Genomic DNA, 69,878 nt, shown 5'->3' with positions numbered 1-69,878 from the left:
CATTTTTGGAGCAAGAGCCTTAAATATTGGTCACTCTTCCTTATCTCGCCCATGTATCTCCACTCTCTGCAGTTGAACTGAAGCTAAAGAGCATTAAAAAAGAGCATATTTTCTGAAAGAAACTCAAACCTTACCTGTGAACGGATGAATCCCTTCTGTACAAGGGGGCAAATATATGTCTCCTCTCTGGTCTGTGTTCAGAGCCCCTTCTTGTAATCCTCGCACACAACCGACTGTGTCCCTCTGGCACCAAACGTCATAATCAAGTTTGTCGATAAGACAGCGGTAATGGGTAATAGCACTCGGCAACACATGTCCAGTGAGGAAAGGCGGATATTGTGTGGTGCGTGACTAACATTTCCCAATGAGGTAATGTCCGGAGGGAGAGCTTTTATGGCGTTTGCACATCAGTATCTTATCTAAACAAAACAAACAGAGACCAGTTATAAACACGAAATGATACTTCACTTTCTTATTAAAGTATAACAGGAATAAACGCAATAAAAGGGGGAAAAAACCCACTTTCATCATGGCTCTTACTCTGTGTGGTGCACACAAATTCTGAAAAACTATAACCCTATTAATGATATTTGAAATGCTTATAAATGGATTAATCAAAGAGATCAAATAAAAGTAGGCCAATCAATTTTGGGGAAGATCTTTGCTCTCCGAGTGCCCTTTTTAGTAGTTATTAAGATTATCATCTTGTAAATAAATGAACATTATCCATTTAAAAGAATATTGTTTCTGACTAAATATGATCATGTTATAGTGTTTTCAGTGATTAAATGGTCACTAGTTTGTCTGTGAAAGGAAATTGTTAATATATTTTATTTACTGCCCTGTTTTTTTTATTAATTAAGCAGTTCAATCTGGCTGCTGTTCTGTTTTTCTGTTTCCCGGAACAGCTTATTCAAAACGAAAATGTTTAAAAATAGGATCATAAAAGCGCTGTTGAGGATCACCAAGCCCAGGGTTGTTTTTTTATGTTTTGTCTTTTCTGTCTGTAAATATTTTGTCCTTATATAGTTGTGCATCTATAAATCTCGTTTATTTTATCCAACTTATAATATGTGCGAGAGATTTTTCGAAAATGAGTTGCTACTGTCCAAAGATGACAATTATAGGTGCTGAAAAATACATTTTTTAATGACAAAACGCACAGATTGACAGAAAACTTCATCTCAAGGCCAAGATCACACATGAAAATCTCTCAAATCCCTCCCTGTGAGATGCTGGAATCTCTAGAAACACTTAAAAAAAAACAGCAATGAAGCATGAAACCTCATTCAAACAGTACTCGATTGAAAATCTGATTTTTAGTCGATGAACAGCAGTACATTTTATTAAATAGAATGTGTTGATGTTATTGGGTAATAGTTGTTACTCCATGACCATAGTTGAGACCATGTGGATGTCCTGTGGGTGGCAGTAAAGAGCAATGAGCATAAGCTAAGCTAACAATGATGCTATCTCCAGGGGGAGAGTTAAGAAAAAACGTCAACAAATCAAGAAAAGTTAAACATTTTTAAGGAGAGTGACAAACTGCTTTCTGTGAGAGTTGCTCTATTTGTTGATTTCAACAAAAATGAGTTTAGCTACAATGTAAATAACTACATGGACAGCATGCAGATAAATACAACTAAATATTTGTAACATAAATAGAAAAAAAGAAAAATTACAAATTTAAAGTATTATATACTATAAAGTATCACTATATGAATAATATGCTGATATATACATATGACAAGATGTCACTTTACACTAAATAAAATCCCTTCTGTGATATACATATATATGTGTGTTTATCATCGTGTGGCTATGCTAAGGTCATTAGCATGTGTATGGAAGTTTGTAATTAGCAGCGACAACAGAAATATTCAGTTTACATTTCGTCAGTTTCCTGGTCTCGGTCTGACTGGATGCTGAATATTCAAACGATTCCTGCTGGTGAAAATGGTGTCAAACCAGATTGGTTTCGGTGTGTCTAGACAGCCGGGTGGAAACCAGATCCGAACCCACAAAGAGTTTCACATCCCGCCGACCCTGGGGTTGAATGCAGCCCGACAGGAAGCTCATTAGCATGGAAACACTGGGAGGACGACGACTCCTTCCTCCTCCCCCCTCTTTCAAGTTCTCTCCATCCTGATGTCCTCAGTGCTTCTGACACGCGTGGAGTCTCGCCTTGGCCGCCGACGAGGGTTTGGTGGACAGCAGCGACGTGTGAGGGGAGTGGTGGCGGGACATGCGGGGCGCGAACTTGGACTTGGCGGCCGACAGCAGCGACGACGGCGGCGGCGGCGATGAAGGCGATGATGACGACGATTGTTGTGGCAGCGAGCGGCAACTGAGTTTGTCTCCGCAGGGGCATCGCTGGAACAGCTCCAGGCCGTGGTTCCCCTTCCGCCGCTGTCTGGAGCAGACCTGACCCTCCTGCAGCACCGGCTTGCAGATCCGGGTCCAGAAGTGGCGAGCGCAGCACAGGGACTCGGAGCAGTCGGAGGAGCGGACGCAGGGGTCGCCGACCTGACCTGGTAGACAACGTGATGATGTCATCAAACGCTCATTCATATCGACTCATCATGTGTACATTTGAACATAAATAAGTGATGAATGAAATACTAAAATCTTAATTTTATATAATAATATTTTCGCTGTATAATGTCATTCTTCTTCTTTAACTGATGACATTTATCTGCTTATATGTGTTCAGGGAATATAAGTTAGAATATTGTGAGAATACTTAAAGAAAGGAAAATGTGCTTCAATAAAAACACTTTAAAGGATAATTATAGAGTCTCACCATTACCAGGAGGTCCCTTGACTTCCACACGACCTCTCTTTCTCCATCCTCTCTTCCTGGGGGGTGAAGCCTCTCCTTCTTCTGTGTCGGGAATCCACTGGGAGACAAAACCACTCAACTGAGGAACACAAATATCTGGGGAAAAAAAACAAAAAACAAATCATTAGATCAACAATTCACTCATTTTAAAGCTAGGATGAAAGGATCTTGAGTAAAACTTACTGTTGCTGCAGCGGTTGCCGGGGCAACACATCCCGTCTCTATGACAACGCCTCTTCCTCCGACGGCAGGTCTGGCAGCGGGAGTGGGCGGGGCCTCTGGTGGGGGCGTGGCAGTAGCTGCCCTCGCTGCACTCCAGGTCGCTCATGCACTGGTACAGCTGAGGAGGACAAGGTCGTCACCCAAAAACCCACAACAAAAAACAGAACCAGAACCAGAACCGTGTTGTCAGAAAACTCACCGTCAAATCCACGCTGGCCTCCCACGCGCTTCTGTTTACCGGGAGCACGTGGCCCTCCCTCAAAATCACCGTCCGGATGGAGTTGAGACGAACACGCGCCTCGCCGCCGTGTGCACACGCAACGCACAGCAGCGCCAGTGAGAGCATCATGTGCGCATGCGCCATAACCACACTGGAGAAATAAATGAAAAAAGAGTTTTAGCCTAGTTTTAAATAATGTTAAATAAACACATGCATAAGGTATGTTTGGACACTGTGAATGTTTATTTGAATTGATACATTGAATATTATCATAGAAATGACAATAATAACTTAAGCAAGAATATTTTCTTTTAGTCCCCTGCTTTGAAATTAACTCTTAATATAATCTCACTTCTAAATATAATCTACAAACGCATTTTAAAGTTTGAATTTTAAATTGTTACTTGAAATCAAGACGTAAATATCAATGACGTTAGGAAGGAACCAACTTACCAACTATACGACAATATATACCTCAGATCACGTGAATCTTCTCCAAGAACTTTAAATCTCCCTTAAAGCTGCCTTCAAACTCTCTGTAAAAAAAATCCACGGGGAGTCCGACGAAGATGCTGGACTAGTCCGAGTTTGTGTTAAATCTGAGTTTGTGTTCGGAGTGCGACGAGACCCTTTATATGTTTTGTCGGCGCGCCCCCAAATACCCGTGCGCGTTCGCGCACACATTGATACCCACATCAGAGCCATCGATACAGAGGGGGAGGAACAGCATTAATATTCAACAGCACAACTTCAAATGGCATCTTCAACTGTCAGAACTGGAATGATACTTTCATAGAAAAAATAGAGACTTTTAAGTTTGAGTTCACATTGACATATAAATAACTTTGATTTTATATGAAGTTTATTTTAACCCCGTAGTGATGAACTCTGATGGTCTGTATCAAAGTGCCTAAAATTATTTTAACAAAACAAATCTTTAAAAAAACTTTAAAAAAAAACTACAAATGAACAATACAGTCACTTAACTGTTTAGGGGCATGTTTTGTTTTAGACAGTATCTCTGCTTAAACCACAATTCTAATTTGTAAAAGCAATATCTTTAAAATGTGTGTTTTTCTCTGATATACGTTCATGGGCTCTGGACCACATGAAGCAGAGGACAACAACACACACACACACACACACACAAACTAGTGAATGAATAAACTCAATAATTAATAATATATAGAGATCTTAAATTAAAATATAAATCGCAATTATTGAGGGAACACCTGCATTAAAATGTATGGTTGTTGGCACATACAGGGACTTTAATTGTTCCTCTTTTCATATTATTCCAAAGTAATACATTAAGGCTCTTTACTCTACAAGCCAAATGTTTCTTATGTTTATAGTAAAAGACAATACACAAGTCTGTTTTAATTAAGGATAAAAAATATATATTTCTGGATTCTAGATTCAAAGTAGCTCTTTGTGTAGATTTGATATTTTATACTTGTAACGTATCTTTTTTCAGGAAACTTTCCCAACTAAACGTAGATAAAAGAGGTCAAAAGAATCATGAGAAAAACATGAGATAAAATAGCACTGGATACAAAAAAACACCAGTTATGGGCGAAAGTGCAACCACTGTGGGGCATGTTTCAGGCATGTTGGTGCAAATGTATTATTGGAGTATTTTTCCATCAGTGGCTGAGGCTGCAAGTCGACCTTCACAATGACAAATCACCAATACAATTCAATAAAATCTCTATTTTTCATTAAGTGGTATCACTTTAATAATTTCACTTGGTGTTTTAATAACACAATAATGAGTTTTTTTTAGTGGGCACTCCTATTGTCCAAAACATAATAAAGTTTATGAGACTATAACTTTTACTTGTTTGGGAATGGTTGTCTGTCTATATGTTTATTGTAATGGACCTTTCCAGGGTGTTCCCTTAAGCTTGCCTTAAGTAGGAGGGGTTAGGATATAATATATACATTTTGTATATATCATTTCAGACTCTTTTTTGGTATTTTAAATCTAAATGGTGGCTCAATGGGACAGGTGGTAATTATTTAGGTTTGATCCTATTCTACTGCTTGTAAAATTATAAATGATTTTTTAGGGAATATATTTGAATATGGTAATCTATTTTTTTAGTTTTAAGACCGACACATATTGACGATCAATCCTTGGTGAATGTAACCAAAAACATTTCATTTTTTCCTATGGTACAAATCATTCTTTTCTAAAAAAGTGTCAAAGTGTGGCGGGCAACCAAAATATCGGTTCAAAGTTGGCGTGTGTTCTGTGGCCTCTGCCGACACAGATATCATTACTGCAGGCGGCCATGATTTACCTGATATTGTTATTGTGTCATATCAACGTTGCCATGGCAGCATTTGAGCACAGGAAGTGGAGCACACACACTTATAGCATCAGGATCAAGTTAAAGTCGCAGAGATGTTTGGTGTTGTCACCTGCAGCTGATGTGTGTTGTGTCACTTTGTAACCAGATATTGCTCTTCAGTATTTCATCATGTGCTGGAGGGGAGAGGAGGACATCACAGCGGAGGACAGCTGCAGGTGAGGGAGTACAAATAAACAACATCAGAGCATTAGAGTTTTAGCAACATCTCATACTTATTCCGGTTTACTCTGGTTTCCTCCCACAATCTAAAATCATTGTTATCATATTGAAACAAGTGAAATATTTCTTAAGTTGAGTCTTAAGTTTGACATAATTGGTTGGTGCTAATTCAGGATGTTTGTATATGAAAAAGTAAAAGTAAGTCCAATGGCTTCCAAAATATTTCTGACTTCATCCCTTGGCATATCACTTTGCAACCATTTAAATGTCTTTGCAAAAACATATAGTCAACATTCCTGCTGTAAAATAACAATCTATGTGTATAGGAATGACAGCGAAACAACTATTTAATGTTAAAAGTCAAATCATCGTTAAACATGCTTAATTTATATTTTCAGTAAAATTTCTTTGTCATGCGATATTACTTATATGACTTGTTACAGACGATAGTTTTCTATTAAATACAATTTATTTTTGTATTTGTCTATGTCTGTTTGGATATTTCCTCTTTTCTCCAACCCAAACTTTGCACCAATATTGATTTCACTGACAACTTTCTGAATGATAAAGTTCTTCATCAGCGGTATCAAACTCCAAATTGTTAAACACAGTCCAAGTTGCAGGCTTTAGAAAATGTATTAAATACCCTGTTTCATTAGTTCTCTTTTTGATCATTGGACACGACTTCCAGCATAAAGCATATCTGTGTTTCACAACCAACGTGTGACTTGTGGCATGAGAGGCACTTTTGTTCGAGGTCTTGCAATTTTAAAGGCAGATTTAGTTAGTATTGAGTTCCATGTTTAATCACTATCATGTGGGCCATGTAAAATAACCCGGTGGGCCAGATTTGACCCTAGAGTTTGAAACTGCATATTCAATTCTACATAATTTTTACTACACAAAAAGTTACTTTATATTGATTTAAAAAAAAAGTAAAATCTTACAAAAATTTTAAATAAATGTTTGTTGGGTTTTTCTTACGATATGGGGCTGTAACCCAAACCTATCAAAGAGTTTTTCATAAAAGTATAAAATTGATTTGATTGAATAAGCAAATGCACGTATGCTAACAACAAGACATTGCAATTGGTAATGTTTTTATGTGTGTGGGATGGTCTTGCTGTCCAACAAATAAAACCTAGTTAAGATCTGGCCGGCCCACACAAAAACCATTTTACGTTGAAGAATTAAAGGCAGTAGATTTGGTCAACAAAGCTATAACAGGTAGTTCCGATATCCTTGATTTTTTAATTTCAAGGTCGCAGCAGGGGAATCAAAAATGCATTTAGCATGGAACAGGAAATCAAATATCATGATGACACAATCGAAGCCGGCAGACAGAAAGTTATACAGATGAAACTCATCCAACAGCAGGTATCATGGCTGCTGGCTTTTTCATTCATCTACTCACACACACACACACACACACACACACACACACACACACACACACACACACACACACACACACACACACACACACCCCACACACACACACACACACACACACACACACACACACACACACACACACACACACACACACACACACACACACACACACACACACACACACACACACACACACACACACACACAAAGAAACATATTGCATAAGCTTCACTATCCCTGAGTCCCTGTAATAAAACTTAACAGGTTGACATCTCGTATTTATCTTTTCCGCCCTCACAAAGGCATGTAGAACACACACTGGCCAGAGCACATTTGCTTTGACGTGTTCATATTTTATTTTTTTCAATTACTGCTTAGTTATTGTAGGAAATCCATTTAATTCATGCAGTTTATGGTTCAATTACTAAACAAATTAATGACTTTAAGTGAGACTTTTATTTAGAGTTGTGATGGTTTTATTTAAATACAGTGTTATTTATTTGCAAGCTGTTAAAATACGGAATACAGTATATTTCAATTATATATACAGTATATATATGTATACTGTATGTATATGTATATTTTATATTTGCTCTTTTTCCACGGAATTTTGGTAAGACTACTGCAGTATATATCCATTTTTCTCCGATATATTCGTCTCCAATATATAGTATCCATATAGTTCATTTAAACAATTAAATTACTTTCTGCATTTTTATTTTCTTAATGTTAGGCCTTTGTATTTTATTAAAAAAAATGTTTTAGTTGTTTCTTATTTATTCATTATAATGTCATGCCATGACATTTACTGGTATCTTGTCTAAAAGCTGTATTACTCCGGACAACAGTACCATTTGTTAAAATGGTTGCGTATGTAAAGTACAAATACATTTTAATTAAAAGAAAATGTCTGGGCTGTAACAGAGAGTATATTTGAATAAATCATTAATGTCAGTTTAAGTTGCTGTGCAGTGAAACATTGAGTTGGTCTCGGTGTTGTCTTGACCTTTTAAGCATCTATTTTATTGGGTATTGCATTGATTGGTCAAGCGCTTTGTGACCCTGGTCTAGAAAAGGTCTATTGTTCAGTCCCCAAAGGTATCAACACAGTCCCACACATTTACATTACTGTCAATAAGTGTCTAGTTTTAGTTCCATCTATGACTCAAAAATATATTTGTTTTGTCTGACAATGTAATTTACCTGATTTATGTGCGCCTTTGCATATAGTTCTACTATAAAAGTACATAATAAAAAAAATATATACAGATGTTCAGTTTCAATCTTTCTTGTTCTTGTGCTTCGTGGAGACTGCGATTCTTCAAGAGCGCCCCCCGAGGAAGAATGACAGAACTACAGGGGCTAAACAAACAATCCTCCCACTGTCCAATAACAGATAAATAATAAACTTTAAGACTTAAACAATAACATGTCCCTCAACATTAATGACACGGCTACATTAGTCGTTAGTCAACAAATTAAAAAAAACATTTCAGTGGGTTTGGATCCAGCTGCGGACGAACATGTGGAGCAGCGAGTAAAGAGTTAACTTCCGGTGAGTCACTCTCAGGAAACTTGTTTTCACTCGCTTTGAAAGTATTTGAAAAGCTTTTTTACGACACTGGGAGGAATCTTTTCAAGGTGTGTTTTTTGTTTCCCGTCTGGACTCCAGCTCGGATCATGTTGGCTTCCAGACTTCTGTTCAGATTCACGTCATCACCGAGACTCTTCACTGTGAGTAACTTCTGACTGTTTTGAAAACTTCCGTCAGTTTTGCAAGAAGAAAGTTAAAAAATAGCTGTAATGTGAGGTTCGTTTGTTGTGTAATCTCGATCGTTCCAACTGGATTTGAGCATCTTCAATTGCATGATGGAAGTGTCCTTCCTGTCTATAGAAGCTCTACTCCGAGTCTCTGGCAGAGGGCTGAGCGACAAACCACAGCATTAAAACATTTTTTTTGCTACTTTATCTCACAGAATATTTAGTATATTTTGTATTGGTAGAAAACAACACGTATAAGCAGAAAGTGTGTCTAACGGTTGACGTTTCAGATGTGACGCAGACCTAAGGAAATACGCCTAAACTTCCCTCCGAGACTTTCTTTTGCTCTTCTGATCCTCCAGCTGGTCAGGATGTCGGACATTCCTGACATTCCCAACAATCTCTGTGTCCATTTAAAAAAAAAAAAGTATTTCTCGGTCCTTGATACAAAAACGGATTATTAATTCATCATAAGGTCCATCGGATGTGTCTCGTCTCCTCTTCGCTGTGTCCACAAATGTCCACTTGATCCTAAGCTTTGGAACGATCTTCATCTCCCTCTATGATCTACTGACTCCTTCAAGGAACATCTTAAGATGTTTTTATTAGTGCAGGCTTTTCCTTGATTCTCTGAGACTCCTGTGTTTGTCTTATGTGTCTTGATTTTTTAAAGAATATATTTTAACAGTGTATTGTTTTTGTACTTTACAAACAACTATTACTTACTTACTTACTTATGAGGGAATAAACCTCACCCTTGTTATGAAGTAATTCACCAATAGATGGCGTTATTACGCTGCGTGACTTATCCCAGTGAGCCAAGAGTTTTAATGAAACAGAATCCATCATTTAACAATATTTTACACTTGTGTTGACTTGACTTCACGTCTCTTCTAATCCAACAAATGAGATAGATTAGCGAGGCAGTGTCCGTTATGTAAGGATATAAATAATGCCTAAACAAAAAGGAAGCCTATTTTTCAATGTTTAGTAAAGCCCATTCACCCAAAATAATGTCTCTTATTATGACCATTGCAAAAAATAAAAATAATGTCTCAATACTGAATTAAAACAAAATAAGTAAGTAATTTAAATTTGTAGAGCTCTTTTCCAGACCAGGGTCACAAAGCGCTTAAACAATCAAAACCATACTTATAAAATATATACTTAAAAGGTCAAGAAAACACAGAGACAAACACAGGAGTTCCAGAAAATCAAGGAAAATTCTGCACAAATAAAAAATGTCTTGAGATGTTTCTTGAAGGAGTCAGTAGATCATCAAACACAGAGGGAGAGGAAGATCGTTCCAAAGCTTAGGAGCAACAGTCTGGAAGGATTTCTCTCCTCTGGTCCTGAACCGTGTGCGAGGAACCATCAGTAGATTCTGATCCACAGACCTCAGAGCCAGAGCTGGGGTGTAAGGCTGGATCAGATCAGTGATGTAAGGAGGAGCCTGAACATGAATAGCTCTGAAAGTAAGATCCAGAATTTAAAAATGGATCCTGAAAGAAACTGGCAGCCAGTGAAGAGGCAGAGCTCCATCTTGTTAAGACAAGAAAACAAACTGTTGTTATAGTCCAGACGAGAAGACACAAACGTTAATAAGTAAAGAAGCCCGTAGTGTGCAGGTCTGCTACTGCACCCTCAACACAATAAGACCTCTTTAATAACCACATAAAATGACAGTGTGGGTTCAAACCTCAAAATCAAAAGGAATACGCGCTACCTATTGAGATGTCATGCTTGTGATGCAATATATGTAAATTGTAACAGACAAATTAAATATGTATAGGTGAGGATTTTTAATTGAATTTACAGTTAATATAATGGAAGCTAATTTACACACTTCACAAACTAAAAACCCAGGACTTATAGTCACCTTCTTTAAGGTCTTTTTTTATGACAATAGAAGTCTTGTGTATCCACTGTCTTGGGTGTCACCACTTTCCTGCCTCCCTCTTAGTTCAGTCCAGTCTGGTCCTCTTGTGGCGTTTCCAGTTACAGCAGTCAGGCTCCAACCAAAGGTAAGCCAGATAAGAACACGCCTATAAGAACTAACATTATTCTAAAGTTGGTCATCTATTTTCATTTCAGATGCAGTGGTCCGAAAAAGGTTTGGCCGACCGGTTCTGTCCTTGCGTCTGCCGACAGGTCGGAGACATGACTTTACGCTGACGCCCATGTTGACCACAGTCGGTGACCTGCTGCAGGACATCACAGCTAAAGACTCGGCAGTGAACAGCGCCACCTTACTGACAGCAGGTAGAGATCATGGAAACTATCAGATAGTGATGGTCTGATGAAGCTTCATGAAGCAGTGTCATTATTATCAGACCCCACTAGATGGCGGCCTCTGCACTATTTTCCTTTGTTTTGAACAATAGTTCTAATGAAACATCACATCATTTTTAAACTGATGGCGCCACCTACTGACCTCTAAACAACCTTTTTTTCAAAATGTAATTTTATCGTAAATTCGTCTCTTTTATTTGCTTCCTCAGACGGACAGAGAATCTCTTCGTGCACTTTCATAGAAACTGTCTTACAAGAAAACTTTCAGCTGGTTATCAATGATGTCACGTATGAGGTCAGCTCACCGGGTCAAGGTACGAGGTCTGAGTTTGTGCTTCAGAGGAATTCTTTACTTTTATATAGTTTGGATAGAAACTTATATTCATCAGATTTTATATGTTCACAAAAAAAAAAGATGCAAATAAATACCATATTAGTGCTATCTTTAATACTTTAAATTGAAACTTAAAACCAACAATACAATACTATATAAAATTATGTTTTCAAATCAAGACATCAAGCTTTTATAAATTAAAAAAAAAAAAAAAATTCAGTCAAACTTTATTTTTGGGTAGAAGGTTCTTTATGGAGCTTAAATAAAAAAAAAGAGCAAAGAAAATAATCTCATGTTAATATTAAAAATATATATATAATGTCTACAATATAAGAATAAATGAGAAAATATTACATTTTGAATTTAAAGATATTATTAAAATATATATATATATATATATATATATATTAATAATACAAATTGAAAAAAAGTTGTTTAGTGCAAGATTTAAGTAAAACTAAAACACATTTATATTTTTTCTTTTAAATTAGGACTTAAAGAAGATAAACATATTCTGTGATTAAATAAATCAACAAGCAAAAAAAGCAATTGACTGAAAATGAAAGGATAAAAATATTATAAATTAATGTTTTGTAAAAAAAAACGAAAAAACATGGTCTAAAGTGTAATATTTAGCATCAATATTTCAAATTATGCTTGACAGAAGTGTTGAAAGCAATGAGACCTAAAACAAACAATGGAGACAAGTCTCTCTCTCAGGGCCGTCTCACGAACACGTTTTGGCTCTGGATGACATGAAGCACGTGGTCCACCTGCTCCACGCGGCTCTCAACATGCCACAGAAGCAGCTCAGCAAACACCACGAGCTGATGGTCCAACAGGAGAAGCTGCGACAGCGACTGGAGCCACTGGAGACGGTACTGCCCGGGTTTTTTTTTTTTTAAATGATTCCGATGGAATGTTTTCTGTGACTTCAACCAAACATGCTCGCTGTATAAACTTGTTAAACAAGTTTACGATTGTAACATTCCTGAAGTTCTTTTTTTTTACAGCTTTAAAATGTCAACATGAATGCATGTCCCATCTCACTCATACACTTAAAAATTTAAAATAACTGAAATGCTCCTCAACCCACTTAAAAACAGAGTTCAAGCAATTCTAATGAACCCTTTTCCTGAATTAGCTCTATCGCCAGCTGGCGAGGGAGGCGGGGTCGCGGTCCTCAGTGCTGGCGTGGGCGGGGCTTGCCTACCTGTCATTTCAAGGTGGTTTCCTTGGTTACCTCACCTGGTGAGCGCACACTCTCGAGCAGTTTTCTTGATGAACAAACACTCAAGCGCTGAGGTTTCACAGGTACGTGTTTGCGTGGGACGTGATGGAGCCGGTCACCTACTTCATCACTTACAGCACCAGCATGATGTTCTTCGCCTACTATGTCCTCACCAAGCAGGTAACACTCACGAAGATCTTGTTAGAACCACCACCATCTCACTGTTACGTGACCTTCAAGGAGTTTTACTGCCCGGAAGTGAAGGACAGACAGTTCCTGCATTTCTTCCACCGGAGGGCGACCAAAGATAAATTTGACTTGGAGCAGTACAACCAGCTCAAAGAGGAGCTGGCAGAGGTACCACACTTCCATCCTTGAGGGTCAGAATAATAGCTTGAAGTGTATCGTTTGGTGTGTGCAGGTGGAGAGTGACCTCCAGAGACTCAGGAGCGCCATCCGGCAGCAGAGGCAGGTGGATCACGTTCCTGGTCAAACGTAGCACATTGTTTTAATGGAGAAGAATGAAGATCATATGTGAGAAACCATTGTGAGTTCGCGTCGTTGAATCTTCTGTGGTTGTAAATATGTAATTGGTGTTGAGCCCTCGAGTACACCAAGTGTGATAGAATAGAGCCCAAGACTGACGTTTAACTCTTCTCGTCCTTCGTGTGTGTCATTGATTGTGACTTCAACAATAAAACATGTGCCACTGGAAATATAAAACTTTATTCTCCTGAAAAGTGAATCCACTTGATAACAATCCACTTAAACTAAGAGTTCAGGAATTGAACCTGGTCACTGCAGCCCACCCGGTGTGAGCTCTGATCCAGTCAAAGTAGTACGCCACCTGCAGGAGGAACACATGCGTGTTTGACTCCCCAAACTGAAGAGTCAGAACTCCTCTGCACTGAACACTTACCTGGGTGTAGACTCCAGGGAAGCCTGGCTGGCCACATCTCTCCCCCCAGCTGACAATGCCCCAAAGGTAGGAAACGCCAAGTTCGTCCTGGCACACCAGAGGACCCCCGCTGTCCCCCTGGCACGAGTCCACACTGCCGTCAATATCACCTACACCGACAAAAGTCATTTTTTAAGATTGCAATGTTGAGTGTCTTGTGACAAAGAAAACTACACAAACCCAGATGGTTGTTATCACAGGGGACAAACCTGGACCTGACCTCGATCATCCTTTCATCATCTCTCATAGTTCCCCTCACGCTCGAGTTCAACTAAATCAGCCGAAAAATGTAATCCACCATTTCTTCTAGTGGGTCTTCAATATGGTTTAGCAAACATCTTGGAATCATGGACCAGACGAACATACAATCAAGATTTTGGTGCTTCAATTAAGTTGCCTGATTATAATCATCATCAATCAATATCGTACTTGTCTTGGCAGCTATTTTTTTTTGTTTTACCAAATATACTTGTCCTGCTTCCATATCATATATATTTAATTCGATTTTTAAGCTTAAGAAACTATAATGAAAAAAGTAACCAAATAAATCTGATGGTGACCGTAGAGTTCCGTAACTGTCTTCGTTGCCAAGTAAGTAAGTAAGTAATATTTATTTATATAGCGCTTTTCCAGACCAGGGTCACAAAGCGCTTTAACAATCAAAACAATACTCAAAAAAGTATATACTTTAAAGATCAAGATAATACTGAGAACAACACAGGAGTTCCAGAAATCCTCAGAAAGTGACAAACCCTTTCAAATCTTCATGGATTCAGATGGTGATTTAGAAAAATACTTTTTTAAAGTTATCAAAATCAGTGACATCATGAATAATGAGGTTGACACAGTACTGAACATACTAGAGCATGTGGAGAATACGTCCTCCTGCGATCAAGCCCGGAAGTTGTGCTGATAAGATCCATACTAACCTGCACACATCATGCCGGGTTTGAAGCGATCCTTGTAGAACCGTTGGCAGTTTTCGATGAGGGAGACATTTGCCCAGAGCAACACCGATGCCGTTTGTCCTTCTGCAGAGACACGTGTCACTCCTGTATGTTTGTCTCCTTGCGAAATGAAAATGGAAATGAAACATCGAAAGAACGCAAACCTGCATTTCTTCCCCATCCTGAGATGCTGCAGCTGTGGTTGGGCTGGAACAGCTCGGTGGTCCACGGGACGCACACGGCACTGATGGCCGGGTTCTCCACGAAACACCGTTTGCTCCGCGGAAGAGTCTTAAGCTTCACCAGAGCGATGTCATTCTGGTATGTGCCAGCTTGGTACCTGCGGGAGGTCAGTCATGTGATTGATAGTCTGATGATCCTCGATGATGTTTCACTACTACGAACTCGGGATGGATGATGATCTCCTCCACTGGAACGATATCAGTCGTGGTTTGAGGCTCCGACTTCAACCACAGAGAGAATTTCACCATGTACACAGAAGGGTTTGGCCTGTAAAAAAAAAACACAGGCAAGTGAGCCTCAGGTTTGCGTCCTGCACCCCCGTCCACTCGCTCTACCTGACACAGTGGGCCGCCGTGAGGACCCAGCATCCTCCAATATAAGCTCCACCGCAGTCGATCTTTCTGTTCTCCTGTAGAGCGACCTGCCACTGGATCTGAGTCTGCGGGTGGAGATCAGGTGAGAAGCGGCTCCACCAGATCAACTCATAGTCATACTGACTGGTTTGGCTGGAGTCCCTCCGACCACTCGTTTGAATCGGCGGTGCCTTCTTTCCATCTCATCGCTGTTTACTGTGGTGATGTTGGGGATCCCACAAGTCACCTTCGACTCCAAATAATCCCGACTGATGACTGTCTCTACACACGAACACATTCACACACAGTAAGAAGATTTAGAAAGAGTGGATTTGTTGCGTCGATTCACTATCAATTGTATCAAGAAAATGTGGCGTCTGCTTCTTATGTCTTATTGACGACAGTGAAAAACCCATTGTGGTTTGTTTTCTAAGCTAATAAACTAACACAGGGGTCACCAACTTTTTGCAAATGTCTCTACCTACTCCAAGAACCTCGAGTGACGCAAAGGTAAGAAACTTCTGATATAACTTAATACATATTATTATGAATCATAAAGAATTTTCTCTTTAATTAATGAACAAATCCCATTATTGATTCTTTAATTCTTACCAATGGGGCAACATGAATGGAAACACAAAATCGAACATCATAACTTGATGACCCCTGGACTTAATCTTGCAGGGGTCCAATAAATCATTTTTGTATATAATAATTAAAGTATTTGTACAAGTATTTAAATCTCCTGTAGGCAGCAGAAAAGTTATGAAATGGCCTGATTTAGCCCCTGAGCTTTTGGTTTGACAATGGAAATATGGTCAAGGAACCGGGAACTTTATTTTACCATTGACCATCTCTCAAACTAAAACTCAGATGAAACAGAAAATCTCATTGGCACCAAATCCACCCTCTCCAAAGTTGAACATTTCTCCCTCTCTATTGACAGCTCCTCAGTTTCCCACTGCCCTCAGGTCAAGAGTCTGAGTGTGATCCTCGACAGTGCACTTTCTTTCCAATCCTACATTAACAATACTGCGTGATTTTGTTGTATTATGTGGTTTTACTGTGAAGCGACATTGAGTCTCTTGAATGCCGCTTTTAAGTAAAGTGTATTATTATTATTATTATTATTAAAGTGAGCATAAAAAACACATACATACCTTTGTGAGGAGATATATATTCTGAAAGAATGAGATCACGAATAAATATGTGAAGCATTAATAGAATATACTTTGGAGAGAACCTGTGTTTTGGAGTAGATGTGATGGAGTGTGGCCTGGGAGCACAAAAGACAATACAAATGAATGACTTTCACAAAACATTATGGGTGTGTATTATTAAGAGCCTGGCGATACATTTCATGTATTATGCATCACAATACAGGGGGCTATAATACAAAATATTGCAAAACTGTAAAAACAAGGAAATATTTGTAGTATTGTCCGAGTACCTGACTCTGGTGTTGCAGAATTTACAGACCACATGACTCTTGAAGAAGTTAAAAACTGCTTTAGATTTTTTTTTTAAACCAAAATATGTCCGAACAGTAGCTTTTAAAGCTGCTGGAGTCAACTGTATCCTCTCGTCCTCAGTCATCGCCAAGATCTGGCTTGATTTCAATGTTCCTTTAGCTGCCAAGGACGAAATGATTGCTTGCCATCTAGTGGCCGGTAGGTTAATTGCAACACAAAAATTAAATGTGGTGAATATTTGTATGTTAATTGTTAGTATAAAATTATATTTTTAAATACACTTAATTGAACTATAAATCATAGGAGAACCATAAGATATGTAAAATAATTGAAAGAAATAAGGGTCATTATTTTTAATTTATTTGAATTCTTGAATCTAGATGTGGGACCCTAAAGATATTTGAGTGAATCAAATATTTTCTCTCGCCCATACGAAATACAAGGTTGAATCTCTTTAAAATATGTCGCGACACTGACCGCTTTGTTCATGTTTCGTGGATTCGTCTTCACCGTCCAGGCAGTCGATCTGTTTGTCCAAGAGAGCGTCCTTAGACACGCAGACGCCGGTCTTGCATCGGTAAGAATTCTTCCTGCACTCTGTAACATGAATGTACGGGATGAAGCGATGGCTTCAGCGAGTGTTGCACGTTTACCTTTGCAGCACATTTCGTCGCTCAGGTCGCCACAGTGGTCGATTCCGTCACACGTTTTCCCCAGTGGCACAATTTTCCCGTTGGCGCACTTGAAGGTGCACTTCTCTAAACACAGTTGTTTTACACTCGAACGTTAAGGTAAGGAGGAGAGAGCAGAACCAACCTGGTTTCTGGGTCCCGTCATAACAGGCTACTGTAGCAAACTTCTGAGTCCGCACCTTGTCATGTATGACGCACTCGGCGAGGGACATCTCGTAGCCTTTGCAGCGTATCGTCACGCAATATTCAGCGGATGTCTTGTTTCGAGCGGCCAGTGAGGGATACGGCTGATATGATTCAAAAGACATGCCACCACTGCGGACAAACACATGTACTGTACATATACAGTATCTCCACTACAAGTTTGTTTAAATATATAAATAGAGTATTCATGGGGGATTCCACGAAACTGATTAAATGTTATTAAAATACTAATACAGAGACACATTTTCTTTAAGTCAAACCCTTGCAGGAGCCAAGATCTCAAGCATTAAAATAGTATGCCTTTGACCATTTTGTAATACATAGGATATATCTAGAAACAGAAACATTTGTTCAACTGTAATTTATAAGATCTGAAGACAATTCAACTGAATCGTCCACTTTTGCTGGTTAATAAGAGGTAAGTGATGAATAATAAAACGTGTCATGATAAAATGTATCAGCGTAAAAATGTCACCGGTATTGTAGAAATATCTCGTCTTACAGTGGGTGTCCGTTTTCCCTGCAGGCCACATTGGCAGCGGCCATGTTCCAGGATTTCCGGCAGACCAACAAATTCTCACCACCACTCTGGTTGTTTGGAACAAACACTGAGATCACTCGTGTGTCTGGGTGGATGGTTGTGGTAAATGGTTTATCAGTTTCTGTGGTGAGACATAGAAATGCTCAGGTATACGTCAGTGTCGGGGAAAGATAAGGTTATGGATTCAAACCTTTACAAGCTTCAGAAAAGTGAGACATGACGGGTTGCTTGTTCCGGCAGGCCATGGCCATTGCCTGGTGGAGACATTCACCAAGAGAAAATGTAATACTTGAATATATGTAACTTAATCTTAAGAGAACTAGAATACTATTCAGTTCACTGCTCTCCTAAAGCAGGCAACGATTTTACTCTTGAGATCAGGGATGGTTGATTGTGTGGATTGTATCTCTGAAGGTACCACTATTGCGAACTTCTTGGAGCTGTGGGCAAAACATGATCATATTTTGAATTGTTTTGATTTTCAATGTAATTGAGAGACATGGAATATTTCAAATATATATTTCAACTGCTTAAAGCCTTAAATATAAATGTTAAAATCTAGAGCGAATAACTTAAAAAGCAAAGACATAAAATAAGTCCCAACCAGAAAATATTTTAAGCTAATATCATAAAAAGAAAATGGACACATGTGGCCCCCAGGCTACACCTTTCCCACTTGTGTTCTACAAATCACGTATTGATAAACTAAAGCAATACATCTTTACTCCAGGACACTTCCAGCAGCACAGAGCATAGTTTGGGTTGTTCCGGAGTGAAATGTATTTTTGGAGGTCAACTCGTTCACTCTCCGCCGAGCTGGGGACGTACCTGGCAATACGAACGTAAGGGTCTCATATCTCGTCTACAAACGGGTTGGACGTCCTTGGAAGGACACATATAAGGCAGTTTACAGACACATTTTCCGTCAATGCAACGCTGCCATGGAGGACAAAAGACCATGTTACATGACAACCGCGTCAACCTGACAACACACAAAATAGTTTTGTGTTAGAGCATTTCATTAATTTACTGCAATCCACATGTAAATATGATGTTAAGCCTTAAATCACAATCTCCTCCCTTCTCTTCAGAGGATAGTTTTGGTCATATTTGAGAGCAATTTTTGCTTGACTGGTGAACACAAATGTAACTACCTGCACTCCTCAGACATCAGGTGTGCAGCTTGAAGGCTGCAGTTAACTTTGACAGAGTCATGACTGTCGATGACTGAGGTGCTAAAGGGTGTCGAGTGCTGCGTTGATGTACTCTGGAAGATTTCCTAAGTAAAAAAAGCAAAAATATGACATAAAACAACCGATCAATTAATGATGGAAGTCAGGAACAGTTAACAAATAGTCCCCTTTAATTTCTAAACAAGTTAAAAAAAAAAAAAATACTTACAATTTCCGAAAAGCACACATGAAGTAATGGAAGGAGGAAATAAAACGATTTCATCCTGAGAAGAAAAAGTCAGAATTTCTCTAAACAACAAGCTTGTTCATGCAAGTAAATAAAAAGGTTCAGCAGTGGTTACTAAAAGCTTTAAAACGGCAGCACTGATAAAGTTACTTGTTCTCTGGACACAAACATTGCGACTGACCAGTTGGTTATTGACTCTGACATCATGAGTCAATAACTGAGTCAAGATTCGAGTCTTACTTTTAAGTTGTTATATTAAAACATGTTACGTCAAACACAAACACAGTTTACCACAATTGTTATTGCGCCGGTGGAAGGCACAAGTTCTCGTAACTCGTGTTGCCACATTGATGTCCGTAATGAAGGTTTACGGGTTCAGACTCTGCGTTGTCAAAACAAACTAGACTCTTTGAGTAAACATATTGATTTAGGGAAAGGTTTTTAAAAGCTTTGAATCCTTGTCGAATCATTCAGGTAAGTTAAGTGACAAATATAGACCACATGCTGATTGTGTATATATTATATAGCGCAGATTTATCTTTTATTCTATTTAGATTTTCTTTCTCGTTTTTATTTCTGGGTGTTTTTATTTCTCTTGCTGTTGTTAAACCGAATTTCCCCTCGCGGGACTAATAAAGGTTTTCTGATTCTGATTCTGATTCAAGGCTCAGGGTAGATATTATGACCTAAAAATGTTAGTTTTTTTAAGATATGATAGGGAACAATTATACGCAGAAAAAACATTAGAATTGATGTTGAAGAAAGAAAATTTAGTGAATGAGGAAAACATTGAGATCAATTATAAGGATTAAAAGCCTCTAACAATGAAAAGTAGAAATCCATATAGAAATGAAGAAAAATAGCTACAAAACGTCCTAAATCATAATCTATTTATTTAAAATACAGCAAACTTCAAACCAAAGCTAAATATTTCAGTAAAATCAACTCTGAATAAAACTTAAACAGTTCTGGCAATAACATAACATAAAACAGAATATAAAAGTTCCTCAACAAACACAACTAGTTGTGACTTACATTTGGAAATGGTAAGAGTTGAGGAGACTTCAACTATGACAGACAGATCCCAATAGCATGCTCAGTTATAATTAACATGAAGGATGATCACAATAAACGCTAGTTTGAAAAGAAACACTGCGAGGGAGACAGCAAAAAATGATGTTCTTCTTTTTCACAAATATCTTTCTTGCTTCTACTGTCACCCAACAATCCATCTGAATTATCATTTTATTATTTATTTACTTTCCGCCTCTTATGATTTTTCTATTTGTGGATTTGCTTAAGAGGCTGCTGTACATGTCCACCCAGGCGGACGAGGGTTCAGATGTAGAGCTAGAAACACAGATGTGCAAATACCAGCAACACAATGTAAGAGATTATTTCTGCTTCTGTAAAACTTTAACCTACTTGGCTTTCATAGCTGGTTCATCAGGGGAGATATTTCTTTTCCTCACATTCAAAAATCACTAACTTCCAAGAAATACATATTTATGTCAGTCGTGAAGGCTCACCATGAACTCCATCCACATGACAGTGAGCCATCGAACCCATGATCTTTTGCTCGAGTTGCAAAAGCATGCTTGATACAATACCACTAGGACTGCAGCATAAGCAGAATTCACTACTGAAATCTTTTTGATGGGTTTAAAAATAAACTAGAATATAAACCGATATCATTCTTTCAAAGTCATGTTTTGTTTAACTGACATTTCGTCTCACTAAGTAAACACTGTTGAAGCAAAAATAAGGGTCTCTTTAGGAATGATAATTATTCAGAAAAAAACAGCTTTCGAAAATAATAATTAACATGAAGTTCAGCTCTGCAGAATGAAGACAGGAAATACCTGATTATAGATTATATAAAGATTATAAAGATTATAAGAGAAAATTAAACTGTTCTTTTTGATGCTGTTTTTCAAATCATCCCTCGGCATCAAACACCTTCCATGATGTACAAAAGCTTCTCTTGGGCGAGAACCAGCTTATGTGAGTTTAACCATCGTATCATGTGAAGGGTCGTTGTGCGCGTGCAGTCGTGCATAAAAGCCTCAGTTAATGTCAAAGGAGGTGGATGTTACAGAGGAAACAGTGGTGGAAAAGCCTGTGGGAGACTTCAGCAGTTCCATCCTCGGATCCGCGGATGTGTGTTGTTTCTCTAAAGAAAACCTACTTCATGACTCTGACCACGGTAAGAACTGTTTGGATTCTATGACATCAAACACAAGAGGAAGTGAATAGAAAATGAAGTTGGAATTCTCTTTTTGTTTGCTAAGGCAATGTAATGGGTAAAGTTTTATATAGTCTTTTTTGAGCGATGAGGAAGAGACTTTGTGATATGTGCCATTAAAGTTTTTTCAATACCTTTTAATACATTTACTACATAAAATAAATACAAAAAAGATGTTCAATTAGCAGGGATTTCAATTAGAATTTATTAACTCAGCAATAATATAGATAAATGTTTGACAATTGTGTTAAGAGTCTGATTGTTCAGTCTTTTAAAAACCCAACTTTTTTATGGTTCCCTTCCTTATGGCAATATCGATATAATGTGTCAAACTCAGGCTTGGGCGACAAATCTGACCCACCAAAAATATTTGAGTGGCCCACAAGAGCTTTAAACACCTATTTAATACTTGTTTAGTGTCATGATTGGTATGAGCTCAAATGGAAAAACAGGAGATTTTTGTTTTCTTTCACTTCGTTAGTTGATCCCTCTATTCACCTCTAAGGTCAAGGGTCAGTTGCGGTTTGTAACAACGGGCGGTTTGAGATTAGGTGATGAATGTTTAATGTGGAAGTAGTCGGCAGGATTTGACTGGCTGAATGACTAAGACGCTAACAAGATATGGAATATGGATTTATTATTGATAAGATTATGAGAGGCGATGAACACAGCCATGTGCATTATTGATTAAACCGGATTATGTAGATAGTCAAACATATGTTTCTCATGTTTTGAGAGTCAGTCTTCGTGTCGAACACACAGGTGTTTGTTAGAAACACATGTATGTTGTAGTTTATTGTAGTTGACATATAAGCTAAGTGTTGACCACCACTTCAACCTAGCTTCTCCTCTCTAGTCACACCTCTTTTTCCTGGTCTCTCCTCTGCACGTGAACAAAGTCTTTCTTCACTTTGTCTACAAACTTTTCCACAATAATAAATATAAAATTCTGACTCTGTCCTCAATGCTATTACAGTAATATAGCACTAGACCAACATGAGTCTTAATGGGAAGAATAAACACCTATTCTTTATTTCCAACACTAATTTCAAATTAATTTCTATTACAAAGATGCCATCATTCCAATGTTCCAAGTTCCGTCATGTATATGGGAAGTCCGCCTCAAGGGAGCACAGCTACGATGGGGTGCCAATAACACACAACGTCCACGACAACCACTTCTGTTCTGTGAATCCGAGCTTCATCGCTGTGGTGACTGAGTGTGCGGGCGGGGGCTCTTTTCTGGTGCTGCCCATCCATCATGTATGTAACTGCCCGATATTACCCACCACCTATATACTCTCTTAGACTGTTCATCTGGTTTCAGACCGGCAGGATGGACCCGCAGCACCCGAGGGTGTGTGGCCACAAGGGGAGGGTGCTCGACGTGAAGTGGAACCCATTTGATGATCACTGCGTCGCCTCGTGTTCAGAAGACTTCACGGTAGAGTTTCGTGGTTGTATATACTGACAGACCTCTTTTTTTTCTACACCAAACATTTGAACGTAACAACAGTCGTACCCAGGGGTCTCAAATTCACGAGCTTATCATCCCGTCAGACGATATTCTGTGACACACACATACAGAACACCATCGTCAGCATACAATCAAATATAGATGCAAATACACAAACATCTTGTTGTGACCAGTCCAGAGCTCCTGCTGATTCAGCGTTATGGTGAGATGTTTTTTTCATGCACTTAATTTTAGTTTTTTTGACGGTCATGCTATTGTATATTAATTTTTTTTCTATCTGAACGTCGGTCCTTGAATATGATCCTGACATTTAACCTGGTCTGCAGTACAGAATAGGTTGGGGACCTCTGACTTAGGAGCCCCCCATCCCAGTTGAGTTTGAAACTCCAGATAATAACCAACATTTATGCCTGTTTTCAGCATAATTACCCCCCACATGGAGATGTCTTGGTAGATTTTTCAAGTTATAAACCGAATTCCATCAAATTGTCTGGATTGGTAAAACATGTTTTAAAGATTTGTTTATTCACTTGTATAACTTCCAAGCACTGGTTAAGAACTAACAAATAACAAAAACTAGACTTCAGAATACAGCAGATCAAACTGACTGGCCTAGAAGTAAAAACATTTACCTTCAACCCCTGTGGTAAGATTCCCGTTGAGGAAATGTAGTGATCATTTTTGACGTAAACCATTTGAATTCTTTTTCATGTACGCTCTTTTATTCTATGCTTTGTGTCAGGTCAGGAAACTGACTTAAAGCTGAAAGAACAAGAAGAAACACCAGATTTAGTTTAAAGTCTAAATGATTTTACCTGAATACAAGTGAGAAAGTATAACAGTTTACATGTCTGTCTGAATCCTATCTGAAGCACAGAGCTGTTAGTTCACTGTTATATTTCTGTAGCAAGAGCCATAAATGATCTTAAGTAAGTAAGTAAAGGTTTATTATCGCCTAAGGTCAGAGTGTTGGCGTTTCTTCCTTTGGAGACCAGTTCCTGGCAGGAAGACATCTCACATGTAGTGATAAAAACAAGGCAGTGATACAATTATAATAAAAAAAGCTTGTGGGACATCGACTGATGTTTAATTAGTGTCTTTAAGTTCAAGAACGAGGGACTTGCTTGTCAGATAAAGGGAATGAAAATCAGAAAATGAAGGATAGATGACTATGCAAGTATCACATCTGACATCTCTGAGTACTGTGGTTCAGGTGAAGATATGGGACATACCAATCTGCGGGGTGCAGCAGAACCTCACCCAGGCCAGGAAGACTCTTACTGGTCACTCCAGACGAGTGGGACTCATCGAGTGGCATCCTACTGCAGAGAACCTCCTGCTGAGCTCGGCCTATGACTACAAGGTAACAAGCAGAGAGCAATACAATTGAAAATCGTTGTATTCATCATATGCCCTGTCCATAACTGTCTGCTGACCAGGTCCTTCTCTGGGATGTGTCTCAAGAGGGTATAGTCCTGAGATATCCTGTCCTGGTGGTGATGAAGCCTTTACTTTATCGCTATCCCTCCGAGGCGTTGTTGCTGTCCATCAGCTTCAACGAGGATGGAAGTAGACTAGCAGTGACATCAAGGGACAGACGGGTTCGAGTCCTGGACCCACGTACTGGAAGGATTTTACAGGTTCTATTTCCTAAGTCATGACTATTACTTGTGCCTCACGTTGGGTTTGTTTCGCCTCAGGTGTCCGGTAACAGGACTCACAGAGCTTTAAAGGTTTTATATCTCGGTGGAATGAAGATGCTACTGTCCACCGGCAGGTCTTCCTGGAACCAACGACAGATAGTCCTCTGGGATCCAGTAAGAGTACTTTCTCACTAGTTTGAACCAATAGACAAGTCTGGGTTTGATCCCAGTTTCTGCCTCTTATGGGTCTCAGACTCAAGACGGGTTTCTTTTTTTTTGTTCTCACTATGAATTAACAGGATATTAGTAAAACAACGTTTTATACTAAAGGTATTCTCCATCTTTGAGATGGATGATTTGTATCCTCTAACTATCTGATACTGTACAGATCTTCGAAGAAACACTTCATTAAATGAGCCTCTGTCTGTGGAAGCATTAAATAAAATACCCTTAATTCTGTATCTTGATACATTTGTTCATCTTATAGGACGATCTATCGGAACCTTTGTACGAGGAAGACTTGGATGGATCCGGTGGGGTTCTATTCCCTTTTTTCGACCAAGACACAAACATGCTCTACCTGGCTGGAAAGGTAATACAATATATAAAAATAAACTTTAAAAAGAAAACAAAAAAACGTACAGTACAGGCCAAAGGTTTGTACACACTTTCTGGTCTCATTGAAAATAAGTAATAATGGCCAATAATATCTTTACTTAGCGAATTCCATAAAATGTATTAATGTTGTCCAATAGAGCTGTATCAACCTGATTTCTGCACAACATAACTACATTAATGAGGCAAGAAAATCCACCAAGTAATCCTGAAAAGACACACACGTGAAGGAAAGAACTTAGGGAGAAAAGTGGCTACTTTGAAGAAACTAGATATAAGAAAAGGTTTCCCTTATTTCACACTTTTTGTTTCACATAATTCCGCATGTATTCATTCATAGTTTTGATTCCTTCATTATGTAAATAATCGGGAAAACAAGGAAAAGGCATTGAATGAGAAGTTGTGTCTAAACTTTTGGCCTGTACTGTAAATCTATTCTGTTTACTAATATATGTCATACATGTACATAAAGAATAATTAAAAACCCAAAGCTGCACTTTAATAATGTTCATTTCAAATGATAATTAGTGTAAGAATGTGTGATTGTGTTTTACAGGGAGACTTGAGCGTCAGGTATTATGAGCTGAGTGCTGAGAAACCTTACTTGAACTTCTTGACTGAGTACAAGTCCCTGCTGCCACAGAAAGCCCTGGGTATGTTTTACTATGAAGTGTATTTTATTTTATTTTTTTATTTTATTCTTGACATGTGTGACCATCATCAGGTGTGATGCCGAAGCGCGGTCTGGACGTAAACGCTTGTGAGGTGTTCCGATTTTATCGCCTGATCGCCATCAAAGACTTGGTGCAACCACTGTCCATGATCGTGCCACGGAAAAAGGTAAGGCAAAACCATTCCAGTCTTGGGCCAACAAAAGAATTTAGACAAAAATATAGGCTTTCAGCACTTATAAATGAATACAAAAGAACTACAAAAACTGATATTCTTTATTTCTCCTTGCAGCTCAAATATTCTCCATCCTATAATTATAATAAAACCATCAAATTCCCCTTCAGCCTTGATATTCTAGATCAGGGGTGGGCAATTAAATTTCTTCAAGGGCTACATCAAATTCTGTGAATGTTGTAAGGGGCCGTCGAGAAAAAGAAAGACGAGAAAATCCCTAAAAAAAGGACAAGCGTCATTAGGCCGTGACATTTATTAAGCTAAATAAGCTGCAATTTTATTCTTGTATGAGTTTTTTTTTCAAAACATTTCTTCAACTAACTTTAAATATTTTGAGGGATTAATATATACTCAAAAAAGTATACACAAAAAGGAGGGAAAAGGTAAATAAGTGTTGCAAATGGTTAACATTTTTCTTTTCAATTGTTTTATTATGTACTGGTATTAAATCAGAAATACTTTATTTAGTTGCAGATACTCCGTTCAAGACAGTAGACAGTAGGAAAAGTAAATCCATTTATCAAATCTAGATGATCAAAATATATATTACGCGAAAATAAATCGTAATATATCAAATACAAAGTTTGTAAATTCTACGTAAATTATGCCGAACCCTTCATCATCATGTATCAAATATTATATTATATATAAATATTACATTCCAGTGTAATTGCACAGATTAATTATTTCACTAAAATATGTTTTAAAGATTTTTCTGGCTAAAATAAATATATTGATGACCTTGTAACACCAATGTTCTATCTCTCTCAGTGCAGAACCTTCCATGAGGACCTTTATCCCATGACGGCAGGAAACAAGGCTGCCTTGAGTGCTCAGGATTGGCTGTCAGGCGTCAACCGAAGTCTGTCATTTTCTTTTCCTTGGACTTCTGATCGAGTTAACTTTGTAAATGGATGTGTACTTTTTTAAAACCAGGTCCAGTTCTGATGTCCTTACAGCCTGGAGCACAGGTGTCCAACCCTTACCCAGAAACACCTGCTGAGGTAAAGCTGACGAGACGTGAGCGCTGGTGTCACACAAGTCCAACCATCGGAGCGGTGACACACTCAACACTGCTCTATCTGGAGGAGGTTTGGGAGCTTGACCAGATGTAGTTGTCGTTACACAATAACAACATGATTCAAGTGTCATCGTAAACATAAAACACACATGTTGGATATTTAACCAATTCCAATTTTTAGGCTTTCCTGGCAGAGCAGCTGGCCTACCAGGATGCCAAATACCCACGGGTTGTGAGAGAGCACTCTGGGTGGCAGCCGGACGAGACGGAGCTACACTTGTGGACGTACTGCTGCACCCCCCACTGCAGCGAACCCTTCGAGAGACCCCCGCCTTTGACCGACAGTGAGGTGAGATGTCAGGAAGATACAGTGAAGGAGAAGAGAGGTGACGGGAACATATTAGCATAATTCAATTTTCATTTTTTTATGGCCAGATGTTTATTTTGATAGTTTATTTTAAATTAGATGATCTTAATTAATAATTTTTGTATTAAAGAATAACTTGAAAATATTGAAATTATGGAAGACACAAAAATCTACTTTCCAACCTCAAACATACATATTTATTAGGGGTGTAAGAACAAAATCGATATAAACATATGTGATAATTGTATTCTATTCTAATATAGCACTTTATCACTATTTAAAAAGAAACAACAAAATAATAGGTTTTTACCTTTCACATAACATTTTACTTTAGTTTCAACTAATGTTTGGTTTTTATTTCAAAAGCGTGTGGATAAAAGACAATCATTTGATATTTTATTTTTACAATTATCACAAAAATATTCACGGCTTTTATTCATTTGTTAGCTGCAATTAAACCTATTGGCCACTAGTTGGCATCGTTCGTCAGTTCCTACGTGCCAAAGTAATAACAAAAGAAAGGATACACGAGGCTGCAGCAGGTTTTGAGGCTGATGTTTGGTCTCATTTTGGCTTTAGAACTTTAAAAAAAATTAAAATTGATACTGAATATTGCTCCAGGTTGTTTGAGAATGTTAATTCATTTCATTGTGCATTGTTAATATAAGTTTACATTTTTTGAGAAGCAATTTTCTACGAGCATTTTTACATTTGATTAGAGAAAGAATATATTCTCTGTTGTAAAAGTGTTCTTTAAAAGAAACAATATATCGTTGTTACTACAGTATCCCATTTAATGTATCGTCACAATATGTATTGATGCACATCGTCAGATTCTTGCCAATCCCTAATATTTTTTGTTCTTTATATCCCGGATGGAATGAATTCATCTTCCTGTATAAAAGCAAATACACAACTTTTTTTTTTAAAAAGGGCTACATTTTCTCAATTTACATGTTCAAAACATATCTTGTTAATGATCCGACTCTTGTTTCAGCTTCTTCAAGCATATTACAGACAACAGGAGGAGATCAGAAGTTTGAAGGAGCAGCTGAACCACAAAGACGTCAGTAGAAATCAGCAGTCCACCATCTGAAAAGGTTTTTTTGTATCCACAGCTTGACTCCTTTGAAACTAAAATGGCCGTTGTCGCTTTTGTTGACAGGTTAGAATTGCTTGGCTTGAAGAGCAGATCAAAAAACCCCAGAGATTTTGACAAGAACAAGTCATTGTCGCTCAATAAACGACAGCAGATCTGCATTCTCATCATTAATTGTGATACAATTCTCAATAGACCAGGGAAAATGTTAAGATTTTATTTACAAAGTATTTTTGTTTTTTTCTTTAATTTACAGAAAGTAAAAAAAGTGTGGATGAAACAATTATACCTCTCCATGGAACGCGAGTGTCACCAGATAACCATCAAAGAAAGAAAGCATGTGAAAAATACTTTTTAAAAAAAGCTCTGTTGGAGAAAAACAATTTGCCCTGAGCACTTATTGAGGAAGGTTGTTGGTTCAAGTCCCAGTGTGAAGACAAAACAAAAACGGACGACTCATGGGATCAAGAACTCCCGCCCACAAGTCTTTTAATCATCCTAACAGACCTGAGTCACCACCTGCAGGGTTTGTGTTGTGTCGCAGGATTTGCCTAAAGCTCCTCGAAACAATATCATAATACATTATTGCTACAAGAAAACAAAGATGGCGACTAAAATTTGGGATACAAATATAATGTCGTGAAATACGTTTGAATGTTTGGAAGAAAGACAAAAAAAAGGTAAATACACAGACAAATGAAAACGGAGGTGATGATCAACACGAGAAAGGAAATGAGAAAACAAAATGGTGGCAGAGGAAGGGCGGTTGTTATCGCAGGGTCCAAAAGACTCTTTAATCCTCATCATCATCATCATCCTCGTCGTCATCTTCTTGAGCCCTTTTTCTCTTTTCGCCTTTGGTCGGAGACGAGTCATCATCTGAAAGTTACAGGAAAGACTCAATGCTGCACTTCTTTAAGTTTAGTCTTTGATAAGTAAATGTCGTATTGGCCTCCATATTTAAGTAAGTAAGTAAGTAAGTAAGTAATATTTATTTATATAGCGCTTTTCGAGACCAGGGTCACAAAGCGCTTTAACAAACAAAACAAAACTCAAAACAGTACATACTTCAAAGATCAAGACAACTTCGAGAACAACACAGGTAAGTGCGACAGTTTACTGCACCCAATAGCGCCACCTACATTTACCTACCGGCTTTTCATACATTATACATGCTGGTTACTTGTCATTCCTATATCTTTTTTAAAGTTTTACAAAAGGTCAATCATATGATAGAGCACATCGTAGCAATAGTGACTGCAAGTTGTAGTTGGCAGGTGGCGCTATAGCAAATAAATGTCACATAGTATGTAGTCATTTTATTTCATTTACGCTAAACATTTTGGAAAAACAAATTGTCTTTTATTAATGGCAACCAGCATTAGGATGAATAAATGCTAACATTTTTTTTTAACCATGTTGGTTTATAAAATATATTGTTTCTTAGAAATAACAATAATAATACAATAATAAAATTGTTTTTTTTAGACTATGTTGATTTGAACCTCTCAGTTTACATTGTTCTACATCAACACTGTTGATTCCATTTTTAATAAATAATCAATAAAAGGTAAAAGGGGATTTTTATACAAACAAAATGTTTAAGCAAATTATTAAACTAAACATAGTTTAACATTTGGAAATGTCCTTGAATGACTCAATTAGTATAAAACCATATTCAGAGTAAATTAAACTTGATGAATTAAAATACTAATATCGGTATTTAAATAATCCAAGCTCAATACAATATCCTCTTGTTCCTTACATGTAGTCAAAATTATGGGACATGTGCTTTTAAATGCATGTTTATGTAAATTAATAGGCATGAAAATTATCTTTTGTAAGGTTTATGATTCAGAGAAACAGAGTATGGTAGCTTTGAATTTTTTTTGAAGTTCTGCACTTCACAACTCAACTACATTTAGTAGAAAGTTACGCAATCGCAAAAATGTTCATTAAATTAAAAAGGTAAAAATAATGTATACATTTCCAACAATTCAAAGAGATGCCATCAATTTTGGAATGGATAAGAATTTAATGCTTACCATCGTCGTCGTCATCATCGTCACTACTATCGTCTTCGTTTTCATCTTCACTGTCATCATTGCTGTCACCGTCCTCACTGTAGACGGCTCCGTTCACCGCTGCCTTCTGCTTTAGAATTCAAGCACCAATTCAATTTCAGTCATAAAATAATTTAACTTTTTTTTGTTACTAATCGCCAATTCCAAGAAAAAAAATAGTTGAAACATTTACCTCTTTCACTGCGCCGTCATCATCTTCATTATCAGACTCGTCGTCATCGTCATCATCATCATCATCTTCGGATGCCACGTCTTCCTCGTCCTCCTCAGACTCTCCCTCTGACAACAAAAGCAACAGTCAACACAGAGACTTGAGCCTTGGGACCGTTTTTAATCGATTGAGAGACAGACCTTCACTGCATTCGTCATCCACTACGTCTCGCTCACCGTCTGAGTCGGAGGCGGTGCGATCCTCGATGTCATAGCCGTCCAGGTAGGTGAGCTTTGGGAGGAGCTTGAAAATGGTCTCTCTATAATTGGCCAGGTTCGACACCTCACAGGCAAAAAGGTCTAGACTCTTGAGAAGAGGCAGTTTTTTCTGAAGATGGACAGAGAGAATTAGAGATCAAAACAAACCTAAACGTAGGGGTGTGTATTGGCAAGAATCTGGCAATATGTTGTACATCACAATACATGTGCAACAATGCAATGCACTGCGAAATATTGTGTTACTGTGTTTTAATTGCAATTAAGTATTTTAATTGCAATTTGTAATATTGTCCAAATACTTGAGTGTGGTGTTGGAGAATTTACAGACCACGTGACTTTTGACAAAGTCGTAACTGCTTTCATTTGTTTTGTTACCAAAATAGGTCCGAACATCAGTTTTAAAACTGCCTGGTTCAACTATATCCCCTGGTCCTCAGTAATCACCGGTGCTGTGTCTCAAATCGCATACTAATCTTAGTATGCTAGAAGTTAGTATGCATCAGTTTAGTATGCATACTAACTAGTACGCAAATTCTCCGCAGATAGTATGTCTCAAATCAAACCCTGAAGCTACACACTAACCGGAAATCACATGACAGCTTCTTCTTCTACTTCTATTTAACGATGTTTCAAGCAGCTGTTTGAACGCTATCGCCGACACCTGCTGGCTGCACGTATTGCAACTTTGGAAAAAGAAATAAAGAAAAAATATGAGAATCTAAATAATCGCGAGATATTTAAGCTGGTATCAGCAGCGAAGACGTGTTTATCCTCCTACTGCTGCTGAAAATACACATTTAAGTATATGCATATATATGCATTTATATATGATGTAACTTCCGTTTAAAACGTCACTAAAATGGCGGCTGTTTAGTATGGTTAGTGTCCATCGAACCATGCTAGTTTTGTGGGCGTGTTAGTACGCCAATTTAGTATGCATGGCGCACTAAATTTCGCATACTAAGAATTGAGACACACTAACGTACTAAAAATACTAACTTTTAGTACACTAGTATGCGATTTGAGACACAGCACGGGATTTTATTGTTTCTTTAGCCATGAGGAATGTAATAACTGCTGCCATCTAGTGGCTGGGATACAAAAATGAACAAACACTGAATATTGGCATTCTAATTGTGAAAATAAAGTGTATTTGTTTCTCACATTAATGAAATATAAACTGTAAAGGTACCATGATAATAAGAAAAATAATGATATTTATAAAATGTATTTTAAATGTCTCACAACTGGGATTATTTGTCGTATAAAACTGAGCCGCAAACAACATCTTGCGCAGCGGTGAGACTGAAAGAGTAACTTTGGTTTAACCTTGTTCATGGTCACCTCAAACTGAAAGGGGTTGTTGTTGAAGCTGAACACAATTGCATATTCCATAAAGAACAGTGACATCATATAAAAGATAACTTTTTTTGTTGTTGATCAGAAGGGCTGGCATAAAGCTGGACTCACTGGACAAACTACTGTCCATCATGGATGATGTCAGTCATCCTCTGAACACTGTCAACAGTGAGCAGAGAAGCAGAATGAGTGCATGAATGCTCCTCCCATGATGCAACACTAATAGACTCAAGGACTCATTAATTCCTCTTGCTATTAGATTGTACAATTCTGAGTTTGGGGGCAGGAGTGGAGTAAAAGTATCTTGACGTTCTATGTTAATCTTTGTATCCTGTGTGTCATCTTGTTCTTTGTCTTTATTTCTCATTGTTGTTGTTCTTAGGTTTATGAATAATGGTCTTTATTGCTGTGTCTAATTGGAAAAAAACAATTTCCAGAAGTAGACCTCCTGTGAGATCAATAAAGTTCTACCTAACCTAAAAACAAGAACACAAAATAGGTCTTTATTCAAGTAATTCCACTCACCAATGGCTCGAGGGTGCTTATGTCTTTGAACTTATTTCCGCTGAGGTTGAGGTGTGTCAGGTTGACTAGTCGTTCTGCCAGGACCTCCAGCCCGGACGACAATCGGTTCTCACTCAACTCCAACTGCAGTCAGAATATTAAGAGTATTAGAATAGTAAGCTTGTAAAAAAAACTCTCTCAAACATAGTAAAACAAAATAATGTTTAACATTGCAAGTGTGGATATTTTGTTAGACTCAATATGAATGATATAAACATCACCTTTCTGAGTTTATTCAGTTTGGGAATTTCAGCAACACTAGTCAGTCCAACATTGATGAGACTGAGGACCTCCAGGTTCTTGAAGTCCTCTGTGATGCCCTTGATTTTCCCATCAGTGGTTTGACAATGATCCAGTAATAACTCTGAAACCTGTTGAGAAAAGGAAAAAACTCCAGATTACAAAGTCCAAGTTCTCATAACAATATTGGTGTTACAAAACATGTTCACTACAGCTTAAGTCAAGTTAAATTGAAGACTTTTTCATTTTAGGACAAAATCGACAAATTTCCAAAAACAAATGTTTTATTTTTGGACACCAAATCAATGATTGATTCAAGTATGATTTTGAATAATATACATGTTGCCTGGTACTGCTTTCAGCCACGAGGATAAATGTTGGTCAGGGAAAATTCTCATTGAATTAACATCTTCCCAAATCAAACATCTCTTTCCTCCATGAACCGTGTTGAAATAGAAATATTGTTCAAATCTCGTTGTGGACATTAAATTTGAAACTAAGAAAGTTACTCAACGTGTTTTCATATTTAACTTTAAAAAACTTGATTAGAGGCATTAAGCCCTTTTTTTTCATATTCGTAAATATATCGACGTTTAAATCTTAGTCTTTAAATGTGTTTATCTTCAACTTATTTAAGTATATGTATGCATGTAAAAAGGCTGTAATATGCCCCAATGTTAGTCAACAACTAATAATTGAGCTGCTGCTCTTGTCTTGTTTGTCTTATCTTAAGACGTTTTTATTTGTTCAGGCTTTTCCTTGATTTCCAGGAACTCCTGTTGTGTTATCAGTTTAATCTATCTTTAAAGTATATACTTTATTGAATATTGTTTAAGCGCTTTGTGACGCTGGTCTGGAAAAGCGCTATACAAATAAAAATTACTTACTTACTTGTAAATTAAAACATGTTTTCGACAATTAATCCAATCCTATTGTTTCAACTGTTCGCGACTAACTTTGAACTAAAAAAACCGGCGTTCAATTAAAATATTAACCGTTGATAATTCTGGGCTAAAAACCCTAATATTCATATTTTTTAATACAATTGAGCAACATGTTTTTTTGAAAGAATTAGAACTCAACGTTGAGTGCGTATTTCACAAACGCACATGTGTACCCGAAAGGGACCATGGGTAAAGAGCTGGATGGCTCCGCCCATCTCAAGTATTAAATACGCATGCGCGTGCTCTTGCGCATGTAACTTTTGCAGCATTAAAAATGTCTTCCCTTCTTTTCCGTAACGACAACGGGAGTTGCTTTCCGGTCCCTACGTGGTGTTTCCAGTTAGCAAAAGTATACAAAAATATTCGATCCGTCGACAAATACATCGAATGACCGAGAAGAGAGACGTCGACAGAAACTAGTTCTTAGCTAGCGTGATGCTAACCGAAGGGCGCGCGCTCGGGACGCGGGCTAATATGGCTGAACGACCGCACGAAGGCAAACGACGACGACATCGTTTCCCCAACAGTACAGCAACAGTTACAGCGTACCCCTCGAACTCACTGAAAAAAAAAAGTATTTATCCGACGGGAAAGGACACACTCGCATCGTCGTCCGCGTGTAAACACCAGGCGTGTAGTTATCGTGGCCCAATAAACGACGAGAAGGATGTTTTTAACTCGCAAAGTGACGGCAAAACAAGTGCGTACTCGTCAAAACACACCAAATTAATTCCATCTATGACACGTTTATAACTCGACGATTTTAACCCGCGTTAAATTCCGAACCAACACCAGCACTTTCTTAAAGAACGTACAAGTGTCTTCTTCTCCGTGCCATGTGCTCGCCATTGGCTTACTGCCCGCCCAAAAGAGCTCCGAGCCGGCTACTTACATCTGTCGGTGACCGGTTCCGAAGCTCCAACTTGATCCTCTGCAGCATTTTCATTTCAACCTGCATCTGTTCCGAACTCCGTGTGTGTGAAATGGTTCTTCTTCTTCTTCTTGGATCCTTCTCTATCAACACGCGAAACTAATGTAAAGTTGCCCGGAAGATGCGACTTCCGGTGAAGATTTTCATAATACGTCGGCGAGGGGGGGGGGACGGGACGTTAAATGTATAAGAAAATTGCTATTTTAAACGGTTTTTAAAATGCTTCATACTAATATCACAACATCGTTTAAACACAATTTACGTTGCAATTTAAAGTCTAGGTGATTTACACATTTCAGATCATTAACATTTTTTTTTAATTAATTAATCCTAATCGTATACCTTTAACCTTACATTACTAAAATATGGTTTGTCAGAGGGATTTATTACCACATTATTTATTGCGTTCGTGACCAGCACTCCTTTAAGCTATACTATATTATATTAACTTGAAAGCGGACTTCCGGTTAGTGTCGGCACCACTGTGTCGGCTCATGCGTGGACGTAAACATGAGAGCAAAAGACACGATCAGTGGCTTCTGTAGATATTATAAGTGTATAATATAATAATAATATATACAAATATGTATATTTGACAATAAAAGAACTTGAACATACATTTCCTTAACATGTGTACTGTTTTAGGTGTAGCACCAGAAGTAAAAAGGCCTGGGAATCTTTTCCAGGTTTTATTCATTCGAATTTATTCATACATTATATATGTATATTTTTACATGTCAAATTGCGTAAATAAAACTAGTTTTTACAGCGAAAAATGTCACAAAAATACACAGACAGAAAGATAAAAGGAGGTCCTTGGAATCCCATAGAATGAACACCTAAAGTTTTATAGTTGTAGTCCAGAAGGGAAAAGGACCCCAATAATGTAAAGCAACACCAGAAGAATTTTGACATAATAAATAATCACAAATAATGTTTAATATTTAGTAATACATTTTTATTTTTTTTAACTTTAACTTTTATTGATAACATATCAGACAGCAGGTGGCAGGAGTGTTCCGTTATTTGCGCAGAAGAAAAAAGTGGACTCACATTGTCTACAGTGTTCTCAGTGGTAATTATTTATTTTCATAACGTTGTAGGTCATCTTCACAACAAGCAGGTATACATACACTGGCCTTTAGATAATATCATCATCCAATACAATGAGAGCCACAGTTAGTATCACAGCAAGGTTTTATCACTAACCCACCCCCCGCCCTATTGACCCACACCGGTGCATCGACAATCGTCAAATAAATAAGAATAAATAAACAAATAAATAAGAATTTAAAAAAAATACATGAAACATATAAATTATCAGCAACTTGGTTTATTTGACTGTCATGTGTAGCTTGTGCAGCCACAAGGCAAACAACACAGGTAGCAGGTCCAACAAGAGGCCATGTCGTCCATTCCATCATGGCCAACACCATCCAGCGGCAAAGCAGGGTGAGGAACATCAGCAAATATTGGGCTGGATTCACACTTCAGTGTTACCAGCTGAAGCGTTAGCAGCGGATTATTCACCTAATGGCATTGAAATGTTTCGGAGTGCGATCTGGATCAGTTCATCCGTCTTAAAACTATGTCAATACAATTTATATTAAAATAAGGCAGCATCTGATATGGGGATTATTTTCTGAGAGATAGTTGTTTTTTAAATGTACTTTTTACTGCTACTCATTTGAAGTTGAATAAAATGAATATCTTAATCAAATATATTACTCATTCAGAGGAGTCAACTGGTCATAAAAAGTAGCATAGGCTCATCTCTGAATCTATGACTGACGAAGATGCAAGGGTGGGTTTTCTTTGCATTATGAGGTGTTTCATGTGCTACAACCCAGAAACGGGATTGTCCACTTGTTTCCTCCTCCTCTCAAAGAAAGATGCATACACTGGCGTGAAATCTTCATGCACGTTCTTAAATGCTGATAGAAGAATGGAATTAAGTATCAAATATAACTTCCCAAAAAAAATTCAAAAACCAACAGTTGTATCTGGAATTTGCATTCTTGACCAGCGAACTGTCATTGACAGTCAGAGGTATTTATGGGATTTAAATAATTCAAATAGTGAGCAGTGACTTCCATGACTTGCCAAGGTCCATCAACATTATTACACTTCATATTACACATTGTCAGACTCTACTCGGGAAAATTATTTTTTGTTATATACGATTGGAAAGACCTAAATATATAATAACATTTATTGCAATAAATAATAATAAGTGTATCTTTTGGAGTTGGCTGCTTAATATGAGTACTAGTTCTGAAATTTAAAAAAGCCATAATATGTACTGTAAAAAGAATAGTCACTTTCTGGAAATTTTTATAGAATGTAAAACCCTTAATTTGGTAGCTGCTTTAGATGTCTTTTGCTGACTTCTTTCATTGTGTTTTCACTGAAATTGGTGTAATGTCCCAACAAATGGCTAAATGGTCAAAGTCCAAAAAAACAAAAAAGGACTATGTGACTAAAAGGCAAAAGTCATCCTATGTGGTCTTTAGGTCTCATTGAGGTTAGAGGATGAACATATGTCATTTACATCTTGAACAACACACTGTACTTTTGTCTCATGGCTTCTCCTACTTTTATTTGGCACAAGTTTTCGGGAACTATAATTTCTGATTTAAGGAATCAAATACACACCGAGCTTCTGTGTTAACACTTTTAAATTGTTTTTCTTTACTCAGTTTATGTTCCACAAATGCATTTATTAATAGTGTTTATTTGTGACGGCGAAAAATACTGTCTAAAGTCATTGGTGTTTGTTGGTAGACAGAATGATCTCTGCTTTGTTTCAAGTGACGATGTGTAACCGAACCATCAACCTGCAGGTTGGGTTTCGGAGGTGTTGAAATTGAACAGCTAGAGTTTCAACTGATGGAATCTGTTTCTCGTTGGGATCCATTAGTCGTATACAGAATGAGAATATAACCCTCACAGTTCAGTTCCTCTGTGAGATCTTACATTTGAATGAGCAACAATTTAAAAGTTCAACAGATAAAAAAGAACAAGATAAAACCTTTTTCTGGATACAGCTAAGAAGTAATTGCTCAGACAGAATAATGTTCGGAAAGTATATTGTAGTTATGAAGGTATTATTGGTCATTTATACTGTAGAATTTTATTGCCTCTATTATCTATTGACATTGAATCAGGATTTGTTTTGTACATTTTATTGGAAAAATTCATTAAATGCTTTTTGTCAAGCAATACTGGAAATGACACAACAATTTTGGTATCTGCATATTCAATTAAATAACACCACAAGGTTTGATTAATCTCAATAATTAACACCTTATTGTCCAAACAACCAATTCAATGTGAAACCATTTTCTAATTCAGTCTGTGTGTTTCACGGTGTTTCGGTTTCTTTTCTTTAAACGGAGAACCTACGATTAAAAATAAAGTAAACTTGAAATAGAATGTAGGTTTTAAGTTTATTAACTAATATAAAAAGTTGATTTTAGAGTTATAAACTAGAGTTATTAAAGGCAAATGAGGCTAAGCAGCCTTACTTAACAAATGCTATTAGCAGCTACTGATAGCAATTTAGCTTGATCCACTCTGGCCTGCTTTTCTTACCATCGTGTTATTTCTATATTTTAATGAACCCGTGTTAAGACTATTTTAAATCCTCAGAAGATGTAAAAGAAATAAAAATAATAATTAACTCAAGTCACTCATTGGGTCTTTGTGCACAAGACTTTTTGATCATTAGCACAACTAGTAAGGTAAGGTAAGGTAAAACTTACTAGTGCTCAGTTAGCATAAGCTTATTCCTTTTGCTACGCCATTTTGTTTCTGATAATTACTTTGTAACAATAATACTGCTAATAGATTAAAATATCATACTCTGAATGCAATCTAAGCGATAAAAGCTTTTCAAATATATAATATGCGTTATTTTTAGCAATAAGAACTAGCTCTCCAATCTGGAATGACATGTTTCGCGATACATGCTGTAGTTGGAAGTTAGACTGCACCAGTGCTGCCATCCCTAATATAAATCGGAGCTGTTTTTATGTATTAAGTAATATAAATGTTGTGGCTCTTTCTATTGTAATTGATTCTTAATAGTCATCTTTCCATTGAAGTGTCACTGCTGTTGTTAAACAGTGAAAACCAAACCGGTGCAAATACAAATATGTCTGAAATAAGTGAATTTTTGCCGACACAGTCCTGCATGCAAAAGCCACATATTAGACAGCTCAACACTTGACCACACAAAACACAAAACTAACTTTGATTATTACTACTTTGTTAGTTTGCCCACGACGAAGCCAGGGACGGCTCTGTTCGTGACGCTGTTAGTTATCAGATCTTCAACTCTGATAATGTTACAAGAAAAGTTACCAAAAATAAAACTTTCGTCCTCAAGTCAAACGTACGGTCAAGAGATAAAGGTCGACAACAGGACTTGCTGGAGTTTATTGAAGAGACGTCACTCAGATTCTCAAAGATACAATCCGTGAAGGCAGCAGACCTCCTCAACAACCTCGAGCAAGTCTACAATCTCACCTTTTACAATTTTTAAGACACTCAACAATTAAACGTACAACGGCCAGCATGACGTAGATTGTTAACGACAACAAGACGATCCTGAAACCTGCCTTTCATTTGATCTACTGTGTAGTATTTGGGTTCATGCATGCACACATTGTTCAGAGATTCTTTGCCACCTCAGACAGGGATTTGTACAACGTTAAAAAGACCTGTTCTGTCCTGTCTCTCGTACAGAGCACAGAGTCGTGCTGAAAAGGCTGCTCTAGCCACAGAATGGAGAAAGAAAGTGCAGAAGATTGTGACAGCTGCTGGTTAAGATCTGAAAAGTCCTGGTGACGGACAGAGAAAGGTCATCGACTGCCAGGCAGTCCAGGTGTCAAGCAGAAACTTGTGCTAGCTTGGATCATGATAGAAGACGATCGGACACAAACATGCACGTACATATATGCGGCACCTTGTAACTGAGTCTCCAAAAGACCTGTCGGGACCAGCGTCGGACGAGCGACGTACCTCAAATGTTTCCTCTCCCAGCATCTGTCACGCACAAATCCGTTTCCTCCTGCTCTTCTAGCCCGACTGCACGGCCACAGCATCTCCTCTCCCTTGTTTTTGTGAAAGCAGAATCACACAGAAGCACAGAAGTAGAAGGAGGGCGTGGTTTTGTTTATGCAAATACAGGACTGTCTTTAGGGTCGGTTGGGGTGAAAGGTCAGGTCGTTTGGCCTAATGGGGCAGCGGGACCAAGATATCCACATAGTTGATGGGGAAGAAGCCCGACTGGCCGTTGATCATCCCCTCATACCAGTTGTCGTCAATCTGATTGGTCAGGGTGATGATGTCTCCTTCTTTGAAGCCCAGCTCGCCCTCGTTCTCCGGCTCGAAGTCGTAGAGCGCTCTGCAACATGGCTGATCCATTGGTGCTGAAGGAAATAAGGAAAAAAACAATCACTGTTTTTGTACAAAACAGAATTATTTTTTGGAGATAATCCGCCCAACAGAAGACAGATTTTGGTGCTATAATCTGGTAGCCCTGTCTGGTGGTGGTGTCAGGACTGCAGCCTGTCAAGTGAGTGGTCCAATGCTAACACTCCAAGTCATCACGAACATGAGGGTGAATATTCAAATTGATGATGGGTCGCCGTAACAACAGAGTTTATTGCATTGGATATTAAATATATTTTCTTTGTAGTGATATACATGTAATACAGATTTATATGGAGTTTGAAGTGTCTTCACTTCATTAGATGTTGGGTTTGTGTTTTAATGTGATATACATATGAGGCCTGGTTGATTGACAGCACAAAACAAAATCTATCATTCCAACCCCATCTGCCTCTCTCTCACTGACAGAAAAAAAGTGTGTTACAATGGAAATTTACATTTCTTTTAATTTTAAAGTCAACATAAATAAATATAATAATAATATGTAAATATAAGCAATAGCATGTATGCCTTTTTAGAAATAACCTGCTGAGAATAAAATCACATTTTAAATTCCTGAAAATTCCCATTTCCTTTTTGGAATGGTAGTTAAAGTTGAAATGCAAAGTAGAATTTAAATTAGAATTGAAAGAAAGTTAAATATATGGCTCAGTAAATTCCATTTTATCATCCTGGAACAAGGTAGAATTTCCTTGAATCCCTTCTTTATACCTCTTTAAATACTTAAGGGGTTACAAGGGAGTTCTTGAACATTTGCGGGGTAATATGACAGTTTACAGTATATACTGAATTTGATCAATTGGTAAATTGGGGTGGCATAAGAGGTGGGCTTTCTTTTAGCCACTGAAAACCTGTATCTGTAAACCAAACTTCCTCTTATTCCAATTCAACATCCTGTGAGGTGGAGCCAAATAATTTCAACATCCATTTATTAAATTGAGTGAATTTAAATTCCAAACTCACTACTTTGCTATAGATCAATGTGCAAAATCCGTCTATATATGCGACGCAGGGGATGACCTGTGGCTGCTCATACCTGGTGACCTTCCGGGGGATTTGGCCGAGTGTATCCCCCCATTGTGACTCTCACTGGGAGGAAGCAGCTCCAGGGTCATCCTGGGTTTAGGGGTGTACTCCTTCCTGGGTTTACTCGACACTTCCTTTATCCTGCGGAGCGACAACGTTTAAGTGAAGTGCAAATAACAACTCTTTCTCTCCAGATCAACAGTACCTGTCTTCCATCTTGCTGGAGAGCTGCTGGAGGATTTCTGCAGTGCGACTGTGATACTCCAACTGTGCCTGGACCAACGCTGCCAGCTGGCTCACTTGTTCGATCTGCAACACACACACCGACACTCTTGACCCTCTCACACATGCTGGCATCACGTCTGGACAGTCTGGACACTTCCAAGGCTCAGCAGACCATTTTCATCTCAAAGTCGGTGCATCACAAGTAGAAAGTCTCTGAAGGGTTGTTTTTTTTAGACATGGATTGATTCCTTTGACTGGAAAACATGATCCATTGTTGCTAAGATCCTGCAGATCAATCCTTTGCATCAATTTAAATATCAAATCAAATCTGCAGCCATCAATTTAAATTGTTTCTAGTTAGTAGTTATTCTAGTTTCTAGTAAGTAAATTAAATTGCCATTATACAATTATATTTGAATGTAGAAGCTTTTTTATGAAAGTTTTTTAAGTTGATTTAATTGGAAAAAGTTGTTTTTTTAAATAATACATTCAATAATTTATATATTGAAAGGTTGGATTTGTTATCATTAAATTATCTAATTCAACTATTTTCAAAACACATTTCTCATATAGAGTTTGATATTCAAATTCCAATATTAAAAAAAATGCATTTTAATTAATTAATTCTTTTACCCATAGTGTTTTGAATGAAATTTTGGTAAAATAGTGCTTCCAAAAAATAACATTGCTTTGGAATTTGCCATCATGAAATGATGCGCCAGAGGCATGATTGGCTCAAAGTTCGATCAAGTATCCAGTAGTGTACATTTTTATTTTGAATTTAAAAGGCGACAAATTAAAGAAATATTTATGTAAAATAATCTCCAAAAAGGTCCACTCTGGGTAGCTATTAAAAGCAGCTTTTCATTGAAATATCCAAGTGAAGCTTACGTCGCTCTCCAGCAGGTTGAACATGCTCTGCTCTGCGATCTCTTTGCTCTCGTCGAACTTCTCAAGCGCTTGCTTGATTTCCTCGTCCTGCACTTTCCCCTGGCGCTTCTTCTTGTAGTCAAAGTCCAGACGACGACCTTCCAACTTCTTCAGATGATGCTGCAGTTAAAAAAAAAGAAAAGAAGAATATTCAAATCCTAGCTTTTAGAAAAAACATTAACTTTACCTGAATCTCTTTGAGATCTTTGTCATGAAGGTTCTGCAGCGGGTCAATGAAGTTCTGTTTGACCTCCATGTCCAGAGCGTCTTTTACCTCCCCGAGCTCCTTCATGGCCTCGCCAGCGTCGATCAGTGCCGTGCCTTGATTTATAAACTTGCTCAATATCTGTCCAAATATATAGAAATCAGATGTCCTTACCGAAGCAGGACTCCTCTCCCAACTCCCGTCCAAACTTCAACATGGCCTCTCCCAAGACTGACTCAGCCTGAGGGTACCCGGGTCCTTTCTCCTGACCCCGGATCTTCGACATGGTGTTGATCATGCTGAGTTTGGCTCTGGACGCTGCAGCGGAGCGTTCAGGGGTCAGATTTCAACTAGTGGCATTTGTAGTTTGTGAATAATTAACCTACCTGGATTTGGTTGAAGGTACTCTGTGGTCTTTGTCATGATGTCCAAAACTGCTCTGCTCGTGATGTCCACTTTCTACACAGGACAAAGACATTTTATTTCATATGAAATCCTAAAACACTCATCAGTCCTGCGCAGTTTTACCTTCTCCATTTCCTTGAAGTCATCATCGAGTTTTGTTCCTTCTGCTCCTCCAACTTTCTCGCTGACTTTCTGCCAAAAGATAAACAAACAAACCAAAAAGTGAGCACTAAAGATAACATAAGATCATCTTGAAGACCACATTCTTACTCTGGCAAGCCAAAGAAAACACTTTTTGAGTTCACATGTGAGAATATTTATTATTCTGCGTATTCAGTGATAAGATCTGTTTATTCACCAAGTTTGTGGAAATGCTTTGGGTTGACTTTATTAGTATATTATGGTTGTTTTAAGTGTATTGATCACCTGTTGTATTATATTGTGAAACAGAAATGGATCCATTATTAGACCAACATTTTCATCCTCCAACCAGTCACTCATGTAAACCATAAAATTTACACATTACAGTATCACAGCACTTCAATGACGAGTAGTCAACAACTTTTAATGCTTGAATAAAAAAAACAACAACATTTTCGTCAACAACTGTTTCCATTTAATGCAGCACTCAGACTATTTTTTTCACAGGAGCAAGTAAAAAAACATGGACTTGTATGGTGATATTGATTTATACAATCTTTTCTTTTTAATGAATTAAATAGAAAATATGTTGAAACTACTACAACTCTTGTGTTTGTTTTCCGGCCTCCGGGTCACCTTGACCCAAAGACATCACAAGGTGATTACGATGTGGTAAATTTAAGAGGCAGTTTTTTTCTTATGATGGAGCTCAATATTGGTTTCCTGCCTTCACTCGACGGTGCAGAATTGCTGCAGAGTGATACCTCCTGCTTACTAATCATCAGGTTGCAGACGGTGGAGGAGAGTGGGATTTTCCGTGATCGTGACTCACATCTCCACCCACGCATGAGTAGGATACACATGCAGAATACAGATCCAGATGCGTTCAGATGCATATATAGGGTCAGGAGAATTCTTGAGAGATTTCCATCAAAATGAGTTTCAAAGTCCTACTGTTCGCTATGAATGATACATTTAGTGAATGTTTTTAGCTTCCAGGAATAACGAGCAACATATCGAATCGATCCATCTGTCAATACATGGACTATTATATAGTTTATTTTCTTAAAATAATCAATGCTTTTTGTATCTCATATCGAAAAAATGTAAATGTTACAAATACTGTAATTTAAGGAAAGAAATTATTTCATTGCGATTAACATTTATAAGCATTGAAACATAAAATAAATATCTAAACATTATGTAATTTTAATATATATTGTTTACATGGGTAGAAGGAGGTTTCAACAATTAAAATAATTGGTCAACTAATGTATGAATACATCAAGTAAAATAAAGTTTAAAAAATAGATTCAGCTACAATTTATATAAACATATATTTATCAAAGTAAGACAGGAGACAACACAATAAATATTAAATAAACATGGTAATTCATGCATTTATAGAGATATAGATAAACCTAAAAATATTAGGATATAATATATATTTTTTAATATTCTTTATATACTTATACAAAGCAAATGATCATTATCATAGTAGGTAAATAAGTAATTTTTATTTGTATAGCGCTTTTCCAGACCAGGGTCACAAAACGCTTAAACAATCAAAATAATATTCAATAAAGTATATACTTAAAAGGTCAAGATAAAACTGATAACACAACAGTATGTATTTCTCTCATCACATTTTTTTCCTTTTTTTTATATACCTCCTGTTTACCACTTATATTATTTATTTTCATATGAATTTATTTTTAATCAATCATATTTTACATTAATCATATTTTACACTTTAAATTCGTATAATAATGACACTTAAGTGATTCCATAGTTATTACCTAATGCTTATTTTTATTGTTATCATTTTAACTTGTGTATGAATTTTAATCCAAAATCAGTTATCCAAAGCAATATAGTTGAATAAATCAGAGGCTTTCCTCTGTTGGTATCATACAACAATTATATACTTCATTCACTCTCAGTAGACCTTGATGTTACGAAATATTTTCCATCAACCTGCCAACACCAAGAAAAAACATGTGTATTTATGTATGTGTGCTTCAGGTTATGTTAAAATGATGATACGTCGGGGTGAAATTGCGAGAAAAGCAATTTTGTTTCGAACAAACAGCCAGAAGGAGGATATAGTTGCCATGGAGACAGTAGAGTCCTGGCGTGCTCCTGGTGTCTGTAAGACACCCAGAGATGCACAGACTTGCTTACATAACTCAGCTAGGGTTTCACTCCGCATCTACTCAGTTTGAACTATGATGCAACTCAGACTGCAAAGTTGAACACCAGGCACTTCTTTAGAAACAAATTATAACAAATCAAGTGACACTTTTAAATCCCTAAAGAGTTGAACCACCAGCTGAAGGTGAATTATTGATGTGAAGTTTATCTTGAGAATGTTAAACCTGAAATTTATGTGCAGTTGCCGACAGCTTGGTCTGACTCTGGAAGAGGATAAACATCGAGTGTGAGCTCCTGAAATATAGATGATCTCAACACGAGGTACACTATTTTTTTCATGCTGGAGTAGGTCGGCTTCTTGGTTCTCTACCGAGTCTTCTATTCCGAAGACGCCCACTTCCATCCCTCTGATCGCTGAGTCACATGACAGGAATAGCTCAATTACAGGCTTGTCATTGAAGGAGGCCGACAACAGAGAAGCTGATGGAGGAGATATGCACCTGTAGCTGGCGTACATCGTGGACAAGATGGAAGATAAGCAAGAGAGCCCAGAATTCTCTGAAGACAGTTTAAAAAAGATCATTGTTGTGGATTGCTGTGGTACAGAATAAGAGATAATTCAACTTAGAATAAAATATAGTTACAGCCATTTAAGCAAATATATGTTTTAGCTAATATTGATAAAACAACAAATAAGGTCATTCATTTTTTTCCAACATCAAAACAGAAGTATTCAACCATGCCATCCATCCATCCATCCATCCATCCATCCATCCATCCATCCATCCATCCATCCATCCATCCATCCCTCCGTCCGTTCGTCCATTCCGTCCCAATTCTCAACTTATCCAAAGATCAGATCATGTGCAGGACCTCCCCCTAGAAAGCAATGGTTTGTCCCAAATCGCGCACTTCTGAACGAACACTTAATATTTTCAGTTCACAAGTGCATCCACACTCAGCCGTGAGCGGGAATTCAGTGCGCATTTAATTGCCGCACTCAAGCGGCCAGAAAATTGATGTGGATCGATGCACACTTTCCACCCTCAACGGCCGCCATCTTAGTGACATAGATGTTGTTACATCTGGAGCTACACAGAAGATAGCTCACTGATGACATGTCGGGCGTAAATGTCTCGAGAAAACACTCATTATTAGATTGATAGAACTTTATTGTTTTTCCAATTAGAACACAGCAATACAGATAATTCATAAAATAAATAAAATAAATAAGAACAGAACAAAGTTTCTATAAAAAGAAAGTACAAGATGACACAATCTAAGTCTTAAGATAAAGAACAAGATGACACAATCTAAGTCTAAAGATAAAGAACATAGATCAAAGACAAATTACAAAGACAAAGCATACAAAGATTAACATAGAATAGAATGTCCTGATACTTTTGCTTCTATTACCACAAATAAACACCCAAACAATAATAACAAAATGAAACAACTTAATAACTTTCAACTAAGTTTCAATTAGTGAAAAGCGCTGTGAAGTGTCGGCGATAGGGTTCGGCAGTGTTTGAGTTGAGATAAACCCCTGCACTGTCTTACAGTGAGGAGTGCACGATTCCAGACACATCACACTTCTGGAAGAATACTCAAGCACTCCCAGGCCAACACAGGATATTAAAAAGTAATGGCTTTCATCTGAAAAATCTCCAATTTGTTCATGGATTATCCCCGATGCATCATGAGGGATTTAATCTGCCACTTCACACTATTAATCCATGACAAAATCAAACTAGAGCGACTCTAGGATATCCTATGTCTGGCCCAAACTACATTTTCGATTCCACCCCTACCTCTGAATGTATCTTCTAGAATTCGAGGAGGGATCAAACTCAATCAAATAAGTCAGAATCCTATTGGTCACATCTGCCCTGACATTTCCATAATCTCTGTTCCTTATCTTAATTTAATCATGATAGGTCACTATATCAACATGAACATTCTGTGATTTTGAACCAATCATAAATAAAATGACTTGGAGCACTGGATTTCTCCCCCCTTGGCCATGTTTTTCTAGAATGTTCATGATGTTAACCCCTAACTTCACCCTGGCACAATATGGACAAGACCAACAAGAAATTAAAACATGGTTAAGTGGCTATATTTGTCTCAGGAAAAGAGATCATTCTAATGAATCCAACGGATACATGTGGCCTGAGCACTAAAAGAGGAGGTGATTGAAGAGGGGGGGTGGGGGGGGGGTCTACAAGAGCCGAGGATGTAACAAACATGAGCCAGGAGGAAAACAAAAAATGTCAGACCACCTAGTCTGCAGTGTGAGGTGTGCGGTTTGACTGTCTGGCTGGCAACATTGAGTTAGCCAGCTGCACTGCAGCAACTGACAGACAAACACACTCATGTATAATTCATGCTGGAGATCAATATTAATCGCCCCTCACAGTGCAAAACACATGCATCTCAATCGCTCCTAATCACCATCTCCCTGCTCGAATGAGTTTTCGCTTGGAGACAAAGCCTTGTGTTTACTTATTAAAACTGAGGACCACCCCTCGCCATTTTACTGTTGGGCCCCCGAGAAGTCATCATATGAATTATTTGTTAGGTGAATTCTTTCTTTCCTTCCGAGGAAAACTCAGTGTTTAGGAAACATTGCTCTAGTTCTGCATCAGAGTCTCTTCCTAGATAAACATAACAGGATCAACTTTCTAGGGAGAGATTATGATAGTGGAGGCAGAATTGTAGCTCTTTATCGAATGTGGAAGTATGAAAACATGTATAAATAATAAATATTATTTTGATGCCACAATCTTTGGCTCCATCGTATCTTTCAAAAGTGGTATCAGCTCTGATTGGTTAACACACAAATGGTCGTTGAAGTTCCTTATTATAACTTTTGTCGAATGAAAAGTGTCAATATTACTTACTATAAATGCTTTGAAGATGCAACTTCCACATTGACTTTACATGTTAATACATCACTTTTAGAGGGGCACCCTGTGGAGTAAATTAATATACTTTTGAATGATCTCTTTCCTTCACTTTTTAAAATCCGAAAGTTTTTTTTAGAACGTCTGAGAAGGACATGAAGAGGTCAAGTGTGAATTGGGAGGATGATCAAGAAAGGTAAAGATACAGGACTTGCTTCCCCTGAAATGACCAATAAATACAGTTTTTATTTAGGTATAATGCACTTTTGGATACCTTTTGAATGCATTTATCACCTCAAATGTTCACTACAGCTCATAAACACAATGTCTAAGGTATTTATAACTTAACGATCGAATGGCACTCTCCAGAACGCCACAAGAGAAGATTAAGTGAAAGGTTCAGCCTCCCACAGGAATTCATGTAACTGTAAAATCAATACCAGATCAATAACCGCTCTATCAATCAGCGAATGCGATCTATTCTCACTTCTCGAGACAGCCATGGAAGGAAATCCAGCACAGATCCGATTGAGAGGAAATATAATATGGACCAAACATATGAGGAGTCTGGTTTAGGAAATGGATCTTGTCTTTAAAATTAGCTCAACAAGCTAATCCGAAAACCAGAACACACTTGGAAATCAAACAATCCCCCTAACATTGTTTTCTATCTTGTTTCCTTTAACTACCCAAGTTAATACATTTCCTTTTATAGGTGACTCTGAAGAGCTGGAAAAACTTAGGCGCAGTATGTCTTTTTTGTCCTGATGTAAATAGCATGCTTTAAAAATCTCCTTTAATAATGTTTTAATGGATTCACATGTTATTTGTACAATTATAAGTATACATACCTCACTATATCATCTCACTGATGGAAAACAGTATGTCAGGCTGAAGGACATCACGTCTGACACTGTGGTGTGCAGTACAGGAGCACCTCAGGGGACAGTACTCGCCCCTCTCCTCTTCACCATCTACACTTTAGACTTCTGCTACAACTCAGAGCTGAGTCTCGTCCAGAAGTATGATGACGACACTACTATTGTTGGATGCATCACGGACAACAGCGAGGACCAGTACAGGAGTCTGATACGTGACTTTGTGGACTGGAGTGAGAGGAACCACCTGCAGCTGAACACCTCAAAGACCAAGGAGCTGGTCTTGGACTTCGGGAGGTCCAGGACAAAGCCAAGTCTAGTGTCCATCAGAGGCGACGAGGTGGAGATAGTTGATTACTATAAGTACCTCAGTGTGTGGCTGGTCAGTAAACTGGTCCTGCAACACAGACCATGTATATAAGAAAGTTCAGAGTAGACTGTGCTTTCTGAGGAGGCTCCGATCATTTAACATCTGCAGGAAACTCCTCTGAATGTTCTAACAGTCTGTGGTGGCCAGTGTTCTATGCTGTGGTGTGTTGGGGTGGTAATGTGTCCAGGCAGGATTGAAGTGAAAAGATGATTATTTTCCATGTTAATCTTTGTATCCTTTTCTTTGTTATTTTTCTTATATCTTTGTTCTTTATCTTTAGATTGTGTCATCTTGCACTCTCCTTTTATTGCACTTTGTTCTTGTTCTTGTTTCATGAATCTATCGTCTGTGTTGCTGTGAGCTGTAAAACAATTTCCTGAAGGAGAACTCCAGAGGGATCAATAAAGTTTATCTATATATCTATCTATGTTTAGACCTAAGTTCATAGGATGCACACTCCTCACAGGGTAGCAATTACATTTTTGTTATTTTTGTAGGAGATTTATCACTTGAACTTTCCCCCCCTCGCTTAAAAACTTTATCACTAGGGGTGCAAGAATCTGGTAATACAATACGACTGTATCCTCTCATCCTCAGTCATCGTCGGGATCTAACAGGATTTAGTCGAGGAGGGCATATTGATCTTTAATCGCAACCAAAATGAATGCCACGAATATTAATTGTAAATAAAATATTTGATTATTTTTTTTCAAACACAGTGATGTTCCTCCTGGTGAAACTTTCACACACCTCAAAACTCAAGGTGTTGATTGCAGAGTTAGTGAACATGAAATACAGATAACAACCGAGGCTGAGAGATGATAAAACTCATCAGAATTTTGTAAAGTACTTATATCTACAGAGGCTACATTTGGACCACTTCATCTGTCTCTTGCAAACCATGATACTTCATTCAAAGAAGAATCATCCAACTATATATAACTATATAAATTGATGGAGAATGTGCAGTTGATTGTCTAAAGATGACTTTCTTAGGGTTTGGACTTAGAAAATGTAATCAATGAAAGGTAAATACACTTTTCATATTTTGAAACAATGTTTTCCAATTGACCAAAAAGGAAAGTGAATAAACCAATAAAAAGTAGTTTAAAATTCACTTTTCCATGACAGATATGATACATCAATCTTAATACGACCTTTGGTTGAAAACATTTTCTCCACTAACCTAATCTAAGGCAGTGTAGATATTGATCAGATTGAATCCTGGTCTGTAGTTCTTCACTCAACGCTGACAGTAACATCATAAAAAGAGCTTTTGTTGTATTAACAGAATCCACAAGTGTCCAGTGGAGACAGCAGCTCAGAAGTTTATGAGCCAATATTCACACCGAGCAAACTTGTTTCGACATTTTGAATCCTTTTTACGTTTCTTTAAAATGTAATATTTTATGAGTTGAATAATGCCAGCTTCACCCAAAATATTTCTGCTGGATACATTTAAAAAAAAATTAAATAGAACATGATTAGAAAACATGTTTTAAACTACACCCCTTGGGATCAAATCGCAAGTTTTCCATATCCAGCCCAGAAGTTAAACTATAAAATGTAATGCAATGTTAATGTTTTAATTTAAAATTGTCGATGTTAAAATGATTAAAATGGTGACCTGAGGTCAAGAGTTCAGTGCTAAACATGTACAAATTTAGAATGTAAACTGCATGTGAATTAGAAACACGTTCTCTGTTCATACAAGTTATTTTATTGATTTGGAAATAACCCAAACAACAGCAACAGACAGTAGTAAATGATTTGGATGAAATATTCAAAGCATGCACGAGTAATATCCGTCTATGATTCATAATCATTAGCACTCGACTCACTGCTGCTCCAGCGACTCCACTTCAGCTCTCAGTCTATTAACCCGTCAATCCTGAGCGAGGCCTCGGGACAACCAAACTTCTTCACTTTAATTGCATTTTAAATGATGGAAAGTCACGCGGACCCTGTTGTTTCGACCTCATTAATGCAGGAGGAACCCAATTTGTCTCGAGCCGGTCTTCTGAGGTTACCCTCTATGACATCATCGATAGTGACAACACTAGCTTCGACGTGACTGTTACCTTTTCTAAAACACTCACTGAGCGTTTCATAAGAGACCGGTGCAGAGTTTACCTCCTCCTGAATGAATCCAGAGATTCAACAAGGTGCCGGAGAATAACCAATAACATGTCAGACCTTCGCAGACTTGTCAAGCAGAAAATTCAACATCTTACTAACTGGAGCAGAGGATGAGAAATACTCCCACCTGGCATCATAAACAACTGAGAACTTAACTCTGGTGTTTAGTTTGAACTTTGGTAGGTTGTTTTGCATGTGACAAATGGTGTCAGGAGTGGTATGCATATGAAATTGATAAATGCTTGTGTTGGCTGAAGAAATGCTGAGTGTGTGAAACACAAGAGTGTGTTTCCAGTGCATACATCAAGCTTATAGATTTAGAAAAAAATAGTGTGATGGGTAGAAACTCAAGAGGTGAAAACTTCAATGGCGAACGTCAAAGGTAGGGATGGAAATATGAGACTGATAACGGAATAATACTTTCAAAGTGTTGCTGCCCGTGCATAGAAAATACAAAAAAAAACTGGGTCTAAAAACTTGCTATTTATTGGTTTAAGCAAGAGTGAGATAGCCTGCATTATTGGCTTCGCCCTATGAGTTTAGGTTCATTATGGCGCCAACCTTACTTATGGTGCCAACAAAACAATGGATGATTGGTCACTACGATACTGTATTTCAATTCTATGTCCAGGTCAAAAGTGACTGGAATTTTAAAGTTGATCCTGAAAGAAACTGGCAACCAGTGAAGATATTTAAGGATCGGAGAAATGTGAGTTCTTCTACTAGAGCAGGTCAGAATTCTTGCTGCAGAGTTCTGTATCAACTGCGCCCTGTCAGTGTTTGTGTTGCAATAATTCCACCCCAAATTACCTACTGTAATTCAACAACCACAGATGTCGGGTGATAATACTAATCCTGTGTGAATCCAAATGTCTGTGTTTGTAATTCTGAATGCCGCATAAATGCCACTGTAATGGACTTCTAGGCACTCGCCATTGTGTTAATGTTTACTTCCGCTGTTTTATTTTGAATATTGAAAAGGAAGTAGATGGAGTTCGTTGTTGTTGGGGGTGTGCTCCAAATGACAAAAGTAAAGAAGACGTGCGCGCTGCAAAGCTACAAACTAAGTTCCAGCTTCGTTGTTTCCCACATGAATACACTCGGTTACACTACCGTAACAGACTGTGTCTCTTCTGTAAGAATAATGTTGGGGCAAAATTATGTTTAAATTAAAAATGTATGGTCAGCGCTCTCGCTGTTTAGCGTCTGCAAAGAACGCTTTGTTACACCATCTTTCTCTTTCAGTAATTGCACTCCTTTTTACATCTGTATCTCTAGGTAATGTCAGTAAAATTAACTATTTCACAGACGTCACCCAGATAATACTTATCCCGTGCGAATAGGGCTTAAGGTGAGGGTAAAGTGATCGTGAGTTGGAGGATAAATTCTGCACACAGATATTAACGCCATTGAGGTGGATTGAACAACTACACATGTGTGACATTCTCTTCTCACAGGTGTCAGATTGTGGATGTGAAGCTGCTGTGTCGACGTCACAGAGAGCAAAGAGGAGGTGAGGCGGGAGTACGAGGGGCTGTCATGGAAAGCTGATGCCAAATGATTGAACAAAGTGAAAAGGTTTTTTTTTTTTTTTTTTTTCCACAGGGCTGGAAACATGTAGCAGAGCAGTGACCATACTAATGAGCTAGCACTTAGCCATTGTTGTCTTTTTCCACCGAGGACCAGGAATCGAGGCCAGTCTACATGCTCTGATACGAGCAGATGAACGAGTAAATCACTAGTTCCCCCTCTATTTATACATGTGGGGCCTCATTTTGAAAGCAAACTTATTTGGCTGTGACCCAACTTTAGACAAGCGTGTGCATCAGCACATCTCCCACATCGATTCTTGATTTATTTTAATCTTGTTTACTTGTAAAATGAAATTATTTGATCAATAAGTGCCTCTGTGGCCAGTTTGCTGTCTTTTCCATCCACTTGACCAGTGAAGTATTTTGAGGCACACTTGTGAATAGTGCTTTTAAAAACAATGCAATTAAGTTTAAGATAAACTACATAATCATCTGAATTGTTTATGCAATAAAAAAAAAAGAATCAATAGTTATATATCAATATATATATGCCTGGACTTGAACAGACTTTAAATACATGACTATAATTTTTTCTTTCAGGCTCAGTTGTAGTGATATTGATCATTTTCCCCACAAACCGAAAACAGCAAACACTTTTAAGCCCAGAGTCAGCATCGACATGAGATGTTTGGCAGCTTACAGCCGGCAACAATTAGCTTCTCTATTTCCAGCGTAAAATCATTCTGGTGTGTCTCGAACACCAGGAGCAACAAGGCGTACAACAGAATAAACTGAGGCGGAAAAAAACAAACCGACGCGTCGATACGGAGCTGACAGAAAAGTGTGTTTATGTTGAAAATCGAATTACTGATGTTGTTTTGTTTTGTTTGTCCACGCAAATACACAGGACTCATCCCCTCGTCTGTCTATTCGTCACGTGTGAAGCCCTCAAGGACGATCAATTATTGAGCGAACCAACCAGCGTGTGCGTTTGCTATTGCCTGCTTTCCCTCTGCACGTGTGTAGTTGCCATGACGACTCCGTCCAGTGAATGATAAGTGGTGTGTTTGATAAGAAAGCAAATTATTCTGTTTTTTTAGTTTTCTTCTCGCCTTCCTCTGCTAAACTAAAGCACACAAACAGACATGGTTAATAACAAGAGTCGAGACAAAAAGAAAAGAAAGAAGGGAGAAAGTTATGAGATGTTCAATGTGCAAGATTTACCTCTTAAATCAATATTTAAGTTTTTCCAAAAACATTAATTTTTCTTCTTTCATGCAGATTCTAAAGGAGCTGAGGTCAATCCCAGCCCACCAGGGTAAGTTGCAGAGGACACTCTGAACTAGAAGTTGCCTAATTTGAACGTACAACCTTGCTTTTGTAGAGCAGTAGCTCTAACCATGCCTATGCCTTATAAAAACGAACAAATTAACAAGAAAACAAAAAGTTATAAAAAGAAAAAACAAGTCTAAAAGTTTAGTTCTTTTATCAGACATGTAAACAGATGTTAATTTAAGACTAGAATTAGAGAAATTTGGATAAAATGAGGAACCCAATGTTTGTTAAAGATCAGAAAGGCCAGTTAAATAGTTTAACACTTGTGTTATCTCTGAGGCAATACAAGGGATACCAAAAACACCTTTGTTTTCGGGCCTCCGGGTCACTTTGACCCTGAGATAACACAAGGGTTAAACAAGTTAATAACTTCATTATTAAGTCGCCTTAAAAGACTGTTTGTTTGTTATTTTAGAATATGTTGCAAAAACTTTTAAAATGGAAAAAAAAAATCATGTAATTCGAGATTACATCGTACATACTGTTATATAAGGTGCAAAACAAATAGACTCAAGGACTCATTCATTCCTCGGGCTATTAAATTGTACAATTCTGAGTTCAGGGGCAGGAGTGGAGTGAAAGTATCTGGATGTTCTGTTCTATGTTAGTCTTTGTATACTTTGTCTTTTTTATTTTTCTTTGATCTATGTTCTTTATCTTTAGACTTAGATTGTATCATCTTGTTCTTTCTCTTTATTTCTCTTTGTTCTTGTTCTTATTTTATTTTGATTTATTTTTTATGAAAAATTGCTGTATTTGCTGTGGCTATTGGAAAAAAACAATTCCCGAAGGAGACCTCCTAAAAGTTCTACATTACCTTACCTTACCTTATAAGGATGGAGATGGAATATTAGTATAAAGGCTGGAAGACAAATGAGGTTACAAGACAAGAATATTAAAAGAAAAGTAATGATGTATGGAGGGAATAGAGAAACTACATGATGGGAGGAAGCTGTCAAAGGGACAGAGAGCGACAGAGAAGAATGATGATGGAAGTGAACACAGCATTAAGTAATTAGAAACCCCCCCCCAAAAAAAATCATGAAAGATTGATGGATGCAAAGAAAATCAGTGTGATGGGGAAAGATATCTGTATGGATCGTGGGTCGTTTATAATAATTACTGTGAGAGAACAAATGATACCTGTTTTGAACAAACCTTTGACATTTTAGTTTTCTGGTTTATTTAGATTGATCCTTTACATAACAGCAAAATAGAGAAATGTTAAAAAAAAACAACCTTTTAAAGATTTACTACAACAAATGTTAGTACATATGTCATGTTTCAATACATTTCTGTACATACATGTCATATTCTGTGTTTTACAGACTTGAGTAAATTGATATAAATTGGCGGATCAGGAGAAAACAGATGAATGGTGAGATGAACCTTACAGGAAGAAATATATACAATTGTACAATACCAGGAAAATAAAATCAAAGTGATGAGAAAAGACAAGTTACTGAGTATAAAGAAATGCAGAAGAAGGGGAGTTTAGGGATGACTTCGGAATTCTACATACTCTTTTATCAAATTAGAAAAAAAAAGGAAAAGATACAAGTATAACTTGTATAACTAATAACAAATACAAAAGAAACAAACACCTAAAGAAGAGATCGATAAAAGAAATGAAGGTGTGTTATTTTGAAAATGGTATGAATAGTTTTCCTATAAACAAAAATCTACAGAAGTTATATATTTATGTGCTGAAAGGGTGAAATGAAATGAGTTAAATTAAAAGGGAACATGTTCAGGAAAATAAATTGGAGATGCGGTAGAGATGGAAAGACAGGGAGAGGAAAATGAAAAGATAGAGGTTGAGGGTGAATAGGTCACAAAGATAAAGGATGGAGGAGCAGGTAAAGAAGTGATACGAGGGCATGATGGGGAAACATTTGGGGTTAAAGCGGGGTCAGTGACTGATGGAATGATGGAGGGTCAGGGAGGATGTAGGAGGGATGTAGAAGGTGTGGAGAGTTGAAGATGATGGAAGGATGTGGGGAATTCCCTGTTGCGTTCACAGCCAATCGGATGTGACACTTTCTGCTCCCCTCTCTTACGTAACAATACATCCGCGTGCACGAGTGCGCGTCAAGCATGGGGGGGTGTGCAGGAGGAGGAGGAGAAGGATGAGGAGGGGGGACTCCCAAATCAAAATAAGGAGAGAGAGAGCGTTGTAATTCCTCTCATAGATCGTCTATATATTCCCTGAACATGAATGTTTCCGAGGCGACCTGAAGGCAGCGAGACTTCAACGTGACAGATGAGGAGATACAGCAGTAAACAAACCAACTGTGAATAAACAATCCCTCTCAGTTCGCACGTAAACATCCTCCTCTCAGCTCGTGTCTTACCTGCGTCGCTTTATGGAACTGCTTCTTCAAGCCCGCGACAGACATCACTGCGGCCGAGGAACAGCGCGAGGAAATAGACGGACAAAAAAAAAAAAAAAAAAGAAAGCTCAAATGTTATTTCTCAGACAAAACGAGGTGCTGGGGGTGTTAGTATTTCCTCCTGACGCTCCGCTCAGGACGTGGATTTTGTTGGTTGGAAGAGCAGGCGATGGTTTTCGGAACCAAACCCAGCTGGAGCTATTTTCAGTCTGAGGGAGGAAAAGAACAGAGATCGTCTGAGTGGAAGATGCGCCACTCCGCAGTCTGAGCGCTCCAGACACAGACATCCCCTCACACACATACACACACACACACACACACACACAGATAAGAGATAAGGCGTGAAACTCAAGGTCCAGGGTAATGAATCCGGCTGGAAGAGCTTTAAATACATTTTAATAGCTATAGATTTAATTGAAAGAGTTTTGTCACATAGAAAAAGAAAGATAACCTTTAATACACGGTAATACAATAACCTCAAGTGTTGCTGTTTGAGAGGCTGTTTCCTTTTTAATGGATTTTATTCTCAAACAATAAAACAATTACTTTTCCTCACAAAAGAAAATAATAAAAATAAATAAAATGAAAAAATAGCAAACAATCTTTTTTATTCATGAAGGCTTTTCCCTGATTTTCTGGGACTCTTGTGTTGCTCTCGGTGTTATTTTGATCTTTTTTAGTATATATATATATTAAGCGTGTTGTGACCCTGGTCTAGAAAAGCGCTCTATAAATATAAATTACTTACTTACTTACTTAAAATGTGGTTGGAAAAAAGGAGTAAATAAGTAAAAATACGTTTTATAAAGTCCCGACACCTTTTTCTACATAATATATAAGGATTGATAGCAACACATAACAAACATATCTCGTCTCTTATTATCTCATCCTATCTTATTATTGTATCGCACAACATGGTAGAGAATAATATGAATATATAACAATATAAATACTCCATTTATACAAATATATACTACATTATTATTATTATTATTATAATCTGGCCTGTAAATTCATACCATATATTATTTGATTGCAATACAGCCGTCAGCAATATTGTTTTTCCAGATCGATCACTCATTATACTCAGTTATTACACTTCATGTTCCATATTCTTTATTTTACTTTTTATTTTATTTTTAACTTTGTTTCATTTGTGTCTCCAGACTATTCCAAGAAGTCTCCACAGCTCGATACACACATGCTTTTCATATTTATCCGAGCGATGATTAAAATTAAAGTTAATGTACATCTCTGGCCGGGATTTTTTGAAGGAGAAAAAAAAAGAGTATTTTTATATAATTACAACAACCTAAAGGTATACCTACTCAAAATGTTTTAGATTCCCATTTTCTGTTAAAGTAGTGTGATTGTTAAAACATAAAATATGGTTAGTTTTACTTCTGAAGCAAAATATTATTCAGTAGTATTCAGACCAGGGCTGGGTCTAGACAGGCATGTATGAGGGGGCAGCCACAAATCTTGAGGGGGCATTGTGCTGTTACTTACTTACTAACATGTAAGTTTGAGGGGGCACAACATTTATTTGAGGGGGCTAGGCCCCCTCTTGCCCCTGCCTAGACCCGGCCCTGATTCAGACATTTATTCGTAAAGGAAAAAGTACTGCTTTTGGTGATTCTTGATGCTTCGAAATTGTACATAAAGAATAGAGACTGATTAGAATTTCAATAAATAAGAAAATAATACGAGACTGATGGTGTGAAACCTGCGAACGTTTCCATCTGTCTCTGATAAACGATCTTTGCTACCCCCCGCTGATACTTTAAATAATATTGACGTTCAGGCGGAGGAGAGACAGCTCCACTATGGTGCGTTTCAGAACTGCAGGAGAAATGTATAGATATTTTTTTTTCGATTATGAGATAGCGGTACTGATAAATAAAAGTACACATACAGGTGAAAGGTGTGTTGCCACTAAATCGTCTGAAGCCTGTGACTCACTAGAAAAACGTTGGTACGTCACTCAGACATCAGTTCAGCACCCTAGACAGCTCTAGTACACAGCAGTGGTGTGTTCAAGTGCAGCTCGTAAAAAATACTGATGTTGGAAAAACAAAAGAAAAACATCCAAACATGTGCTTTCACATGCCAACCTAAAACAGATAAGACAATAAATGACGTAAGGAAAGGTAAGAAACACATTTATAGGAATACACAGGCGGAGAAGGTTATTTCTAGAGCGTTTACAATCATTTCTAAAGTAATTGTATAATGATATATAAATGATCACATAGGAAAGCACAGTTTTATGAAGAATACTCCCAAATATATATATAAATATATATATATATATAAATTAACTTGTTTGCTGCTTATTTATGCTTTGCCTGTTTTTTTGTTTTGTTTTAGTGCTTGATTCCTTTCTCTTGCAATGATTTCTTGGAATGGTATTAGTATATTTTAAATTCGCGTTCAGTAGTTGTTTTATTTTCATGTTCAAGTATTGTGTGTTTGTAGATTATTTTTGGGATTGGATCATTAATTTTTTTAACGTCTTTTTATGTGGAGTCAATTTGGTTATTGATTTGTTTATCCAGTGAGTTTGTTTGTTTATCAACAAAAGTATTTTGGAGAAAAGTATTTGTATACTTATATTTTTGGTCATATTCTGTGTGTCTTGCACTTTGTGTTGATTGTTGGTAACACGTTCAGGCTGCATAAGGTCTTCAATTATTATTAAAATTTTATCTTTGGCATATTTTAATTTTAATAAATGTTGCCATCTAGAGGACACTCAGTTCCACTTCAGCTCTTAACAGTGCTGTTCTTGTTTTTTTAAGGTGTTTATTTCATTGCGTACACCAAGGAGATGATGTTCCCAGTGTGTTTATCCACCTGCGAAATCATTTAACAGGTTCTGAACGTATTGTCCAAGAATTTTCAGGGAATGTTGACTAAGTTACACCCCAGCTCGGGCTCTGAGGTCTGTGGATCAGAATCTACTGATGGTTCCTCGCACACGGTTCAGGACCAGACTGTTGCTCCTAAGCTTTGGAACGATCTTCCTCTCCCTCTGCGTTTGATGATCTACTGACTCCTTCAAGAAACATCTTAAGACGTTTTTATTTGTTCAGGCTTTTCCTTGATTTTCTGGAACTCCTGTTGTGTTATCAGTTTTATCTTGCCCTTTAAAGTATATACTTTATTGAATATTGTTTTTATTGTTTAAGCGCTTTGTGACCCTGGTCTGGAAAAGCACTTTACAAATAAAAATTACTTACTTACTTACTTCGGGAAATTGTTTTTTTTCCAATAGCCACAGCAAATACAGCAATTTTTCATAAAAAATAATCAAAATAAAATAAGAACAAGAACAAAGAGAAATAAAGATGGACAGCAGTTTGCCCAGTGATCTCAGCAACTGTCACCAGTGAGTCCAGCTTCATTCCAACCACAGAGTCAGCCTTTCTGATCAACCTGTCCAACCTGTTGACACTCCTCTTGGACACATTTCCACCCGAACACACCACAGCATAAAACAGGACACTGGCCACCACAGACTGGTAGAACATGCAGAGGAGCTTCCTGCAGATGTTAAATGATCGAAGTCTCCTCAGAAAGTACAGTCTGCTCTGAACTTTCTTATACATCTGGTCTGTGTTGCAGGACCAGTTTACTGTCCAGCCACACACTGAGGTACTTATAGTTATCAACTATCTCCACCTCGTCAACCTCTGATGGACACTGGACGTGGCTTTGTTCTGGACCTCCCGAAGTCCCAAGACCAGCTCCTTGGTCTTTGAGGTGTTCAGCTGCAGGTGGTTCCTCTCACTCCAGTCCACAAAGTCACGTCTCAGACTCCTGTACTGGTCCTCGCTGTTGTCCCTGATGCATCCAACAATGGCAGTGTCGTCATCATACTTCTGGACCAGACTCAGCTCTGAGTTGTAGCAGAAGTCTGAAGTGTAGATGGTGAAGAGGAGAGGGGCCAGTACTGTCCCCTGAGGTGCTCCTGTACTGCACACCACAGTGTCAGACGTGATGTCCTTCAGCCTGACATACTGTGGTCGATCAGTAAAATAATCCATAATCCAGGAGCCCAGACCAGGGTCCACATGCATCCGTGTCAGTTTGTCCTGCAGCAGAGTGGGTTGGATAGTGTTGAAGGCACTAGAAAAGTCCAGGAACAGGATCCTCACTGAACCGCTTCCTTTATCCAGGTGGGAGTAGGTCCGATGCAGGAGGTGAAGGATGGCATCTTCTAAACCAACTGCAGGCAAACTGCAGGGGGTCTTGCGCGTGCTGGACTTGTGGCCTGAGGTGTTTGAGGACCAACCGCTCCAGTGTCTTAATCAGCTGCGAAGTCTGTAATCGTTCAGTTCGCTCGGCCGGATCTTCTTCGGGACTGGAATGTTACAGGATGTCTTCCACAGGGTTGGTACTTTCCCCAGCCATAGCCTGAAGTTGGAGACATGCTGGAGAGGATCAGCTAGTTCAGCAGCGCAGGTCTTTAGCAGTCGAGCACACACCTTGTCAGGACCAGCAGCCTTCCCTAGAAGAATCCTCCGAAGTGCCTTTATTTTATTTCCATAGTTCTACCTGAATGATTTGAATCATGATAAAACACTTGGTTTCAACTTGAGTCATAACCGTTACTGGTATGATTCTTGTCGTCATATGAAATGGATCCCTGGCAGGGGAATTCCCTGGTTCAGTGCTGTGCCAGTTTAAATGCTATGCGCTTATGATGCTGATTACAGTGAAGAAATTAACCTTTGTGATTAAATCAAAACAGAACAAAAGAGCAAACGCTTGCACAATCATTTATTTCATTATAATACATCATTGTCTCAATTTGTCAAACCCACAATGGAAGCTCAGGTTTCCACTTGCAAAACCAAACCATCATATGTTAATCTTCAGGCTCAACAACAGGCTACAGATGCATCAACAGTATCGTGATCAGTAAGAAAAGAATGTAAGGAACAGAACTTTGAAAGAGAGACGGTATTTAGAGAATACATTTTTAAATAAATGGAAGAATGTAACCTTGTCTTGCTTTATGCGAGTTTTAAAATGTCAGGATTTCCTTTTGTGCCCGACGATGAAATTCAGGATTCTTGTCTCTTCTGAAGTCTGTTTTGTTTTGAGGAGTTTAATGTCACGCGGGTTCACGAGGAAGTCCAGCGCCACCACGTCACCTTCATGCGATCCCACACGGCTTCTAAAGAGTCAAAAGCGGGGCGCACGTCGAGGGTGGAGAAGTTGTAGTTCTCTTTATTGATTTCCCCGTCGTAGTAGTCGATGACGTAACGCACTTCCTTTCCACAGCGGTCGATGATCCAGTCGTGGCGGTCGAAAGGAAGCTCATAGCTGTGGAGGAACACAGTAGTTAAAACATCATGACCCACAGGAAACATGATGTAAGAAACAACTATTCTTACCCCATCCAGCTACGGATGCGAGCTCTCGGGGAGTATTCCTTAGCTTTGCCGCCGAACCTCTTGAGCGTCGGACCACACGGACACTCCCTTGTGGCGACAACAAAGTGGTTAAGGATGTGGTGTCATTTGTGTCTTCTCGAAAAACCTACCGAGCGTGAAGAGCTTCCCATTTGAGGATCTCGTGCCAGGCCTCCTCGTTGTTTTTGTTGTGGATCTTGATGATGTTGGACATGTCGCCTGCGTTGAGATCCTCGTCCCGCCAGCGCCAGCTAAACACATCACACACAGTTACTAACAATCAGAAGAACACACGGACGGGTGATCCAGACATTACCGAATGATTATTTCAACCTTAGAAGGCATATCATTGAAACCCAATAGTAAAATGAAAATGAGAGATGAAGTAAACAAACCCCTTCCGTAACATGGCGTTCCAGAACATCTGCTCAGACGGGTAAACCCATTTATTTTCTGAAGCGTGCCGTGGTATTGTGGACTCCTCACGGTTGACGGACAGGTTGAAGGGCTGGTCAGGAGCAGGGGTTTGATTTGGAGGAGGCATCTGGACACCACAGTGGGTTTAGATTAAGAATATTGAAAGTTTCTAGATGAAAGCCAATAATGGCTGCGACCACATATATAATCTACCATATTTGATGGGTCGATGTCACTGTTGGCTTTCTCTGCTTTCATGGGACACGCCACAAACTCGTAGGCTCTCTCTTGGTGGGCTGGACCCTCCTGCTTCTGCTGGTGCATGGGACAATCTGATGGAGGGGAAACTGAAGAGGAAAGACATACAGTATAGATTGGACTTCAAAATAAAAATCATGAAAGTTAACAAGTGGCTTAAGAATAACTCTGAACTATAGCGATGACTGTATATAGTTCTATAGAAAATATATACAGTCTAAATAGAAATATGGTCTAGATAGAAATTAAACATGTGCTGTCGAACACAAAAATATTTCACTTAACATATTATTTGAAATGAAAATCTTGCTTCAACCCCACAGTGATAGCTACGAGGACGACCACTCACCTTTTGCAGGTTCTGCCTTGTGCATAGGACACTCAGGGGGAGGAGAAACTAAAAAATAAAAACAGAAAATGTGTAAACACAAGAGAGTTTAAACCTCAAATAATCATGTTGGAATTACAAACAGCATTTCCACCTTTGACAGGCTGGTTCTCTTTGTTGTGCATGGGGCAGGCCTGAGGGGGAGCAACTGGGCTCGCCGCCATACTCACTGTGGGAGCAGAAGGCGTGGATTGTGTGGATCCCATTCTTCTTCCCTTGAGGGGGAAAAAAAAGTTTTACAAACTATGATATCAGAAAATCAGTTTGAGATAAACCCATTTCATTTTGATTGTCTGCATTAATGAAGGCCTACATATTAAAATGTTAAATATTCTATTAATATAAATGATCATTAAAATAACCAAATGTTAAACTGACATTTGTTTGTATTGTATTTAACCTTTTTTCGTTTTGCTAAGTTGCTTTTCTATTATTATTTAAAAAAACAAGTGTATTTGCTAACGTTTCGCTGCATGTAACAACATTCTTATGTGGATGTGAATGTATTGTTTATGTTTATTGTGCTGTTGCATTACTGTCATTACAGGGCCTCAGGATCAAGCTCCAACCTTATCATTAACAGTTCATTCAATTTTTCCGGAAAAAATAATAGGAACAATATATACAACGTTTAGAAAAAGTGTAGATAGAAAATTCAGAGAATTTCAGGGTTAACTTTTATTTTTCAATTATTTAATTTAAATGATTAGATCAATCTGATTCATATAAAACAAATCATTGTATTATTCTGATGTCCATTTATAATTATTTATTATTATTATTATCTTCTTTAATAAAATATCAACATTAATTTAATGTTCATCTTAATCACATTTCACTAAGCAATCTTAACAAACTATTGATTTTTTATAACTTTTTAAGTGACACAAAATTCAAACTGATTTAAGGTGCAACAACTTTCTCCAAGTTCCTTGAATACTACTTGAATAGAACTACTCCTTCACATAATACATTTACTGTAAAAATTGTGAGACATTTATTACAAGTTGTGTGTCAAATATAATCTTAATGCAACATATTTTTGAATAGTAATGATCACACAATAGTTTGTTACATGATATGACATTGCACATACTTACCTTAATTATCATTAAATTAAACAGAAAAAAAAATGCAAGAAAGTATGCAGCCTATGAAGGCCCTCAGTTTTGGAGTTAAAAGGTTTGACAGCTTTTTGTTGTTGAACATTCAAACACTGTTGTTACAGAAATGTGAGACTATAGAAGCCAGAAAAGCAGCTGAAGAACTGATTGTCACCATATTTCAGGGTTTAAGAGACATTGCACTTTGTCTACCATTTCTTTATTTGAGCTCATATAGAGGAAATGAACAAGCTCTAAGCGGGAGACAATACAGATGATACACAAGCTTCCTCACATACTCAAGTTCTTATCAAATATTTATGCAAACTGTACTTCGACTATTATGGAACAGAATCAATTCAAAAGTGTACACAATTACAATGATGTCACAACACAATCTGGATCTTATAATCCATGTGTTTGTGTCTTCTCATTTAGACTATTGTAACAGTTTATTTTGGTGTCTAAACAAGAAGCAGCTGTCTCGCCTGCGGTTAATACAAAACTCTGCAGCAAGATTTCTGACCTGCTCTAGTAGAAGAACTCACATTTTCCCGATCCTTAAAACTAAACTCTTCTCTGTCTTCCAGTTTCTTTCAGGATCAACTTTAAAATTCTGGTTCTTACTTTCAGAGCTATTCATGGTCAGGCTCTTTAATATCCTCACATCATGCTCAACTCCATAATACCAGTTTCAGTGCTGCTCAAGGTCAAAGGGACCAGGCTACAACTCTCGCCCTGCGCCTAAAAACAAGAAGCATGTCCCACACCTTCTATCAGAACCTTTTCAACGTTTGAAACTAAACAAGCTATGAAGCAGTCAATGTCTGTGATAACAACTCTTTCATCAGCATCATTGGTTTAACATTTACACTAGCCTCAGTGAGAGAATTGTGTTTCTTATCTGCATGTTCTTCACAATACAATGGTCTCAATATTAATGTTACAGTACATTTAGTATTTTAACTATTTAGAGGAAGTCGATAAACGATTGTTAACACGTTTAAATCAGGGTTATAAAGGTTAATATGATATATCAGGAAATAAAAGCTTAAGGTTGACATGACACAGTATGTACGTTTATATTTAATGATATAAACTAACCCATTATTAATAAAATGTGAATTCTGGTTCTAAACTCTTCATCATAATCCTCATAAGATGTACTGTTAGGATGGAAACGCTCGTCCTTTAGAAGACTCACCAAACGCCCTTCAATTCACATCAAGCGGACAATCGTACAACATGGCTGATCAAAATAAAACAAAAACAGAGATTATTTACCTTTTCAAATCCTATTTTCCAGGTGTTTGACCCAATGTCACAGTCAGGAGTTTTCACCGAGTGGACTTATATCACACGCCTGCTTCCTCTTCTTCTACGCTTCTGTTTTTCTTCTTCTACGACCTAATGTTTTTTGTTTTTATTAGCGCCATCTACTGATGGGAAGGGACACAACCAAAAACGAAAGCCGTTATTAATATTATTGGAACGTATCAATACAAATGATTAACTCCTTAAATAAATCAATGAACAAGTGACATTAGTATGATTAGTAGACACACAAGTATATTAAAAACTTAAATGCGAAAGTAAGAAGCCAAAGAGCGACAAACAGAGAGGCAAACAATAAGAAAGACTATTTCCAGTGAGAGAATAAATTTCAAGTTGAAATCAAAATTAAAAACAAACTAATACATAACAATTTTAACTTTTAAGATGACGGAGTTTTTCAAAGTCACGGTGTCATTTTTTTCTTTAATGGATAAAACTATACTACTGTATGAAGGTACTTTCTTATGTTTTTTTTTAATAAACATGGATTCATGTTATTAAATGTTATTAAAGGAAAATACATTTTTTTGGTAATTACTGTAGGTTTAATTATACCTATAAAACAGCGTCATCCTCTGGAATAGAGGTGAACTGCATTATTATTATCACCCACACAAATCTTTAAAATTGTGTCATCCTTGTTCTTTCTTTAAATTAAATCGTTGTGCGAATATCTGATTATGCTTCGTGTTATAATTGCATATTACAATGTTTTGTTTTACTTTTAAATACACCTAAACATTAGAACCTCACCTTCCACTTTAGAACAACTAAGTTCACAGGTCACTTATTGTATTTATCTATTCATATTGTACTTTATACCTTTAATCTTAATCTATTATATTGTATCTCCCCAACCCCACTATTCCTGTTTTGTGTTACTGTCAATAAACGTTTTCTGATTGTAGTGCAGAAATAATGTCTTCTATAAACAATACTACGGTACTTAAAACTCTTCACTGTCTTTCAGTGATCTGATCCAGCCTTACACCCCAGCTCGGGCTCTGAGGTCTGTGGATCAGAATCGACTTATGGTTCCACGCACACGGTTCAGGACCAGAGGAGAGAAATCCTTCCAGGCTGTTGCTCCTAAGCTTTGGAACGATCTTCCTCTCTCTTTGCGCTTGATGGATCTACTGACTTCTTTAAGAAACATCTTAAAACGTTTTTATTTGTTCAGGCTTTTCCTTGATTTTCTGGAACTCCTGCTGTGTTATCAGTTTTTATCTTGACCTTTAAAGTATATACTTTATTGAATATTGTTTTGATTGTTTAAGCGCTTTGTGACCCTGGTCTAGAAAAGCGCTATACAAATAAAAATGACTTACTTACTGACTTACTTACAACAATAAATATTAGTGCAGATGTTTTACATTATACCCTATAGATTGTAAAAAAAAAAAATCTTCTTTTTGTATTGCTTACACAAACTTAATTATTGTTTGTGTTTTTACTACCAGTGTTTATTATTATTATTATTATTATTTAAACATTTTCCAGGCTGTCCTTCATAAACCTTGACTTACCAGACAAATGTCAACAAATGGACACTTGAGGTCGCTGTTCCATCTTGTTACGTACTAACGCTGTGTCGCTAGTGTACCACAGCAGAAGAAGAGCAGTCTCTCTCAGCTCCACCATCTTGGCTCTGTGCGTCCGTTTCTTCCTTCATTGATGTTCCCGATCATCGAAGAACATTTCCTTCAAAATCGTTGAACTCTCTTCTAAACATGGACAGGTAACATTTTACTAGGTCTTTATCCACCTGTTTTTCTCTGACTGAGCCAGTTTTTTTTGTATCGCAAATAGATTCTTTATATAACGGATGTCAATGATAGTGTCATTATAATGGCTACCACAATAACAATCGTTGATACGACAGTCGGTGTTTTTCTCCACAAAACAAAATTCAGTTAATAATAAATGTATTAAAACGAAAAACATCGGTAAATTCGTCTTTTTAGATCTTTACGGTAGCAGCCGTTTGTACAGTTTGACACTTCTTTGTGCAGCTGCTGACAGGAAGAGAACAAACGTCACCTGTTTGACTTTTCAGGGATTCTTTTCAATGTGTCGCATTGAGAAAACGAGGATTAGGAATTTCAGAAATGTAATAAAAACAACAAGAAAAAAAACATAAAATCAATCTGGATTTTATTAAACATTTATTTTAATTGTTATAATATATAATTTGTAATTTCATGTGTCAACATTTTGTGTCATTATTATTTATTTATTTACAATAATACAATTGTGATTAAAAAAATGAATGCAATATATATTGTATTCATTTTTGTTAATATTTGTATTCATTTTTGTTGCGTGGGCTCCCATTGCGTAACATTCACAATGGCATCGTTAATTAATTTAAAGATGTTTTTGATTGATTTGAATATATTATTCACTTATTTAAAATGAAAATGATGATGTACTTAACTTAACCAATAATAATACCAATCACAACAACAATAATAATAAAAAATAACAATAATAACAATAATACAAATAAAAATAATATTATAATCGTCATCGTCCATAGATCCTTGAGACATGTGTATTTACTGGTATTTTGTTTTTTCAGTATCGGTGATGTTGCAGTTGGAGTGAAGGTGAGTTTATTGAATGTTTGCTAAATTGGAGCGAAATGTTATCACAAATATCTTAATAAGACCTTGATGTTAACATCCTACATTATAACTAACATAAAAAAAACATCATGTTGATATAAGATATATATTTATTGTGGTTATTTATTAAATCTCGCTGACCACTTATATGAATTATTTATCCATTTCATATATATTTAAACGATTATAAATACATTTATAGATTCTAGACTATAATGTATAAACTTACATACAGCACATTGTTACCCCCCCCAAAAAATAAATAAAAAATCATTGGAGATTATAGAACAATGACAATATTATTTACAGAAAAAAAACACATATGCTAACTCCAAAAAATAGTTTTTATTGTTATAGTACCTTATTCACTCAAGAATACTGTATTTCCAGCAAAGAAACATTTTCTGTTATTTATAAATTTTCCATTTGTTTTATTCAGATCATTTGGTTTAGCAAAGGTTTGTTTTATCCATGAATTGTATTTCCTCCACATTACATTTGAATAATTAAAATTGTATTTGTGTTTTTATTGAAAAACAAAATAAACATTTCATCTTATTTTACCAAATTAAATTTAGCATTGTTTTTATTTTGTATATACGTTTAGTCTCATTTTTATCCATCATTGTCATCTTTTACTTTGT

At 37.5% G+C, this 69,878-nt stretch overlaps 8 protein-coding genes across 12 annotated transcripts in view; 3 read left to right on the top strand and 5 right to left on the bottom strand.

Annotated features, from left to right (window-relative positions):
• Nucleotides 1-2,154: 2,154 nt before the first annotated feature.
• LOC148082070 (dickkopf-related protein 2-like) lies at nt 2,155-3,428 on the bottom strand. Its single transcript, XM_087788114.1, has 4 exons — nt 3,264-3,428; nt 3,026-3,182; nt 2,804-2,938; nt 2,155-2,531 (listed from the first exon to the last, which is right to left on the bottom strand). The coding sequence occupies exons 1-4, from the start codon at nt 3,426-3,428 to the stop codon at nt 2,155-2,157; spliced, it is 834 nt and encodes a 277-aa protein (XP_087644240.1).
• A 5,368-nt stretch (nt 3,429-8,796) lies between these two features.
• LOC148082069 (calcium uniporter regulatory subunit MCUb, mitochondrial-like) lies at nt 8,797-13,520 on the top strand. Its single transcript, XM_087789171.1, has 9 exons — nt 8,797-8,950; nt 10,941-11,001; nt 11,072-11,239; nt 11,479-11,583; nt 12,324-12,481; nt 12,748-12,854; nt 12,918-13,014; nt 13,075-13,191; nt 13,256-13,520. Exons 1-9 carry the CDS (start codon nt 8,897-8,899, stop codon nt 13,331-13,333), a joined length of 945 nt encoding a protein of 314 aa, XP_087645297.1. The 5' UTR covers nt 8,797-8,896; the 3' UTR covers nt 13,334-13,520.
• Nucleotides 13,521-13,541: 21 nt separating this feature from the next.
• LOC148082068 (complement factor I-like) lies at nt 13,542-19,849 on the bottom strand. The gene is made up of 17 exons (XM_087789170.1): nt 19,646-19,849; nt 19,399-19,523; nt 19,073-19,226; nt 18,435-18,498; nt 18,206-18,365; nt 17,624-17,814; nt 17,461-17,565; nt 17,285-17,404; nt 16,579-16,611; nt 16,496-16,516; nt 15,481-15,617; nt 15,318-15,421; nt 15,145-15,249; nt 14,904-15,079; nt 14,722-14,823; nt 13,754-13,902; nt 13,542-13,681 (listed from the first exon to the last, which is right to left on the bottom strand). Exons 1-17 carry the CDS (start codon nt 19,697-19,699, stop codon nt 13,613-13,615), a joined length of 1,869 nt encoding a protein of 622 aa, XP_087645296.1. The 5' UTR covers nt 19,700-19,849; the 3' UTR covers nt 13,542-13,612.
• Nucleotides 19,850-22,904: 3,055 nt separating this feature from the next.
• LOC148082067 (coronin-2A-like) lies at nt 22,905-29,153 on the top strand. The gene is made up of 13 exons (XM_087790179.1): nt 22,905-23,171; nt 23,236-23,352; nt 24,599-24,748; nt 24,825-25,025; nt 25,086-25,202; nt 25,516-25,648; nt 26,189-26,296; nt 26,368-26,483; nt 27,321-27,411; nt 27,486-27,553; nt 27,752-27,919; nt 28,935-29,003; nt 29,103-29,153. The coding sequence occupies exons 1-13, from the start codon at nt 22,905-22,907 to the stop codon at nt 29,151-29,153; spliced, it is 1,656 nt and encodes a 551-aa protein (XP_087646305.1).
• Nucleotides 29,154-29,239: 86 nt separating this feature from the next.
• On the bottom strand, nt 29,240-35,696 carry LOC148082066 (acidic leucine-rich nuclear phosphoprotein 32 family member A-like). 4 transcript variants are annotated; one of them, XM_087789166.1, is made up of 7 exons: nt 35,549-35,696; nt 33,694-33,843; nt 33,434-33,556; nt 31,472-31,658; nt 31,293-31,399; nt 31,082-31,190; nt 29,240-29,915 (listed from the first exon to the last, which is right to left on the bottom strand). In XM_087789166.1, exons 1-7 carry the CDS (start codon nt 35,612-35,614, stop codon nt 29,830-29,832), a joined length of 828 nt encoding a protein of 275 aa, XP_087645292.1. In that variant the 5' UTR covers nt 35,615-35,696; the 3' UTR covers nt 29,240-29,829. The 4 variants fall into 4 exon arrangements, with proteins under 4 accessions (XP_087645292.1, XP_087645293.1, XP_087645294.1 ...); XM_087789167.1 differs by having other exon boundaries at nt 31,082-31,187; XM_087789168.1 differs by having other exon boundaries at nt 31,508-31,658.
• A 957-nt stretch (nt 35,697-36,653) lies between these two features.
• LOC148082065 (endophilin-A1-like) lies at nt 36,654-57,968 on the bottom strand. The gene is made up of 9 exons (XM_087789165.1): nt 57,645-57,968; nt 43,959-44,027; nt 43,817-43,889; nt 43,605-43,748; nt 43,413-43,546; nt 43,187-43,345; nt 42,276-42,379; nt 42,081-42,211; nt 36,654-41,022 (listed from the first exon to the last, which is right to left on the bottom strand). Exons 1-9 carry the CDS (start codon nt 57,687-57,689, stop codon nt 40,826-40,828), a joined length of 1,056 nt encoding a protein of 351 aa, XP_087645291.1. The 5' UTR covers nt 57,690-57,968; the 3' UTR covers nt 36,654-40,825.
• Nucleotides 57,969-62,451: 4,483 nt separating this feature from the next.
• On the bottom strand, nt 62,452-66,659 carry hccsb (holocytochrome c synthase b). Its single transcript, XM_087788113.1, has 8 exons — nt 66,557-66,659; nt 64,264-64,384; nt 64,131-64,178; nt 63,737-63,870; nt 63,502-63,650; nt 63,238-63,357; nt 63,089-63,175; nt 62,452-63,017 (listed from the first exon to the last, which is right to left on the bottom strand). The coding sequence occupies exons 2-8, from the start codon at nt 64,373-64,375 to the stop codon at nt 62,816-62,818; spliced, it is 852 nt and encodes a 283-aa protein (XP_087644239.1). The 5' UTR covers nt 64,376-64,384; nt 66,557-66,659; the 3' UTR covers nt 62,452-62,815.
• A 1,581-nt stretch (nt 66,660-68,240) lies between these two features.
• LOC148082063 (polypyrimidine tract-binding protein 2-like) overlaps nt 68,241-69,878 on the top strand; it is a 10,135-nt gene continuing 8,497 nt past the window's right edge. For both annotated transcript variants that reach the window (XM_087789163.1, XM_087789162.1), the window contains exons 1-2: nt 68,241-68,345; nt 69,189-69,216. In XM_087789163.1, coding sequence (XP_087645289.1) covers nt 68,338-68,345; nt 69,189-69,216 — 36 coding nt within the window. In that variant the 5' untranslated portion in view covers nt 68,241-68,337. The remainder of the gene's footprint in view (nt 68,346-69,188; nt 69,217-69,878) is intronic.

This window comes from Callionymus lyra, chromosome 4 (assembly GCF_982586985.1).
Source record: "Callionymus lyra chromosome 4, fCalLyr1.hap1.1, whole genome shotgun sequence".
Lineage (NCBI taxonomy): Eukaryota > Metazoa > Chordata > Actinopteri > Syngnathiformes > Callionymidae > Callionymus > Callionymus lyra.
This window is presented reverse-complemented; position numbering and strand designations above follow the sequence as displayed.

Coding starts and splice junctions, on each gene's coding strand:
- LOC148082070 (XM_087788114.1), bottom strand. CDS start 3,428: ATGGCGCATGCGCACATGATGCTCTCACTGGCGCTGCTGTGCGTTGCG. Junction 3,183..3,263: donor AGGCCAGCGTGGATTTGACG/GTGAGTTTTCTG, acceptor TGTCCTCCTCAG/CTGTACCAGTGCATGAGCGA. Junction 2,532..2,803: donor CAAGGGACCTCCTGGTAATG/GTGAGACTCTAT, acceptor GTTGTCTACCAG/GTCAGGTCGGCGACCCCTGC.
- LOC148082069 (XM_087789171.1), top strand. CDS start 8,897: ATGTTGGCTTCCAGACTTCTGTTCAGATTCACGTCATCACCGAGACTC. Junction 11,002..11,071: donor CAGTCAGGCTCCAACCAAAG/GTAAGCCAGATA, acceptor TTTTCATTTCAG/ATGCAGTGGTCCGAAAAAGG. Junction 13,015..13,074: donor ACTATGTCCTCACCAAGCAG/GTAACACTCACG, acceptor GTGACCTTCAAG/GAGTTTTACTGCCCGGAAGT.
- LOC148082068 (XM_087789170.1), bottom strand. CDS start 19,699: ATGAAATCGTTTTATTTCCTCCTTCCATTACTTCATGTGTGCTTTTCG. Junction 19,524..19,645: donor ATGTGTGCTTTTCGGAAATT/GTAAGTATTTTT, acceptor TTTTTTACTTAG/GAAATCTTCCAGAGTACATC. Junction 15,250..15,317: donor ACGGCGGCCCACTGTGTCAG/GTAGAGCGAGTG, acceptor TTTTTTTTACAG/GCCAAACCCTTCTGTGTACA.
- LOC148082067 (XM_087790179.1), top strand. CDS start 22,905: ATGAGTCTTAATGGGAAGAATAAACACCTATTCTTTATTTCCAACACT. Junction 24,749..24,824: donor GCTCGGCCTATGACTACAAG/GTAACAAGCAGA, acceptor TCTGCTGACCAG/GTCCTTCTCTGGGATGTGTC. Junction 26,297..26,367: donor GCTGCCACAGAAAGCCCTGG/GTATGTTTTACT, acceptor GACCATCATCAG/GTGTGATGCCGAAGCGCGGT.
- LOC148082066 (XM_087789166.1), bottom strand. CDS start 35,614: ATGCAGGTTGAAATGAAAATGCTGCAGAGGATCAAGTTGGAGCTTCGG. Junction 31,659..33,433: donor TAAGCACCCTCGAGCCATTG/GTGAGTGGAATT, acceptor GTCCATCTTCAG/AAAAAACTGCCTCTTCTCAA. Junction 31,191..31,292: donor ATGACGGCGCAGTGAAAGAG/GTAAATGTTTCA, acceptor TGAATTCTAAAG/CAGAAGGCAGCGGTGAACGG.
- LOC148082065 (XM_087789165.1), bottom strand. CDS start 57,689: ATGTCTGTCGCGGGCTTGAAGAAGCAGTTCCATAAAGCGACGCAG. Junction 43,890..43,958: donor ACTTCAAGGAAATGGAGAAG/GTAAAACTGCGC, acceptor TGTCCTGTGTAG/AAAGTGGACATCACGAGCAG. Junction 43,346..43,412: donor AAGATCTCAAAGAGATTCAG/GTAAAGTTAATG, acceptor TTTTAACTGCAG/CATCATCTGAAGAAGTTGGA.
- hccsb (XM_087788113.1), bottom strand. CDS start 64,375: ATGGGATCCACACAATCCACGCCTTCTGCTCCCACAGTGAGTATGGCG. Junction 63,651..63,736: donor ACATCGACCCATCAAATATG/GTAGATTATATA, acceptor TGTGGTGTCCAG/ATGCCTCCTCCAAATCAAAC. Junction 63,358..63,501: donor AACGCCATGTTACGGAAGGG/GTTTGTTTACTT, acceptor TGATGTGTTTAG/CTGGCGCTGGCGGGACGAGG.